General features: G+C 36.5%; 1 protein-coding gene across 1 annotated transcript; it reads left to right on the top strand.

Moving 5' to 3' along the window:
- Positions 1–21,570: 21,570 nt before the first annotated feature.
- On the top strand, positions 21,571–60,335 carry CYSLTR1 (cysteinyl leukotriene receptor 1). Its single transcript, XM_047716872.1, has 3 exons — positions 21,571–21,844; positions 54,279–54,359; positions 57,876–60,335. The coding sequence occupies exon 3, from the start codon at positions 57,903–57,905 to the stop codon at positions 58,923–58,925; it is 1,023 nt and encodes a 340-aa protein (XP_047572828.1). The 5' UTR covers positions 21,571–21,844; positions 54,279–54,359; positions 57,876–57,902; the 3' UTR covers positions 58,926–60,335.
- The last annotated feature ends 11,754 nt before the right edge of the window (positions 60,336–72,089 follow it).

The raw sequence follows: 72,089 nt of genomic DNA, 5'->3' as shown, positions 1-72,089 counted from the left end.
TTAATAGCTTTTTTGATTTCAACTTGGTTAGATTTTAGTGCTTTTATTTCTCCAGAGAGGGCTTTTATATCTCCCGAGAGGGTTGCTTTAATATCTTCCATGCCTTTTTCAAGCCCGGCTAGAACCTTGAGAATCATCATTCTGAACTCTATATCTGACATATTACCAATGTCTGTTTTGATTAGGTCCCTAGCCTTTGGTACTGTCTCTTGTTCTTTTTTTTTGTTGTGAATTTTTCCGCCTTGTCATTTGTCCAGATAAGAGTTTATGAAGGAGCAAGTAAAATACTAAAAGGGTGGCAACAACCCCAGGAAAATATGCTTTAGCCAAATCAGAAGAGATCCCGAATTGTGAGGGGGGAGAAAGGGGATAAAAAGGGGTTCAAAAAGAAAAAAACAAAAAAGAAACTATTTAAAAAAAGAAAGCCGATAAAGAAAAAATATAAAAAGAGGGAAAAAATATATATATATATTAGATAAACTATTTAAAAAACGTTATAAAAGAAAACGGTAAAAGTTAAAAAAATTTAGCAGAAGAAGAGAAAAAAGAAAAAAAATTGAAAAAGAAAAAAAAAAATTAAATTAACTGCAAGGCTAAAAAATCATGGGGAGAAAGCCATGAGTTCCGTGCTTTGCTTTCTTCTCCTCTGGAATTCCGCCTCTCTCCTGGGTATTGAAACTGCACTCCTTGGTAGGTGAACTTGGTCCTGGCTGGGTTTCCCGTTGATCTTCTGGGGGAGGGGCCTGTTGTAGTGATTCTCAAGCTTCTTTGCCCCAGGCGGAGTTGCACCGCCCTTACCCGGGGCCGGGCTGCGTAATCCGCTTGGGTTTGCTGGGTTTGCTTTCGGGAGCTTTTGTTCCCTGAGCGCTTTCTGTAGAGTTCCGGAGGACAGGAATGAAGATGGCAGCCTCCCGGTCTCCGGCCCGGAGGAGCCGAGAGCCCGGGGCCCCACTCCTCAGTGCGCCCTCAGAGAACAGCGCCCAATGACTCCCATCACCCTGGCCTCCGGCCGTGCTCTGAGCTAACAGAGCCTGCGACCGGTTCAAGGCAACCCCGAGCTGAGAGTCACTCCTCGGCTCTGTCTCTGTAGCCGGCTTCCCCGTTCTAATACCGGTAAGCTCTGCGACACTCAGACACCCCCGATCCTTCTGCGACCCTGCGGGACCTGAGGCCATGCTGACCCTGCCTGGGCTTCACCCCAGTTAAGCCTCTGGAGCGATGTCCCTCAGCGGAACAGACTTTTAAAAGTCCTGATTTTGCTCCGTTGCTCCGCCGCTCGCCGGGAGCCAGCCCCTCCCCCCGCGGTCTATCTTCCCGTCGCTTTGGATTCACTTCTCCGCCAGTCCTACCTTTCAGATAGTGGTTGATTTTCTGTTTCTAGAATTGCTGTTCTTCTTCTCTTCAATCTCCCGTTGGATTTGTAGGTGTTTGCAATCTTTAGATAAGCTATTTAGCTGATCTCCCGCTACCCGAAGTAGTCTCAGCCTGCTACTTCTCCGCCATCTTGACTCCTAGAATCCTCTCAGGAGAAGACGCAGTGGGTGTTCACTGGATGGCAGAGTCATGTGACCATTTCATGTCAGTGGAACATGGTGGAAACAGACTCCTCATGAGTCTGTGGGTGGGGGGTGCACTGCCAGGGTAAACTGTTGGTTTGAGCACAGCTGCTTGCCACCCAGCAGCAGTAAGGTGCTGGGGAAGCTCCACACGCTGTTTACAAGGCAGAGCTCTCCGACATATTTTAGATATATGGTGTAATACTTTACATTCTTTTATTTTGTGAGTCCCTGGGCTGATTTTTACAGATATACTTACTATTTTTGTGCTTCCTTCTATTCATACTTTTACATTTGGTCTTTCCTTTCCATTCAGAGAGTCTTCTTTAGCATTTCTTTTAGGATTTGGTCATGAATTCCTTTAACCTTTGTTTGTCTAGGAACCTCTATCTTTCCTTCTATTTTGAATCATAGCCTTGATAGGTATTCTTGGTGGCAGATTTCTCCCTTTCATCGCTTTGAGTATATCATGCCACTCCCTTGTGGTCTGAAAGTTTTTTGCTCAAAGAAAAAAAAGTGCTGATAGTCTTATTGTGTTTCCCTTGTATACAAGTGTCTTCTTTTCTCTTGCTGCTTTTAAACTGCTTTTAAAATCCTCCCCAACATAAATTTGGAAGTCTTCATCACTACTTTTTTCCATTTTAATTACTATGTATCTTGGTGTGGACCTACTTTGGTTGATTTTGTGGAAGATCTCTATGCCTCCTGAATTTGGATTTCTTTTTTCTTCCCAGATTTAGGAAGTTTTCAGCTATTATTTCTTCAAATAAACTTCTTCCCCTCGCCCTTTCTTTCTCTTGTCCTTCCGGGATCCCCATAGTGTGAATTATGTCATGTTTAATGGTGTTGCTGAGCTTCCTAAATCTATTCTCATTTTGCATTATTTTTTTCTTTCATGTGCTCAACTGGCTTACTTACCTTTACTCTGTTTACTCTGCAATTTACTCTGTTTTTAGGTTGCTGTCTCATTTTTCTGTTTTTCAGCTTCCTCTATTCTACTATTTTTTTTGTTTTTCAGCTTCCTCTATTCTACTATTTATTCCATAGTATATTTTTTAACTTCATTTATTGTGTTTTTCATTTCTGATTGGTTCTTTTTGGCTCTTTGTTAAGGGTCTCACTGCTGTCCTGCACATTTTTTTTCAAGTCCAGTGAGTATCCTTTATGATCATTACCTTAAATTCTCTATCAGACATATTACTTTCCTCCATCCTGCTTAGATAATTTGCTGTGATTTTTGTCCTGGTCTTTCATTTGAGAAATATTCCTCTGGCTACCTATTTTGCCTAACTCTCTGTGTCTCTTTCTTGTGTTAGGAAAGTCAGCTACATGTCCTTCTCTTGAAAGTAGTGGCCTTATGAAGAGGTCCTATACTGCCTTGCAGTACAGTCTCCCCTGTTTACAAGAACGTGGTGCTTCAGGGGTATCTACTATGTGTTTTGCATGTGCCCTGCTATTGTGGCTGAGCCACTTTTCCCTTCAGTACAGGTGTTTGTAATAACTCTCTTTGCCTGTTCTGAGCTGTGTTTGGTCCCTGTGTTGTTAGTGGACCAGTCTGAGGCTGCCTCAGGCTTGATTTGAGTTTGACCAGGCATTTTTCAGAGATGCAGTAGCAACAAACTGCAGGACCCTTTCCCTGTATTGCTCCCTAAGAAGCTCTTTATTGGTGTGCAGGTCCTAAAGTCAGACCCTCTGCCTACCCCCAGCCCACTGCTGGAGCCACAGTATTCCTGGTGTGTGTGGTTGTCTTTCCCTCTGCCTGGGGCAAGAGTGACTTTGGAGTGGTATTGGCTTCTGTCAGGGCTGCTTGCATAATGCCAGGTTTGTGGCATCACTTTGGATATGCCCTGGCCACAAGTTTATTGGAGGGGACAGAACTTTAATGTCTGCAGGGTTGGAAGTTGCAGCATTAGCAAGGATTGAGTGTCAGTCCTCTGCAAGAGGGTACTTGCCACCACTGCAACCAAGGCTGATTGGGTTAGAGGGGGTGGATCCACAAAGATCATGGAGGCAGGAGGTGTGGTGTTAACAAGGTTTGCCCCATTCTTCTTTGGGGGGAAAGACCTGCAGTGCCAGTACTAAGTCAGGTCTGCCTGGAGGGGATGGATTCACTGAAAGGGGGGCAGAATGTGTGGTGTTAGCAAGTTAGACAGTGAGTGTAAGCACCATGCTGGTTCCTGTAGGTGGCCATGTGTTTTGTTGGAGGTTGGGTGAGGGAAATAGCACCTACCAACTTCTTTGTTCCTGGAAGTCTCTCGAAGATCTCTGTCCCTCCAGGACATGATCTGAGATTAATAAACAACTATCCCTTCTATATGACCTAGATGTTTTTCAAATTTCTGCTTCTGTACTATATTTCTGGGGTCTCTTTGCTGTGCTATCTTATTAAGTGTGGGGACTCAGTTTCCTCTTGCAGTCCTAGCTCTTCCAGAACCAAGCTGGCTGATTTTTAAAATTCCAGGTTTAAGACCTGCTGGTTGTAGGAACTCATGAAATTCAGCTCCTCTGGTTTTCTAAGCCAAATGTTATGGGAATTCTTTTTCCCCATGTGAGATCTCCAGTGTGACAGTCTATTTCTCTTCTATCTCTGCTCTTGTAGGTCTCTCCCTTTCACAGACAATCCAGCAAATCTGTTTAGCTCCACATCTTGTGTGCCCCCTTCTAACCTTCTTCAATGTGACCTCTTTACCACATTAAGTTGTGGAGTTTGTTCTGCCAATCTTCGGGTCATTTTCTGGGTTATTTATACTTAGTGAGTGGTTTTATGATTGTGCCTAAGGGAAGAGGTGAGGTTAGGGTCCTCCTATTCCATCTTTTTCTCAGAAATCCTCCCCAACATATAATTTGAATTTTAAAAAAATTTTGGCACATTTTTCTAGCAACATATCCTGTGTGACTGGTGAGGGGGTGACCCCACCTCCCAAGCTACATTCATTCAGGGGAGAGGAGATTTCTGTGCCAGATCCTGTCCTGCTGCACAGTGGGGTACACTAAGCAACATTGGAGGTGGAGGGTCCAGCTATCTGAGGCCAATCACAGCTGTATATCACTGCCATATAATGCCTCCTGGGTGGGATTCTAACTTAGAAGCATTTGGTCATAATCCCACAAATGGTAGCTTTGCCCCACTGGCTCCTCAATCAAGCACATACAACATGAATTTTTTTTAAATTTTTTGTTTTTAAGTTTTCATTTTTAAAGAAACATCTGTATGGAGAGGGGTGACTTTCAATAGATCAAAGCAAGAAAAATGCTCTGTAGGTTACCTAGAAAACACCAAAAAAAGTTAATGAAAAGAAATCCAAACAGAGAAAAAAGAGAGATTGCATTTGGTAGAAAAATTAATAACTGTTAAATAAAAATAACAGGTTGAAGGTGTCCATTGATAGACAAATAGATAAGGAAGATATGGTGTACATACACAATGGAATGTTAAGTAGACATAAAAAAAGATGAGATCATGCCATTTGCAACAACATGGATAGACCTAAAGGGTATTACATTAAGTGAAATAAGTCAGACAGAGAAAGACAAAGAGCTTATGATTTCACTCATATGTGGAACCTAAAAAGCAAAACAAACAAAAGGCAAAATCATACATTTAAATACAGAGAACAAAACTGACATTTGCCAGAGAAGAGGGGTTTAGGGCAAAATGCGTGAAAGAGAGTGGAAGATACAGTTCCCAGTTATGGAATGAGTAAGACATGAGAATAAAAGGCATACCATAGGGAATATAGTCAGTTATACTGTAATAGCATTATATGGTGACCCATGGTAGGTAAACCCAGGGAGCATAGCATAATGTATAGAGAAGATGAATTACTATGCTTTACACCTGAAACTAATGCAGCATTGTGTGTGAAATATACTCAAGTAAAAAAAATTAAAGAAACCAATAACCAAAACAGGTTGGTAAATAATATGTATAATGTTATCCTATTTTATTGAATATATGTGTATACATTAAAAAAAGCATAAAAGACTATAACACATAAATATTAGGACTGGGTTAATTTGGAAAGGTGAGATCATGGATGATTTCCTGAATTGTTTTTTTTTTTATTTTTGTTTAGTGATATTTGTAACTTCATATAACTAAAATAAAATAGTCACTTCAGGGAAAAAAAGAACAATTTAAATTTCTTTACACTGAAATGTTAACAATTTCTCAGATCCACTTTCCTTCAAAATTTTGCAACTCAGCATAAGAAGAGAAGCTGTGGATGACTGGAAAGCAAAAGAGATAAAAAAAGGGAAAAGAAGAAGAAGATTAAAATGTACAAACTTCCAGTTATAAAAATCAATAATTCACAGAGAGGAAAAATACAGCATATGGAATATAGTTATTCATATTGTAATGACCTTGCAGGATGACAGTAACTATAATTGTGATGAACATTTAAGAATGTATAAGATTGTTAAATCACAATGTTGTACACCTGAAACTGACAGAATATTGTCTGTCCACTATACTTCAATAAAAAATTAAAATTTAAAAAAGAAAAGAGGTCTTTAAATTTTTTTTAAAAAAGAAGTCAAGAAGTGCTCACTTCATTTACTTCCTAATTTTCCTCAGGGCTGATCCTTTTGGACTGAAAACTTCTGAGTTAATATCACATGTGTGATAGACAAACCATTCCCCCAAGAAAGTTGCAGCATGTACAAATATTTAGGTTTCTAACCCCTTTCTTCTTTGTTTAAAATGTTCTTCTGACTTGCTGTTCTAAGTACCCAACAAGTACAACAAAACTATCTGATACACTCTTAAAAGTCTGAAAGGAGGCAACAGTTATGTAACATGGAGTGCTTATTTATATATAATGTTATCAGCACTTCCTGCTTAAAACAGGAAGGAAGAGAAGGACTGACAGTTATGAAACCAAAATGAGTAAAATGATGAGTCCTCTTTATCTTAGAAACAAAAAGACAGACTCTTACAGGTGCCATTGTTACTACTCCTGGTGACTGCTTGTTTGTTTGTTTGTTTGTTTGTTTAAAATGGTATTGTATTCAAGAAAGCCTGGAGACTGAACAATCATCAGATAACAAAAACAAAAAGCAGAATCAGACATGTAAATACAGAGAACCAAATGATAGTTACCAGAGGGAAGGGTTACAAGGGGGGATGGGCAAAATGAGTGAAGGAGAGTAGGAGATACAGGTTTTCAGTTATGGAATGAATAAGTCATAAGAATAAAAGGCACATCGTAGGGAATATGGTCAGTGATAGTGTAATAGTATTATATGGTAACAGGTGATAGCTACACTTGTGGTGAGTATAACATATCATAGAAAATGCAAATCACTACATTGTACACCTAAAACTATTGCAAAATTGTATGTCAACTATACTTAAATAAAAAAAAATTAAAGGTTTTATGTATTTGACAGAGAGCACAAGCAGGGGGAACAGAAGGCAGAGGGAGAAGCAGACTCCATGCTGAGCAGGGAGCCCGACAAAGAGCTCAACCTCAGGACCCTAGGCCCTGGGATCATGACCTGAGCTGAAGGCAGATGCTTAAATAAATGAGCTACCCAAGCAACCCAAATAATTTTTTTTAATTTTAAAAAGAAGTCAATAATTCTTTAATCTATTTACAAATTGAATTTGACCTCAATATAGTTACCATCTGATTGTGTTGTGCATGTAGAAATTTTTACAATAAACAAATTACAATAATACAAAATACAAATTTTTACAATAAACAAATAAGAACCATTTCATAGGCGAGAAGACACAAATAATATCTTTACACAAATGAGAAAGTTCAACATTCTCTAACAAGAGTATTTCTCCACCAATACTAGGCTAATAACAAAAAACCATCTCAGACTTTGACAATGAATTCCTGTTTTTAAAGTGCTTTCACAAACTTCATTTGACAGTAAAAAACTGAAAAACAACAGTTCAAACTCTGTTAAGGGATGTAACAAAAGTGACCAGTTTACATGACTGAACACCAGATAAACCTTTACTCCTCATCCTATTAAGTGTATTTTCCTTCTGTACGAAAAATTTTCAACCAACCAGAAACCACACACTTGTCCCCTTTCCTTTCCCACAATTTTTCTCTATGGGTGAGAAATTAATTGTTATGTACAATTTCATGCAACCAAAGGCAATTTGTAAACTGATAATGTGAATTTGAGGTTGATCCATAAAAGTATGTTCCAAAGCAAAAATGAAATTAAATAAACTAACCCTTTTGTTCCATAACCATATCTATTATAGTTCCAGGGATTCAGCTTAGCCCCATGAGATAAATACTATCTTTTGTGTTCTTTTAAGAACAGGAAAAAAATCTTCATTTTTGTTAGTTTGTTTTAGTCAAGCCAATCTAGTACCAACTATTCAGTAGTGACGAGCCTTCTGGACTAAATTGGAATGATCATATTTATTAGGATATAATCAATATGAAGTAAAACAGTTTTGATCACCTGAAAGCAACAGTAAAAAAAAAAAATTACAGGGGCGCTTGGGTAGCTCAGTTGGTTGAACATCTGCCTTCAGGTCAGGTCATGATCCTGAGGTCCTGGAATCGAGCTCCACATTGGGCTCCCTGCTCAGTGGGGAGCCCACTTCTCCCTCTCCCTCTGCCCCTCCCCCCTGCTCATGCTCTCTTTCTCCCTTGCTCACTTTCTCTCTCTCAAATGAATAAATAAAACCTAAAAAAATTACCAAAAAATGTAAATTGGAAAGGCTGTGGAAATATCACTGAAAAAAAACAAAATTTTATTTTGTTATCAAATTTGTGCCTAATATTTCCTGAGTGTTGGCTTACTTGTACAAACCACCAAACCAACAAGGCTAAGAGGCAGGAAAGATCTTAACACTCCAAACTAGAAGTCATTCTTTAGGACAGTGTCTATTTCCTGGTTGGTAACTTTAAAATATAACTCTGAGTGAGCAAAATCATAGTTTAAATAAAAATAAGGCTATATTTATTGGAAACATTATTTGTGCCAGGCACTATTGCATTGAATTCTTGTAACAACCCCATGAGGTAGTGTAATTATTGCACACATTTTACAGACCAGGAATGTAAGGAGCTTACAGGTTGGATAATTTATCCAAAATCACAAATAACAAATGATGGAAATAACATTCAGCCCAGATCTGTCTGTCTCCAAAGTTCAGAATGCTAATTACTAGTGCATACAACCTCTCAGAATATAGTTACTTTTGCTACCCAGTACATTCTCTTAAAGAAGGGGTTCTGAAAGGGATAAGGGGAATCATTGAAAATGTGATTTGCTTGTTCCAAAATTTTCCCCAGTCTAGTTCTGCTTGCAGTTTTTGAAAGTGAGTGTGTCCCAGTAACAGAGGTGAAGCTAGGTTAAGGGCTAGACCCCCAAGTCAAATGTTTAAGTCGCTTTCCCTTCTTGGCTAGAGAACTGATTGGTCCCTAATGAAATAAAGGAAATATGCAAAAGGTAACTTTTAAACATGTCCCTGGAGGATTTCCCCTGATACTTGGAAATAACAATGAGGTTGTTTGTATACCTATTTACAGTTCACAAGTGCTTTCACATGCATTAGCACACTCTGATTCCCAGTGAAAGACATAGTGGCAATTATTAATCCTTATTGTTATTAATTATGAACAGAAAAACCAAGGCTCAGAAAATTCAAATGGCTTGCTCTCTTGCAGGTCACAGCAAAAGATGTACCCACAATAAACCCAGGTCTTGGGATTACATTTTCAAGTTAAATGAATGTTTTCACCTTACCTTCAGAGATCTCTGATAACTTAATTTTACAAATAACACTTCATTGGCCCATACACACAGCAAACACACACAAATATGCCTAGCAAATAGTGTCATTGTGGCAAACTTACCCCCAGATATAAAAGTGGGCTTTTGCAACTAGATCCTCAATGGCATTAATTCCCTGCCCTTGAATTATAACACCCTACAGTGTCCAAAAGTGTGCCAAAGTTACCCAAATTGCTCTCAAAAAATTTTTATTTATGAGAACTCATGCAATATTTTTTTAAAGATTTTTATTCATCTATTTGACACAGAGAAATCACAAGTAGGCAGAGAGGCAGGCAGAGAGAGAGGAGGAAGCAGGCTCCCCGCTGAGCAGAAAGCCCGACGTGGGGCTCAAACCCAGGACCTGGGATCATGACCTGAGCCGAAGGCAGCGGCTTAACCCACTGAGCCACCCAGGCGCCCCAAGAACTCATGCAATATTTTAGGTGAGAAATAGCACTGTGCAGAAGATGAAGGAGAAATAATGGATTAATTTTATCTAAATAATACCTTATAGTCCATAAAGTCTTTTTATGGTCCTCATTTTAATATTTTTCTTCCAAATTATTTAAATTCTTATAAGTTAACATATAGTATAATATTGGTTTCAGGAATAGAATTAAGTGATTCATCACTTACATGTAATACCCACTGGTCATCATAACAAGTGCCCTCTTTAATACTTATCACCCACGTAGCCCAACCTCCATCCACCTCCCATCCATCAACCTTCAGTTTGTTCTCTATCATTGAGTCTCTTATGGTTTGCTTCCCTCCCTCTCACTTTTGTTTTTCCCCTTCCCATATGTTCATCTGTTTTGTTTCCTAAATTCCACATATGAGTGGAATTGTATGGTATTTGTTTTTCTCTGAATGATTAATTTTGCTTAGCATAATACACTCTAGCTCCATCTGTGTCTTGAAAATGCCAAGATTTCACTATTTTGATGGCAGTGTAATACTACATTGTGTGTGTGTGTTTGTGTACACATATATACCACCTCTCCTTTATCTGTTCATCAGTCAATGGGCACAGGCTCCTTCCATAGTTTGGCTATTGTTGATAATGCTGCTATAAACATCAGGGTGCATGTACCCCTTTGACTCTGTATTTTTGTACTGTTTGGCTAAATACCTAGTAGTGCAATTGCTGGAATATAAGGTACTTCTATCATTAACTTTTTGAGGAACATCCATACACTTTTCAAGAGTGGTTGCACAGGGGCGTCTGGGTGGCTCAGTCAGTTAAGCATCTGCCCTCAGCTCAGGTCATGATCCAGGGATCCTGGGACTGAGACCTGTGTCAGGCTCCCTGTTCAGCAATGAGCCTGCTTCTCCTTCTCCCTCTGCCTGCTGCTCCCTCTGCTTGTGCTCTCTCTCTATCAAATAAAAAAATAAAATCTTTTAAAAATAGAGTGGCTGCACCAGTTTGCATTCCCACCAAGAGTGTAAGAGAGTTCCTCTGTGTTGCTCCAACATCTGTTGTTTCCTTGTTATTAATTTTAGCCATTTCGACAGGTGTGAGGTTGTATCTCTTCATGGCTTCAATTTGTATTTCCCTGATGATGAGTGATGCTGGGTATCTTTTCATATGTCTGTTGCCATCTGTATGTCTTCTTTGGAAAAATGTGTGTTCATGTCTTCTGCTCATTTTTAACTGGATTATATCATTTGGGGGTGTTGAGTTTGATAAGTTCTTTATAGATTTTGGGTATTAACCCATTATTACCAGATATGTCATTTGCATATATTTTCTTCTATTCTACTGGCTGCCTATTAGTTTTGTTGATGGTTTCCATCATTGTGCAGAAGCCTTTTATTTTGATGAAGTTCCAATAGTCTGTTTTTGCTTTTGTTTCCCTTGCTTCAAAAGACCTACCTACTAAGATGTTCCTACAGCCAATATCAAAGAGGTTGCTGCCTTTGTTCTCTATGATTTTAATCGTTTCCTGTCTCAAAATTGGTCTCTCCTCCATTCTGAATTTATTTTTGTGCATAGTGTAAGAAAGTGGTCCAGTTTCATTCTTCTGCATGTTGCTGTCCAGTTTTTCCAACACCATTTGTTGAAGAGACTGTCTTTTTTCCATTGGATATTCTTTGCTGCTTTGTCAAATATTAGTTGACCATATAGCTGTTGGTCCATTTCTGGGTTTTCTATTATGTTCCATTGATCTATGTGTCTGTTTTTGTGCCAGTACCATACTGTCTTGATCACTACAGTTTTGTAATATAATTTGAAGTCCAGAATTATGATGCCTCTAGCTTTGCTTTTTTTTTTCAGGATTGTTTTGGCTATTTGGGGTCTTTTGTGGTTCTATACAAACTTAAGGATTATTTGTTCAAGCTCTGTGAAAAATGCTGATGGTATTTTAATGGGGATTACATTAAATGTGTAGATTGTTTTGGGTAGTATGGACACTTTAACAATGTTTGTTCTTCCAATCCATGAGCATGGAGTATTTTTCCATTTCTTAGTGTCTTCCTCAACTTGTCTCATAACTGTCCTATAGTTTTCAGAATACAAATCTTTTACCTCTTTGGTTAGGTTTATTCCTAGGTATCTCATTGGTTTTGGTGCAATTGCAAATGGGGTTGATTCTTTGATTTCTTTTTCTGCTACTCCATTAATGGTGTATAGAAATGCAACATGTTTTTGTACATTCATTTTATATCCTCTAACTTTGCTGAATTCATTTATTAGTTTCAGCAATTTTTTAGCGGTCTTTCAGGTTTTCTACATAGAGTATCATGTCATCTGCAATAGTGTAAGTTTGACTTCTTCTTTTCTGATTTCGATAACTTTTATTGCTTTTGTTGTCTGATTGCTGTGGCTAGGGCTTCCAATACATCTTAAATAGTAATGGTGAGAGTGGACATCCCTGTCCTGTTCCTGATCTTAGGGGAAAAGTTCTCAGTTTCTCCCCACTGAGGATAATATTTCCTGTGGATCTTTCATATATGGCTTTTATGATGTTGAGCTGTGTTCCATCTATACTACTTTGTTGAGGATTTTTATCAAGAATGGATGCTATATTTTGCCAAATACTTTTTCTGCATCTATGGAGAGGATCATGATTCTTATCCTTTCTTTTATTAATGTGGTGTATCGTGTTGACTGATTTGTGATATTGAACCATTTTTGCAGCCCAGTAATAAATCCCACTTGATCATAGTGAATGATTTTTTTAAAGTACTGTTGGATTTGATTTGCCAGTATCTTGTCGAGAATGTTTGCATTCACGTTCATCAGGGATGTTGGCCTGTAATTCTCCTTTTCAGTGGAGTCTGTCTGGTTTTGGGATCAAGGTAATGCTGGCCTCATAGAAAGAAATTGGAAGTTTTCCTTCCATTTCTGTTTTTTTGAAACAGCTTGAGAAGTATAGGTATTAACTCTTGTTTAAATGTCTGGTAGAATTTCCCTGGGAAGCCATCCAGTCTTGACTTTTGTTTCTTTGGAGATTCTTGATTACTGATTCAATTTCTTTCCTGGTCATGTGTCTGTTCAAACTTTCTATCTTCCTGTTCCAGTTTTGGTAGTTTGTATGTTTCTGGTAGTAATTTGTATGTTTCTCCTGGATTGTCCAGTTTGTTGGCATTTAATTTTTTATATTCTCTTCTGATTATTTGTATTTTTGTGGTGTTCGTTGTGTTCTCTCTCATTCATGATTTTATTTACTTGGGTTCTTTCTCTTTTCTTCTTGGTAAGTCTGGCTAGAAGTTTATCAAGTTTATTAATTCTTGCAGAGAACCAGCTTTTAGTTTCATTTATCTGTTCTATTTTGTTGTTTCTATATCATTTATTTCTGTCTAATCTTTATTATTTCCATTATGTTCCTGTCTTTAGGCTTCATTTGCTCTTCCCTTTATAACTACCTTAGTGTAAGGTTACGTTGTGTATTTGAAACTTTTCTTGCTTCTTGAGGTAGGGCTCCATCATGATATACTTCCCCTCTTAGGATTGTCTTTGCCACAATACAAGGATTTGGAACTCTCATGTTTTCATTTTCATTTCCTTCTGTGTATTTTTTTAAATTTCTTCTTCAATTTCCTGGTTAACTAATTCATTCTTTAGTAGGATGTTCTTTAACATGCATGTGTTTGTAGTCCTTCCTAATTTTTTCTTGTGGTGGGCTTCAAGGTTCATAGCTTTATTGTCTGAAAATATGCATGGCATGATCTCAATCTTTTTGTACTTGTCGAGGCCTGATTTGTGACCCAGTATGTGATCTATTCTGGAGTACATTCCATGCACTTTCAAAAAGAATGTGTATTTCCCTGCTTTAGGATAAGATGTTCTGAATATATCCATTAAGTCCATCTGGCCCAGTGTGTCATTCAAAGTCATTTTTCCCTTGTTGCTATTCTGTTTAGATGATCTATCCATTGCTGTAAGTTTGGTGTCAAAGTCCCCTACTATTATTGTTTTATTAACAATTACTTTCTATATGTATATTATTAATTTATGTATATATTTGGGTGCTCCCAAGTTGAGGGCAAAAGTATTTACAAATGTTAGATCTTCTTGTTGTATAGACACCTTATTTATGATAAAGCCCTTCTTCATCCCTTGTTACAGTCTTTGGTTTAAAATCTAGATTGTATTTTTTTTTACTTCTAAGGCTTTTATTGGAATGCCTTACAAACTTTACATTTTTACTAACATCACATCAAGTGAAAAAGATAATTTAATTAGTACTGTATCTTTTTATTTTCTAGTATTTGATTATAAGTAACACACAATGTTACATTAGTTTTAGGTGTACAGTATAGTGACTCAACATCTCTATACCTTATGTTATGCTACAATTATTACTTCTTATTATCCAGAATTTAGGGATGCTTCTTCTATGACTTATCCTACCAGAACAGAGATGATAATGTTGGTATTAAAAATAAAACAAGTATAAATAAAAATTCTTAAAAAAAAAGGTAAGTATGCTATTCTACATCTTAATCCTTGTGTAGAATTTTGGTAAACTATTTTTTTCACCACATGTTCTTTTTATAGTGAAAGCCCGTTATTTTTCTTTTTTGTATGTCTAAGCAGAATTTTTAAAAAATATCAAATACAATGCTTATGACAAGAAATATTATTATATATCTCTCATTTTATTTAATTTTTAAATTTTATAAAATAGGGAGAGCTGATAATACTATCATTTTTTTCTAGTAAGAACACCTAGACTCCCCACACATAATGGATGACCTCTCTAATGAGAGTCAGTCCTTGATGATCCTTAGTGGACCTGAATTTAAAGGCATTGAAATAAAAAAGGACTCTCACTGTGAACTACATTTAACAGTATTTCAGGCTTGGGGTGTCTGGGTGGTTCAATCAGTTAAGCATCCAACTCTTGATTTTGGCTCAGGTCATGATCTCAGGGTTGTGAGGTAGATCCACATATCAGGCTGCATTCTCACTGTGTAGTCTGTTCAAAATTCTTTCTCTTTATGTCCCTCTCCCTACTCACAGTCTCTCTCTCTTAAATAAATAAATAAATAAATAAAATCTTTTATAAAAAGGTATTTCAGGTTTATGCTAGCATATTTGGAGAAGTAAGAGTTTTGAATAGCTGTGGATTTCTTAGATACTCATAAAATAACTCAGTAGTAGTTGTAGGTTCCCTGACCACACACTCCCAACATACTCTCTCTCACTTCAGTTGCCAAACTGACCCACCAGTCCAGCCTGTTTCCCCACAAACATCCATCTCCACCCGAACTCAGGGATATTAAATATAATGCAGTAAAGCTGGAGTTGATCAATACTATAACTTCCATTTGTATAACTTTCTTTTCACTCCATATTTTTGTGTACTACCTCGTTTTGTCCTGTCAGGAAAGAATGGTAAGAACTGTACAAAACCATGTAAAGGAGCTCCCTCATCCTTGCTAACTAGATGCTTTCCTCCTAAAACTTCAAGCCCACAAATAATGTCACATACACAGTGTACCTCAGTTATGCCCATAGATAGACAGATAGAAATAACTACATAGGGTGTGGAAATGAATCTGATTACTCTTGACTGGGAATCCAGAAGCCTTATTCTTTTTCCAATTGTGGCATTTAATTATATGATCTTGTACTTATGATACTTCCTAGCCAACCTAGATATTAATTTTAAACTCTATTCTATTTTTTATTTTAATTCCAGTGTAGTTAACAAAGTGTTATGTTATTTTCAAATGTACAATATAGTGATTCAACAATTCTATATATTACTCAGTGCTCATCAGGATAATTGTATTCTAACTCTCCTTCACCTATTTCACCCATCTCCTGACCCACCTCCCCTCTGATTTCTGGTCTGTTTCTTCTCTACAGTTAAGAGTCTGTATTTTGGTTTGTCTCTTTTTTCTTCTTTTTTTCATTTGTTTTGTTTCTTAATTTCCACATATGAGTAAAATCATATGGTATTTGTCTTTCTCTGACTCATTTAACTTAGCACTATACTCTCTAGCTCCATCCATGTTGTTGTTAATAGCAGCATTTCATTCTTCTTTATGGTTAAATAATATTCCATTATATATATAATATACATAGATAGTCTACAAACATGTAAAAGTGCATTAGTTAGGTTTTTCCAGGGAAACAAAGTTTTCTGTGAAGTCACACTAGTATATGTAAGTATTATATTACATCTTCTTTATCCATTCATCTGTCAGATGAATGGGCTGCTTCCATAATTTGGTTACTATAAATAATGCTGCAATAAGTATTAGGGTGCATGTATCCCTTTGAATTTTTTTTTTTGTACTTTGAGATAAATATCCAGAAGTGTGTTTCCTGGATCATGGGGCAGTTCTATTTTTAGCTTTTTTTTTTCAAAGATTTATGTATTTATTTTAGAAAGAGACAGAGCACGAGTCATGGGAGGGGTAGAGGGAGAGAGAGAATCTCAAGGACACTCCCCACTGAGCATGGAGCCTGATGCAGGGCTCATCACAGGAAGCTGAGACCATAATGCCCTAAGCAGAAATCAAGAGTTGGATGCTAAATTGACTGAGCTACCCAGGCACCCTTATTTTTAAGGAACTTCCATAACGTTTTTCACAGTGGCTGCACCAGTTTACATTCCCACCAACAGGGCAAGAGGGTTCCCATTTCTCCACATCCTTGCCAAAACTTGTTATTTCTTGTGTTGTTGATTTTAGCCATTCTGATAAGTGTGAGGTGATCGCTCATTGTAGTTTTGATTTGCATTTCTATGATGATGAGTGATGCTGAGCATCTTTTCATGTGTCTGTTGGCCATCTGGATATCTTCTTTGAAAAAATGTTCATGTCTTCTGCCCATTTTTTAATTGGATTATTCATTTAAGGGTATTGAATTTTGTAAGTTCTTTATATATTTTGGATACTAACCCTTCATCAGATATGTCATTTGCAAATATCTTCTCCATTTTGTAGGTTGTCTTTTAGTTTTGTTGGTTGTTTCCTTTGCTGTGCAGAAGCTTTATTTTGATGTAGTCTCAATAGTTTATTTTTTGTTTTGTTTCCTTTGTCTGAAGAGACATATCTAGAAAAATGTTGCTAAAGCAGATATCAGAGAAATTACTACTTATGTTCTTGTCTGGGATTTTTATGGTTTCAGGTGTCACATTTATATCTTTAATTGATTTTGAGTTTGTTTTTGTGTATGGTGAAAGAAAGTGGTCCAGTTTCATTCTGTTGCATATAGCTGTCCAGTTTTCCTAACACCATTGGTTGAAAAGATTATCTTTTTCACATTGCTTATTCTTGCCTCCTTTGTCAGAGATTATTTGACCATATAATTGTGAATTTATTTCTGGGCTCTCCATTCTATGCCATTAATCTATTAATCTATCTATATGCCAGTACCATACTGTTTTGACTACTACAGCTTTCTAGTATAATCTGAAATCTGGAATTGTGACACCTCCAACTTTGTTTTCCTTTCTTAAGATTGCTTTGGTATTGGGGTCTTTTGTGGCTCCATTAATATTTTTGGATTTTTTTTTGTAGTTTTGTGAAAAATGCTGTTGGTATTTTGATAGAGATTGTATTAAATCCATAGAGCGCCTTTAGTAGTATGGGCATTTTAACAATGTTTCTTTTTCCAATCCAAGAGTATGGAGTATCTTTTCATTTGTTTATGTCATTTTCAATTTCTTTAGTCAGTGTTTTTGAGTTTTCAGAGTACAGGTCTTTCTTCCTAGGTATTTTATTATTTGGGGTGCAATTATAAATGTGATTATTTTCTTAATTTTTTTCTGCTCCTTTATTATTAGTGTGTAGAAATGCAACAGATTTCTGTACATTGATCTTGTATCCTGCAACATTAGTGAATTTATCAGTTCTAGTAATTTCTTGGTGGAGTCTTTAGGGTTTTCTACATACAGTATCGTGTCATCTGCAAATAGTGAAAATTTTGCTTCTTCCTTACTAATTTGGAGGCCTTTCATTTCTTTTTCTTCTTTGACTACTGTGACTAGGACTTCCCGTACTATGCTGAATAAAAGTGGTGAAAGTGGACATCCTTATCTTGTTCCTCACTTTATGGGAGAAGCTCCTAGTTTTTCACCATTGACTATGCTTTGAATCTATTTTAAAACCATGTTATTCAATGCAGTATCCACTAACCATATGTAGCTATGAGTATCTGGAAGGTGGCTAGTGTGATTGAAAGACCAAATTTATTTTATTTTATTTTATTAATTTACATTTAGTTTATTGTTTTATTTTTTTATTTTTTTTATTTTTTCAGTGTTCCAAGATTCATTTTTTTATGCACCACACCCAGTGCTCCATGCAATATGTCCGCTCCTTAATACCCACCACCAGGCTCACCCATCCCCCTAACCCCCTCCCCTCCAAAACCCTCAGTTTGTTTCTCAGAGTCCACAGTCTCTCATACTTTGTCTCCCCTTCCAATTTACTCCAATTCACTTTTCCTTTCCTTCTTTTAATGTCTTCCATGTCATTCCTTATGAATCACAAGTGAAACCATATGGTAATTGACTTTCTCTGCTGGACTTATTTCACTCAGCATAATCTCCTCCAGTCCCATCCATGTTGATACAAAAGTTGGGTATTCATCCTTTCTGATGGAGGCATAATATTCCATTGTATATATGGACCATCTTCTTTATCCATTCATCTGTTGAAAGGTATCTTGGTTCTTTCCACAGTTTGGCTGTTGTGACCATTGCTGCCATGAACATTGGAGTACATATGGCCCTTTTTTTCACTACACCTGTATCTTTGGGGTAAATACCCAGTAGTGGAATTGCAGGGTCATAGGGTAGCTCTATGTAACAGTTTAGTTTAAATAACCACATGTAGCTAATGGCTACCATATTGGACAGCACAGAATAACATAAGGATGTTGACTTCAATGATCTGTACAATCTGTCCTAGGATTTAATTTTCAACAGATTTTAGCAGATTTCTTTTCAACAGATTGCATTCAAACTCATCTGAAAATCTGTTAGTGCACCCTGAACTCTCAAGAAATGATAATCCAGGATTGCTTTATACTCATGGGGTGGGCCCTGAGGCAGGAAGAGGAAAAGTGTTCAAAGCCTTATTTTCACAGATAGACTGATATTTTTTTCTTTTTATTTAAATTCAATTTAGTTAACATATAGTGTATTATTAATTTCAGAGGTAGAACTTAGTGGTTCATCAGTTGCATATAACACCCAGTGCTTATTACATCAAGTGCCCTCATTAATGCACATCACCCAATTACTCCAACTCCCCACCTATGTCCCCATCCGTGACCGTGTAGTTAAGATTCTCTTATGTTTTAATTCTTATTTTGTTTTTCCTTCCCTCACCCTATGTTCATCAGTTTTGTTTCTTAAATTCCACATATGAGTAAAATTATGTTATTTAGACTGATATTTTTTTATTGTCTCTGGGTTTCCATAAGCTGAAATGAAAGGATGAATCAAGTCTATTCCAGTTTCTGTGAATGAATGTACATGTGTGTATATCACTGTACTATGATTATAGTAACACTCTTTATCTTCCTTTCAAAAGTGTCATTAATTTTGATTGTGAATTTATAATTAAATAAGAATTTCAGTTCTGGAAGAAAAAAATGACTCCTCTTGATTTTGTGGTAAAACGAGTACATCTTGAGAAAGTCTCTCTCTCTCTGGCCTCAGTTTCCTCATCTCTAATATAAGAAAACTGGACTAGATTTACTTATGTGAAAAACTAAACAAGGCAGTAAACTAGTATCTTGGGACAGAATCATCAGTTAGACCTTTGATACCCTCGGGAATTCAACTGAATAAAAAAATCTAAATAAAATCAGTTTAAGATCACTTTTCAGCTCTGTGAACCCACGTAAGCTATGAATCTTGTGGCTCATAGTTAATGTGTGAATGTTGTATGCAAATCCTTCCTTCTACCCAGGTCTACTTCATTAAGACAGAGTTCCCATCCAATTACATGCTATTCCCCCTCTTCCTCACCATTCCCTACTTGATCCTCTCCAACTCAGTAATAAAGTAAGAACTGTTAGAGTCTGGGGAAATGAGAAAGAGTAGAGAGAAAACAGCAGAGGCATCAACTTGAGCATTTCACCATTTCCTGGAATGATAGAAAATGTTAGAATAAGTATATAATGAAGATAAATAGAAAGGAGAATATAAGATGGAAATGTGAAGGAAGGAGATGAGTAGTCTGACGTTAATTATATCAAACATCCTATAAACTGATACAGCTAAACAGGGGAAAGACCCAATTGGGTATGGGTGGAGCACTACCCTTCCCATTGCTCAGGAAGCAGAGAAACAGCTAAGGGAGGAAGTAAGTAGGGGAACACACAGGAGCAGCACAAGAAGGCATCCCCTCTCTGTTACAGCTATTGTGATCCTATCTTGAAGATCAAATATATAACCCCTTTCTCTTTACTTCCTGACTTGAGTATAAACTACTTTTCACCATAGCTCAAGATGACTGTAACAGTCCAGACTAGAGGGGAAGTGATAAGTCATCCTTTGCCTCCCTTATTAACTTTCCCCTGGGTCTCTGAGGATCCAAACCCAGCTGAAGAAATTGTAGTTATAACGTCACTTAGTTATAACGTCACTTTAGTTAGTAAAACTTCCCAGGGGAGGATTAAAGAGTCTGGTCTTGGATGCAAATGTTATCTTCCCTTTTAACTTGCTTGGATGGCCTTGTCCTCCACCCACTACCACAGCTAAGAATTCTATGAAAGAAAAAGGCTTCAGAACTCTTAGTGTCCTGGCTCCAGGTTTCCTGTGATATAATTCAGGTACCTACAGATGTAAAGTTTGAGTAAATGGCTTTGTTTCTGCAGCCAGTAGCAAGCCAGAGGGCTCTTGTTTTACTGAGTACCAAATTAATTATAATTATTAGTTGTAGGACCATGTTTAAAAGGTATTAAAATGAACATATTTATACCCATCCCCTTATAGTCCACCTTAATCTAACTCAATATAATTGATGTAACCAACTTACACCAAGGTCTCATCCATTTTGTTCATAATATCAAGGTGCCACCCCAAGCTCCAATCAAGACACAGCAGACTGCTATGTCCTTATTCTCCAGAAGACAGATAGAACATCCCATTATTTCAACACTCCAGAGGCTAGCCAAAATCTAAGAGTATTTACTTGACTTCCAAATTCCTAAGAGAGAATTCATTCCAGGTCATTCATTCCAGGTCATTCTCAACGTGACAGAAACAAAATTACCTTTAATCCAGTGGAGGCAATGTCTGTTGTGGGGATTTCATGAAATGAAACTCAAACTAGACAATTATTTGCCAGAACATAAGGCACCAAAAAGAAAAAGACTCTTTAGAGCGTGGTTAGAGCCACCAATATAATAAAAGAAAGAGCAACAGAAAGAGAAAGAGAGAATGGGGGAGAGGGAGGCTTGGGGGATGAAATTTATCTTGTCTAAAATCAAGTTTCACATAATGGCAGTTAGATTAGCATATACTGGTAAGATTATCTTTCTCAGCCTAAAAATATTCTAACCACCCCCACCCCACCAAGTCATAAAAATTAGAGACAACTAAGTTGGACAGAGTATACTCCTTCCTGTTTCCCATCTCAGAGCAGCTACAGGATTTCCTGAGAATTCTGTTGCTGGAGCTAGATGTAAAAGCTTATTTATGTACACAACAACTTGCAAGTATCCAGTTTCTACTCTTCTTCCCTCCCCCTGCTTTCCCCTCCCCCACTTTGCAGAGAAGCCAAATTTAGGCGTGCTTTACAGTTTGAGGACTAATCTGAAAGAGGAAGAAGAATCTGTATACATTGGCTAGCATATATGCCCTGCCCTCTTTCTTCTTGAAAATCGTAGCAACCCATCTTTTCAAAGAAGCTTGCGTAAAGAACAGGCACCCTGTAAACGGAGTGTGCTTTCAAGACCCTTCAGGGTATTCAGATTCACTATGCAGCTCACCAAGACTGTTAGCTTTCCAAGGGACGAATAGATTGGATTTAATGAAGACTTGGAGTGTGCTTCTGAGAATAAATGCAAAAGGACCCCGAACTGTCAATCTTGAAGACAAAAGGTAACATTTGATATTTCAGTGCTATGACTAAAACAGTATGTAGTAAAATTGTGCTGTTAAGAGATTTTAGCAAATTCCCAGAAGTTTGGGATTATTCATCTGCTTTGCCTGCTTTAAAATTAAGCTACTACTATGAATTCTTTCTGATTTATTTATTGGCTAAATATTTGATAACTAGTCAGTCTGTCAACAAGTATTGCTAAGTGCTTCTGCTAGGAGCTCAATGTGGCAAAATACAGAGGAGACACTACCCAAGCCTCCAGCGACTTTGCAATTAAGTTAGAAATAGAAGACATAGTTTAAAATCTTCTTTTAAGGACTCAATGAGGTTTCTCTAATCTGTAGTGGCAGTTTCTTTCATCTATGGAAAGAAAATAGTGACTGATAAAAGTAAAACAAATACTGAAGAATGACCTGGTATATTTACAAAGTAGTTTCACATTCATTATCCCATTTGAACTTCTCAACATCTGGCATTTTAGACAGGGTGAGTGTTAATATCCCTATTTTGCAAATAAAGAAATAGATGCAGAGGCATTAACAAATTTGCTAACAAACAGCATACAACTAGAAATTGACAAGTTCCAACTAGCCACTGCAAGTAGGAAGTTCTCACAACTATAAATGACCATCACGAAATTGCATGATCTGTTTAGTAACATAGACATATCTGACATAGACAAGGTTTACACGGAGCCAACACTTCATCCATTTAAATCAAAATCTTTGGTCAGGAGCATAATTCTATTTAGCAACAAATAACCTGTTTTCAAGGGTAAACAAATAAAATGAAAAAAAACCTTAAATCTGGTGGCTCTGCCTTCAGTGCTCTGATTCTTTTGAAGGTTACAAAGAGGCCATGACATCATATATTTATCAACTGATTATTGTAAAACAAAATGTAAGTAAACTGGGACTTGGGACTGCAGCATGTTTCAGATATATTAGTGAAATTTGCTTCTAGATAATTTTAAGCTTATAGTATCTATTGCAATCATTAAAAAATATTTTCTATTTTTGTTTCACTATTAATTGCCCAATTAGAACTAAAAGTGGTCTCTGTTTACATAGCAAATAAATGACCTCACATACCACATTTATATTTTTAATACACCCTTAATAAAAACTGCTCCCTAGGCTGTCATAATATTTAAATGACTGCACTAGCTGATTAGTTTCTGCAAATGTAATAAATCACCCTGGGAGTCAGTGAACCCAAACAGAATAGGTTAAAGAAAGTTTTCAGATTGAGTCCATTCCAAATTCAGCATTTTGGTGTCTTCCTTGCCCAGAATCATCAATTTCATTTTTTACTACTTTTCTCTCTTACCCTTAATCAAAGTTTTGATATATTTAGGAAGTACTAATCTGGGATAAAAGCAAGATTCTTCCATGATGCAGAAAATTATAAATTTGCCTTTGTAGGATCACTGGCTGATAATAAGGGATTAAAGGGAGGACACAGATCCTTAAGAAATATATCTAATCTTATTTGATACTATGAAAGCTATCATTATCTCTTAAATACCATAGCTCTGCATGGACCTCTACCTTGATCCATTTTTTTATTTCTTATGTTCTCATTAAAATATCTCAAATCTGCTATAATCTGTTAAACAAGTGTCAGTTAAGTTCAACACATTATGTGACACAAAGGTAAGATGTAGTTCCTGCTCTTAAGGAATTTACAATATTGGAGGACATACAAGACCTACAGAACATAAAAATATGAGACAGTAAACCAACGTTATGTGGTTTTTGGGGAGTTTTTTGGTTTTATTTTAAAGATTATATTTATTTATTTGTCAGAGAGAGAGAGAGAGAGCGTGACCTGAGCAGAAGGCAGATGCTTAACTGACTGAGCCACACAGGTGTTCCACAATGTCATGTTTTTAATGGTAAAGGAGTTTATGGAAGAAAGAGAGCAATGAGCAGGCTGAATGAAGAAGGCTTCATAGAGAAGGTAAAATGCGATAGGCCTAAAAGAATATCTAGGATATGGGACCATGCTAAGCAAACTTTCTGTGCACATAGTAAGTGATGAATATATGTTGTTTGAATTCAATTCTAGTCACAGAAATTATGTCAGAAATATATAGTTTCAAGAATGAATTTGACACCTGCAGTGATTTTGACACCTACAGGGTACACACCAAAGAGCCTAGTCAGATTAGGGATTGAGTTGAAGAGTCAGAAAATCAATTTGGATAGAAATTTAAGACCAAACTATTAGACACTGAATTCCAGGCACTTTTAAATAGGGAATCTATCAGCAAATTTTGAATAAATGAGAATATGATAGAAAAATGTTTTTAGTAGATGAATCTGGCAGAGTTTCATAGGCCTGACTACATTTGAAAAAACTGAAACTGGAAAAGCTCATGTAAAGTGTAGAAATTAATGGAGCTATAAGCTAGTTTGGTGGCAGTAGAAATGGAATGGAGAAAAACTCAATGAGACATTTAAGAGGAATAATAGATGGAAGTTGGTGAGTGATTAGATATAGGCAGCATAGGAAAATCAGAGCTATCCCTGAAATTTTGAACCTGTGGGATCTGGGCAGTGGTTTTACTACTATTCATAGAATTAGGTAACTTGGAGATGGAAGTGGGGATTGTATGACATGATGATCTGTTTTTGACCTATTGAGTTTAAGGAGATGGCAAAAATTCCAAGAAATAATGTTTTATGATGGTTGGAAACAATGGCCCTGAATATGAGTGATGAGTAAGTGGTAGAGGCCAAAGTTAATGTGAAGAATGTGACAGCCAAGGCCATAAGACTGTCTCATCTTAGAGAAAGCAAATCTAAGATGACCAAAAACTGTAACTTGTGCAGTTCATACAGTTTTGGTCAAGAGAAGGAAGAGATTCCTGAGAAATAAGTGCCACGGAAATATATTTCTTCTCATCAAAATATACCAAGAGTCTTGAGAGAAGGTATCAGGTTATATGTTCTTTTAAACTTCCTCTTCCCAACAATAACTAGCATAGTGCTACATACATACCATGAGCACCCAATAAATATTAAATTATTCTAATATAAATAAGCATAGAGATCTTTTGTTTCAAGTTATCTTTCAAATTGGACTCTGTCATAAACTCAGCAACAAAACAGTGGCATCTTTAAACTACCTTGCCACATGGGTTTCAGTGGGAAGGAAACTGGGCCTGGATAACTGGGAGTTCATCCTAGATTTGCCTTTTAATCAGCTGTGTGTTCTCCAGCAAGTTATTGAACATCTGTATTTCTTGGTTTCCTCATGTATCCAATGTAATAATGAGCTTAAAGAGATATTTTTCAGAACTACTAAAATGATAAATATGAAATTAACTTGAAAATACAAACTACCATCCAAAAAGATTTTGTTTAAATTCCATTCTAGGAGAGTAAGACACATAACAAAGTTGATTGCATGTGGAGGGAGTGTGGCCAGTTACTTTCTGCTCCAAGTACTTCACCTCTAAACAGGGACCTTATTCTAAGTAAGCATCAGCAATCTCATCCTACTTTTAGGATGTCAGTAGGAGCCAACTCTCTGGTTATTACAGAGAATTACAGAGAATTCTCTGTAAGAATTCTACTATACCTGTGCAAGCCTTAGTGTGAATGCTAATTTGCTGATTTTCACTGAGGAAATGCAACTGCTAAGAAGACTAATGTACTCATAGGAGGTGGTAGTATAACCTCATCTTTACAGAAAAAGCAACAAAGTAGGTCATTTAACCTGATTTGATTTTTGGTCCATTTGGTCCATTAATTCATGTTACAATACTGATGCCAATTATAATTACTTTTGCTTTCAGCTGATAACTCTTTGTAGGTTGGTAGAAAAGACCACAGTTTAAAGAAGTTGTGCACTACAAAACTTATCTATCGTGCTTCCTCATTCCATCCCATGCCACTCCCTCCCATCATAATTTCTCTTTTCTTTATGCCCCACCAGTTTTTCTTCAGTATTTAGGGGAGAATTAGAAAGAAAAAACTTTAAATGTTTGGGAGAAGTTAGAGAGTTGCCCTGGCAGAAATAGGGGGAAAGAGACAAAACAGAAAAGTAAACATAGACCCTTGGGCACTTAAACAGAGTTGATTTTCTTTTTAGTGAATAAAATGTCATTACCATACTTACAGGATTTGTAGAATCAATACATCCCGGACATTTGAACATCTACTTAAATGTAGCTAATGGAAAAGGAAAAGGAGCTGAGATCTAGATTTAGAATCCCCTGGAACATTCAGGTTTTCTTCTATTTTCTATCAATCCCTCTTTAAAAAAAAAAAAAGGAAAGAAAAATCCAGTTTGGAATCACATTTTGAGATATCTAACATGTAAGACTTACTGATATTTCTCATCTATTTCAGATTAACAGTCTTTGTTTTTATATAGAGTTGTCCTTGTGTTGTCATGGATTTTAACATAAGTGGAATTAAGCTAACAATAACAACACTCAGACATCTCTGACACATCTTATGTATTTATTGCAAAGTTCCTAGGAAGTTCAGGCCTCAGAAAATGTAAAAAGTTTCTTTTCATTCCAAATTGGTTACCTATTTTGTTTAATCTGAATTTGAATTCTGATTTAAGACAAAGGCCTTCAGTAAAAAACAGTCTCCTACAGAACAATTAACCTGCTTCTAAAGAGCAGGCATCTAAATTCCAAGAAGTTAAAGGCAGGCCTCAGAGTCAGCTGTGAGCAATGACTTCAGAATTTAGGGGGTTTCCAAGTTGTTGGTAATTAGGTAGAGACTTAACAGGTATCCCTGTAAGAAAGTAGGTCCTCCAGTTAGTACTTTACAATAAGTTCAAAAGTATGTAAGCTGTCTGTAACATATTTCTATCACCCAGACTAAGGGTAGAACTATCTTCCCACTGTGCATCCCCACCAACACCCAGGATAAAACATTTGAGTTCCAGTATTATGTAAAGGGACATACTGTGTCATTAGCTCTGAATGCCACAGTCCAGGTTCTTTTGGGGCTGAACACTTTCCTTGGTTTGGAATCCAGCTGTCTGGCAAGAGCGGCCCAATTTGATTGGTGCAATGTTCTCCCTTTAATGATAAATAAGCTATCCAAGAAAAAACATTTTAGAGTTGTCAACAATGCAGTATTGACTCTCCTGTAGTTTCTAATACCAGTGAAAATGCTGCTAAGCATTTTCATGGAAATGTCAAGTTAAAAAGCTACTTATTGTGACAGTAAGGTTATTGTGATAACAGGCAGGTCTTTCTACTCCCCTCCCCCCAATTTTTTTTTTTGACATGGGGGAAAGTCTCTGCAATCATTAGTACAAGCCTGATTGTTTATAGATTAAAATCCCAGAGTGGATATGTAGCTTTGCTCCAATTAATGACAAATCACTCGATAAACATTTATTGCACATTTTCTATGGCACAAAACATTGTGATAGGCTAGGTTTGGGGTTCGCAGAGCTTAAGGGAAAAAAAGGCTGGACTTTTTTTCTCCTACCCTAGAGAAGCTCACAATCTACCTAGGGAGACAAGATTCCTACACATTATAAGCTAGAGGATAGTAGAATACTGATTGCGATATTATTGGTATAGGCAGTAATCATAATACAAGTTGAAAGAAGAGACATATGAGTATAGAATAGGGTGGTCAGGGGCGCCTGGGTGGCTCAGTGGGTTAAGCCTCTGCCTTCGGCTCGGGTCATGATCTCAGGGTCCTGGGATCGAGCCCCGCATCGGGCTCTCTGCTCAGCAGTGAGCCTGCTTCCTCCTCTCTCTGCCTGCCTCTCTGCCTACTTGTGATCTCTCTCTCTCTGTCAAATAAATAAATAAATAAATAATCTTTAAAAAAAAAAGAATAGGGTGGTCAAAGTAGGTGTCAAGAAGTAGAGTATGAGTAGAAAAAGAGTCATAAAAATTTACATTTTATAATGCTTTACAGTTTACAAAGCACTTATATTTGCTGATTCTATTTATTATGTATCCATTCAATAAACACTTGTTGTAACAGAAGATTAACAGAACACTGTCCAGTTTATTAACTTGAAGGGAGAATTCCCTTCACAGTGTGTATGTGTGTGTATAAATATCAATATCACATTGTACACTTTAAATATCTTCTGATTTTATTTGTCAATTATACCTCAGTAAAGCTGAGAGGAAATTGTCTCTCACTTCCTTGAGCTTACCTTTATAGGATAAACAGCACAACACACTTTTTCCATTTGACAGTAATAGGATACATGGAGAATAGCAAAAATGGCACTGGGGAGTTGGCCAAATAAAAGTAAGGCCCCACTGAACTGTATTTTCATGAAAATTAAGCTTTCTGGATCTTGCTGCTGCTCAGCAGAAGTATCTGTCTCAGAAGAGTGAGCCCCAAGTCCCAACCTCCCCCACTTCCTCTTCTGCTTTGGCCCTGCCCTCATCACCCTGTCCTTGTTGGCAGTGTTCCAACACATGCAGACCATCCGGTGCATGCTAGCATTTACTAGAAAGGCAAAGGGAGTCTTGGAGGAGGTTTCAAACTTAATTCAATCATAATACTACATCCAAATGCTGATTTGATCTTTCTGTCTCTCCTATTGTCTGAATTAAAAAACATTCATTATCAGTTTCACCCAAACCTTATAGTCAGACACATCCTTGGGCCTCTGGATTCTCATCAGTCTCTGACCTAGACCACTTTTGAACTCTCCTTCAGCCCCAACAAGCTACATTTTTTTTAATTTAAATTCAATTATCCAATGTAAAGTACATCATTATTTTTTAATAAAATATTTTGCTTTTTTTGTTTTAAGGCCTTTGCCTTCTGTCTCTTTCTAAATGTGTGGATTTGCCCCAAATCCTTTACTTTCTTCTCCAGTGATTTGTGGTGTTTATCCATAGGTCCCCTATACTATTTTTGAGTTTTTCAGGTTTCTTTTTAATAGACTTTACCTGCTAGTGGAGTCCATATTTCATTTCTATTTTATGCCATTATCTAGATTCCTGCACAATAAAGCCTGTACTTCCACACCAAAAACTTGCTTCTTCTTCCACCTCCTCAGGCACACAACTTGGGGAAGTAAGGCAATGTCTTGTCAAAAGCACCCAATACCACACAATTATTCTTCCAAAGTTTCTCAGTTACAAGGGGACGAGAGCAAAACTGTATGACATAGACTCACTGTCATTAATAGGGTCACTGTCTAAATGGATATGAGAGACATGTATTCAAAAAGACTGATTACAGTGATTATATACAGTAATAAATAAGGCAATAGAACCACAAGCAAGGGAACATTTGTAAAAAATAGCATCTTCAAATTGAAATGTGAAGTATAAGTAGAAATTTACCAAGCTCACCTCTTTGACTATGTAAGGGTGAAAAAGGATACATAGTTTGAGTATCTTCAGATAGACAAGGCATGATGAGACAGAGACCGTGATATAAATTGGTAGGAGAATGCCAGGAGACACTGCAAAATAAGAATCAACAGAACTTTGGGTTCACACATGAGGAATGAGGTCAGGGAAGATCAAATATGACTACCTTCATCATAGTTGCCAAATAACTGCAAGACGTTTAATGTCAATTAAAAAAAAAAAAAACAGAAAAGTCAGTTGGAACAGTTGATTTGGGAGAGAAGATAGTATATGTGTCTTTAAGCATGTTGAAACTGAGGAAAAAGCATTAAGATCCAAGAAAAAAAATCTTATAGGCAGTTGAAAATGAGACTAAAGTTCAGGTGAGTGGTTTGTGGCTGAGACAGAGATTTGAGTCATCCACATGAAAGTGATATTTTTAAATCATGGGAGTTGGTAGTTTTTCAAGGGAAAGAGAGAAGCAAAGAGCTAAACACCAAAACACCAAACATTTGCATTTCACAGATCTTAGATACACTTAACAACCTCCATTGGCTGTCTGAAAAACCTGTCATTGATGAAGGGAGACCAAAAAGAAGAGTAGCAGTGTAGTAACAGAACTGGACTGAAAGTTGTAATGCCTGGGTTCTAGTTCCAGCCCTGTCATTAGCAATATGATCTTGAGCAAGTCATCACTATTCCTCTCCCATTCACAGGTTTCATTTTTTCACATGTAAAAATCCTTTGGAACAGGATTTCTAGGATCACTTCTGGCTCAAACTGGCACTTCTTGTTACATTCTACTAACATGACTCAATAATATAATTTACTTTTATTTATTTTTTTATAATTTTCTTTTAAAAGAATGGCAACATGCTCTGGCCTTTTTCAAAGGTCTATTTGTAGATATAAAACAAACTCTTTTTAAGTAAAACCTTTGCTTATAGACACATTTCCTGAGTAAGTAAAGCCTAACAAATCCAATATGAGTGAAACACTGTACCCTGGAAACAGAAAGAAGCCCTGGGTGGTTGACAATAGTTGTGTCATATAACCTTTTGTCACTCCCACCACAACAGCAAACATGCAACCTTAAATTAAGCAAAAGCTTTCTAAATTTAGATACTTCCAAACAGGGCATCTTAAGTTAATTGTAAAGGTTTAGTAAATTATTTATTATGCCTCTTATCTTTAATAATGGAATATCATATTTAACTTATAATCAAAATGGAAAGAAAGCTATTATACCATGTATTACTATACCAGGACTCAGAGTCTGCAGTCTACATTTAGTTCACATTAAAATGGAAGCAAAGAGGCAAACCAAGCTAAAAATAAAATGTTCTACAGAGATGAAAAAAAAGAATGGCATAGAAACTCACTAGACATTCATTATGTTCCTGCTGTGTATGCAAAGTACCATGCTAACGACTCTAGAAGAAAATTGGGGAGATATAAAAGGAAGTAAAATGGGAAAAAGGAAACAAAGACTTAATCCCTGTTTTCAAGCTGATCCACGGTAAATCATAATTCTGTTGCCAGACTTGTGTATCACTTTAGTTGGATGAGTCACTTTAGTTGGATGAGTCACTTTAGTTGGATGAGGAAACAAACTATTTAAATTTAGTTCTCATACAAAGTTGTACTTAGTAACTTTTTTGCTTTGGTAAAATGTTCTGAAAAAAATCCCTGTTCCTGTTTCAAAAGTTATACCAAAGGGAAAATAAGAAGAAATATAATAAAACAAATATACATCTAAGGTGACTCAATAAAATAATTTTGAAATGTGTTAGTCTGAGTCAACACATTTATTGAGGAATGAGTGTAATGTTCCTTGCTAAGCTCTAGAGAAATTATTCATATTAATTAGATCTGGTCTTTGTCCTCAAAAAAGTCCATAATTTGGTAGTAGAGATTATGTAAATACACAAATTACTATAAGAAAAAGTTAGAAAGGTAGATATTAAAAATTAAATTCTGGGGCACCTGGGTGGCTCAGTGGGTTAGGCCTCTGCCTTCAGCTCGGGTCGTGATCTCGGAGTCCTGGAATCGAGCCCCACGTTGGGCTCTCTGCTCAGCACGGAGCCTGCTTCTCCCTCTCTCTCTGCCTGCCTCTCTGCCTACTTGTGATCTCTCTCTCTGTCCAATAAATATATAAAATTTAAAAAAAATTTAAATTCTGCAGTTGAACCATTGGCCACTGTGGTCAAATGTTCTCCAAGGTTCTAACATCCTGAGAATATCCTATACTTCCTCCCTTCTAATTTTTCCTTCCACATCTAACCTTTCTACTAACCCTTTCCTCACTGTGCCCTCTAGAACCTCCTTTTTCATTATAAGTTCCCCTATATCCTAAATCTCTTCAAATAATTCTCCCACCACATCATTGCTTTATGTGAAACCTGATCCTCCCCCATCAAAAGTAAGCTGCTTATTTTTCTACATCCTATCTACTTTGAGACCTAGAGAGTCTGTTGAATGTCTCCTGGCTTCCTGGTGCCACATTAAACCATTACTCTTCTACCATAATACAAAAGCCACTCACCTATGCCACCCTTTAATCTTCCATGTAAACAACCAACCTAGTAAACTGACTTCAAATTACTTGACTTCCTTATCTAAAGCAAACATTTACATTCCACCTTGCCTACTCATTTCATGGCCACACTTGGAACCTCATTTATTATCACACAACTGAGATCTTAAACTCCAGTGTACCACACTCTGACCACAGACTCCTAGACTTTCAGTTCTATCACACCCTTATTGTCACTACACCACTTCTTTTTTTTTTTAGGATTTTATTTATTTATTTGACAGAGAGAGAGACACAGCAAAAGAGGGAACACAACCAAGGGGAGTGGGAGAGGGAGACGCAGGTTTCCTGCTGAGTAGGGAGCCCACCAAATGTGGAGCCCAAACCCAGGAGCCTGGAATCATGACCTGGCCAAAGGCAGATGCTTAATGACTGAGCCACCCAGATGCCCCGCCAGTACACCACTTCTTAAATTTCAGTAAATCTTCTAGTCCCTTGGTCACTCCCTTTTCTCCCAATCTGTTAAAACTTCTTCACAGTTTCACTGTTAACCACTCTTTTAGTAGCATCATCTTTCAACTTCCTTACCTTACTGTCCTTCCATAAATTTGCCCTATTACTCCCAATCTTATATCAATGTAAGCATCTATAATCTTTTTCTCTCCTAAATCCAGGCTGTTGATAAATCCCAGGCTGGAATAAATCACACAGTTGTGCAGACTGGGTCCATTAAAAACTCACACTCTCCAATTTCTCTTGGGCCTTCAGTCTCTTCTTGGTCATATATCTGTCCCATTTCCAGAACTACCATTCAAACCTTCACTAACTTTCAGAGGACCTGACCCTGAGTGAAGCCCTCTATTTCTCACCAGACAACATTATTATTTTTTTTATTTTACCAAGAAAATTAAACCTCTTGGGATGATCAACCTCTATCTTTTCTGCTCCACTTCCTCTTTCATTTACATGTCAATATTGTCAGTATTTTTTCTCACTCTGCACCTTCTAATAGCTACCTACTCCCTAGAGGATAAACTTGAATTCTCCAGAATAGTATACAAGGTTTTTAATGACCTAGTTCCTGTATTTCTCTCCAACTTGTTTTGTTACTTTTAAACCCCATAGTCCAATAACATACAGATACGTACACCCAAACATGCACACCTGTACACACTTTTATCTTACATTTCATCCCTATCACATGTTTACTTTTCCTTACACATGTCAGTCTATTTCTCATCTCCAACCATTTGCTTATTCTACTTTCTTCCCCTGCTGAAAAAGGTTTTTCCTACCTGCCATACTCTTCTATATTTTATGAAACCTTTACTAACATGCATGCACCATTTATATTCCCATTCTATGTCCCTTATAAATTTCTATTAGTGCAGCTGTAATGGTGCAGTGAATTAAATTGTTAACACATCTGTGTCTCCCTCTAGTGGAGTGTAAACTTTTAATGGACAGGGTTTGAATCTTATTTTCCAAAGGTCTAGCACAGAACTGACATATAGTAAGTGGCTTATATATCCCTTTTAATATGACCAACATATCGCAGTAGTACAGAGGATCAGGAAATTTTAAGGGAGAGATGATGTAAGAGATGGTCTTAAAGATGGCTAAAATTACATCCGATAGCAATGAGGAAAAAGAGCATATCAGATGACAAAATGGCCTGAGCAAAGGAAAGGAGTGTGAGGAAGTAACTCTCACTAACACCATCTTAATCATATATTCTGTCAAGCAGAATACAAGGAAGATAGTTTCCCAGACAAAAAAAAAAAAAAAAAAAAAAAAGGAAACAACAACAACAAAAAAAACTAACCCAGCCCTACAAGAAACACTAAAGGGGAGTCTTTGAATGGGAAAGAAAGACCAAAAGCAAAAAAGACTCTAAGGAAAAGAGAAAATCTCCAGAAACAACAACAAAACAAGTAATAAAATGGCACTAAATTCATATCTATCAGTAATCACTCTGAATGAAAATGGACTATATGCTCCAATCAAAAGAAAAAAGGCATAGAGTGTTAAGATGGAATAAAAAAAAATCAAGACCCATCTATATGCTGCCTACAAGAGACTCATTTTAGACCTAGAGACACTTGCAGTTTGAAAGAAAGAGGATGGAGAAACATTTATCTTGCAAATGGACATCAAAAGAAAACCAGTGTAGCAATACTTATCTGACAAAATACATTTTAGCCAAAGACTGTAAGAAGAGATGTAAAAGGCACTGTAATAAAATAAAGGGGTCTATCCAACAAGATCTTATAATTGTAAATATCTATGCCCTGAAGTTGGGAGAACTCAAATATGTAAAACAATTAATAATAAACATAAAGGAACTCATTGATAATAATACAGTTATAGTACAGGACTTGAACACTCCACTTACAGCAATACAGAATATCGAGCAGAAAATCAGCAAGGAAACAATGGCTTTGAGTGACACACTGGACCAGATGGACTTAACAGATACACTCAGAACATTTCATCCTAAAGTAGCAGAACACATTCTTTTTAAGTGCACATGGGACATTCTTCAGAAGAGACCACATACTGGGTCACAAATCAGGCTTCAACAAATAAAAAAGATGGAGATTTATACAATGCATATTTTCCAACCACAATGCTATGAAACTTGAAGTCAACCACAAGAAAAAATTGGAAAGACCACAGATACATGGAGACTAAGGAACATCCTACTAAAGAATGAATGGGTCAACTAGTAAGTAACAAATGAAAAATATGTGGACAAAATGAAAAGGAAAACACGATGGTACAAAACCTTTGAAATGCAGCAAAAGCAGTCAGAGGGAAATATATAGCTATACAGACTTACCTCAAGAAACAAGAAAAATATCAAATACACAACCTAAGCATACACCTAAAGGAGCTGGGAAAAGAATAAAAAAATATAAAAAGAATTTTTATTTTATTTTTTTAATTTTATTTTTTTATAAACATACAATATATTTTTATCCCCAGGGGTACAGGTCTGTGAATCGCCAGGTTTACACACTTCACAGCACTCACCATAGCACATACCCTCCCCAATGTCCATAATCCCACCCCTCCTCCCAACCCCCCTCCCAACCCCCCTCCCCCCAACAACCCTCAGTTTGTTTTGTGAGATTAAGAGTCACTTATGGTTTGTCTCCCTCCCAATTCCATCTTGTTTCATTTACTCTTCTCCTACCCCCTCACACCAGTCAGAATGGCTAAAATTAACAAGTCAGGAATTGACAGATGCTGGCGAAGATGCGGAGAAAGGGGAACCCTCCTACACTGTTGGTGGGAATGCAAGCTGGTGCAACCATTCTGGAAAACAGCATGGAGGTTCCTCAAAATGTTGAAAATAGAACTACCCTATGACCCAGCAATTGCACTGCTGGGTATTTACCCTAAAGATACAAACGTAGTGATCCGAAGGGGCACGTGCACCCGAATGTTTATAGCAGCAATGTCTACAATAGCCAAACTATGGAAAGAACCTAGATGTCCATCAACAGACGAATGGATAAAGAAGATGTGGTATACATACACAATGGAATACTATGCAGCCATCAAAAGAAATGAAATCTTGCCATTTGCAACGACGTGGATGGAACTAGAGGGTATCATGCTTAGCGAAATAAGTCAATCGGAGAAAGACAACTATCATAAAAAGAATTTTTGAAGGATCCTAAAACCAGCAGAAGGGAAATAACAAAGATTAGAGCAGAAATAAATTATATAGAAACAACAACAAAAGTAGAACACAACAATGAAACCAGGAGCTGGTGGTCTTCTTAAGGATTAATAAAATTGACAAACCTCTAGCCAGGTTTATCAAAAAGAAAAAAGAGAAAGGACCCAAATAAATAAAATAATGAATAAGAGAAGAGAGACCACAACCAACACCAAGGAAATACAGACAATTATAAGAGAATATTATCAGCATACTGATAATCACCAAAGAAATTGAATCAGTAATTTTAAAATCTCCCAAAAAACAAAAGTGCAGAGCCAGATGGTTTCCCAAGGGAATTCTACCATACATTTAAAGAAGAGTTAATACTTCTTCTTCTCTAATTTTTCCAAAAAATAGAAATGGAAGAAAATTTTCCAATCTCTTTCTATGAGGTCAGCATTACCTTGATTACAAAACCAAAGACCCCACTAAAATGAGAATTACAGGCCAGTATCCCTGGTGAACATGGATGCAAAAATTCTCAACAAAATACTAGCAAATTGAATCCAACAGTACATTAAAAGAATTATTCAAAAAAAAGAATTATTCATCACAATCAAGTGGGATTTATTCCTGGGCTGCAAGCATGGTTCAATATTCACAAATCAATCAAAGAGATACACCACATTAATAAAAGAAAGGATAAGAAACATGTGATCCTCTCAATAGACACAGAAAAAGCATTAGATGAAGTACAGCATTTATTCTTTTTTTAAAAATTTTATTTATTTATTTGACAGAGATCACAAGTAGGCAGAGAGGCAGGTGGAGGGTGTGGGGAAGCAGGCTCCCCGCGGAGAAGGGAGCCTGATGCGGGGCTTGATCCCAGGACCCTGAGATCATGACCTGAGCTGAAGGCAGAGGCTTTAACCCACTGAGCCACCCAGGTGCTCCCAGCATTTATTCTTGATAAACTCCCTCAATAAAGTAGAGATAAAGGGAACATATGTCAACATCATAAAGACCACAGATGAAAGACCCATAGCTAATATCATCCTTAATGGGGAAAAACTGAGAGTTTTTACACTGTGGTGAGAAACAAGACAATGATGTCCACTCTCACCTTTATTAGTTGACATAGCACTGGAAGGCCTAACCTCAGCAATCAGACAACAAAAAGAAAAAAAAAAGGCATCCAAATTGGCAAGGAAGAAGTCAAACATTCACTATTTTCAGACAACATGATTCTCAATGTAGAAAACCTGAAAGACTCCACCAAAAAAATATTAGAACTGATACACAAATTCAGGGAAGTCATAGGATACAAAATCAACATACGGAAAACCATTGCATTTCTACATAGCAATAATGAAGCAGCAGAAAGAGAAATCAAAGAATTGATCCCATTTACAATTGCAACAAAAACCAAGAGATATCTAGGATTAAATCTAACAAAAGAGTTAAAAGACCTGTACTGAAAGCTTTAGAACACTATGAAAGAATTTCCATTTTTTTGGGTGTTTATCTTCAATTTCTTTCATAACAAAGAAATGGAAAAACATTCCATTCTCATGGATTGGAACAACAAATATTGTACAAATGTCTATACGATTCAAAGCAATCTACACATTTAATGCAATCTCTATCACAATACCACCATCACTTTTCTCAGAGCTAGAAAAATCCTAAAATTTGTATGGCACCACAAAAGACTCTGAATAGCCAAAGCAATCTTGAAAAAGAAAAGTAAAGCTGGAGGTATGATAATTCTGGACTTCACATTATATTACAAAGCTGCTGTCATCAAGACAGTATGGTATTGGCACAAAAACAGACAAATAGATCAATGGAACAGAATAAAGAACCCAGAAATGGACCTTCAAGTCTATGGTAAAGTAATCTTTGACAAAGTAGAAAAAAATGTCCAATGGTGGGAAAAAAAAACTGTCTCTTCAACAAATGGTGTTGGGGAAAATGGGCAACAACATGCAAAAGAATGAAACTAGACCACTTTCTTACACCATACACAGAAACACAAAATCAAAACACCATCCAAATCCTAGAGAACACAGGCAGTAACCTCTTTGTCATCAGCTGTAGCAACTTTTTCCTAGATCTGTCTCCTGAAGTAAGGGAAACAGGCAAAAATAAACTATTCAGACTTCATCAAGATAAAATGCTTCTGCATAGTGAAGGAAACCATCAACAAAAAAGGTAACCTTTGGAACAGGAGGAGATATTTGCAAATGACATATCTGATAAAAGGTTAGTGTCCAAAATCTATAAGGTTTTTATCAAACACCCAAAAACAAACAATCCAGTTAAGAAATGGGCAGAAGACATGAATAGACATTTTTCTGAAGAAGACATAATGGCCATCAGACACATGAAAAGATGCTCATCACTCATCATCAGGGAAGTACAAATCAAAACTACAATGAGATATCACCTAACACCTGTCAGAATGGCTAAAATCAAGAACACAAGAAACAACAGATGTTAGCGAGGATGCAGAGGGAGGTGAACCCTCTTACACTCTTTTTGGGAATGCAAAGTGGTTCAGCCAGTGTGAAGAATTGTGTGGAGGTTCTTCATAAAGTTAAAACAAGAATACCCTATGATCCAGCAATTGTACTACTTGGCATGTACCCAAAGGATACAAAATACTTTTTGTACTTTCTCTTTACAAAATTTACAAAATTATAGCAGCATTATCAACAATAGCCAAATTATGGAAAGAGCTCAAGGGTCCAACAACTGGTGAATGGATAAAAAATCTTGGCATAATATATGGAATATATTACTCAGCCATAAAAATAATAAAATTTTTCTATTTGAAACATCATGGATGGAGCTAGAGAGCGTATTATGCTAAGTGAAACATGTAATAAGCTAAATGAAATATGCTAAGCAAAATAAGACAAATGCCATATGATTTCACTCATATGTGGAATTTAAGAAATGAAACAGATGAACATAGAAAAAAATAAGAGAGAGACAAACCATAAAATAGACTCTTAACTATAGAGAACAAATTGAGGGTTGCTGGAGGGGAGGTGGGCACGGTGATATGGGTTAAATGGGTGGTGGGTATTAAGGAGGATACTTGTGATGAGAACGGGATGTTATATATAAGTGATGAATCACTAAATTCTACTTTACTTCTGAAATTAATATTATACTATGTATTAACTAACCTGAATTTTTTTTAAAAAAAAAAACTTGAAGGAAGGAAGCAAAGAAGAGAAAAAAAGAAAGAAAGAAAGAAAGAGATAGAGAGAGAGATAAAGAGAGACAGAGAGAGAGGGAGGGAAGGAAGGAAAGAAGAAGGAAGGAAGGAAGTAAAAAGAAAGAAAGAAAGAAAGAAAGAAAGAAAGAAAGAAAGAAAGAAAGAAAGAAAGAAAGAAAGAAGAAAGGAAAAGAAAAGGAAAGAAAAGAAAAGAAAAGAAAAGAAAGATGGATGAAGGAAGGAAGGAAGGAAAGAAGGAAGGAACTACACAGGCTTATTAGGCATGCATCTTATTACATCTTCTAACACATTTAATTTTTCAAAGTAATTTAGAATTCTAACCCCTACCTGTACATTGGTAACATCTGCATAAAATAATAATTCTGTTTCCTTGCCTATTATTGAGGATATCAGTAACAGTGGTAGGCCAAGGCCAAACCTGTAAAATATGACTTCTATTAGTCTCAGACCAACACAGATCAATTATCATTCTCAAACATATTCCTGCCAATTCAATACTAATCATTAACACCTCTGAGGGCTTACCATGTCCAAACTCTGAACTAAGCTTGTTGAGAAAACAAAGATGAGAAATCATGGTACCTGCCCTAAAACCTTTGGGTGAGAAGAGCTGAGCCAAGTACATAAACAGAAATAATAGAGGTTTAGAATATATTCTTAACAAATTGAATATAATATTAGGCATAAAGTAGTAAGTTGTAGAGTTATACCACATTTCTTTGCTTTATTATTGAGTGTTACGAAGGATATAATTTAAGTTTTAAATCAGCCTTTCTCTTTACAAAATCAGCTTAATTTCCTCTTAGTACTTCTAGTACTTAATATTTTTCTTATTTAATTTTTTAAGTTTTTATTTAAATTCCAGTCAGTTAACATACACTGTAACATTAGTTTCAAATGTACACTACAGTGATTCAACACCTCCAGACGTCTCCTGGTGACATCACAAGTGCATTCTTTAATCTCCCCCACATATTTAACCCATTCCCCCCACACAACTCCCCTCTGGTAACCATTAGTTTGTTCTCTATAGTTAAGAGTCTGTTTCTTGGTTTGACTCTCACTTTTTTCCCTTTGTTCATTTGTTTTGTTTCTTAAATTCCGCATATGAGGGAAATAATATGGTATTTGTTTTTCTCTGACTGGCTTATTTCACGTGGCATTATACTCTCTAACTCCATCATGTACTTGCAAATGGCAAGATTTCATTTTTTTTATGACTGAATAATATTTCATTGACTATATATCCATTCATTGATCATGAATTTTGGGGCTGTTCCCATAAATTTTTTTGTTTACATAATTTGGCTATTGTAGATAATGCTGCTATAAACATCAAGCTGCATGTTTCCCTTTGAATTAGTGTTTTGCATCCTTTGGGCAAATACCTTTTAGTGAGATTACAGGATCATAGAGTATTTCCATTTTTTACTTTTTGAGGGGCCTCCTCACTGTTTTCCACAGTGACTGAAACAGTTTGCATTCCCAATGACAGGGCAAAAGGGCTCCCCATTCTCTACATCTTCACCAACATCTGTTGTTTCTTGAGTTCTTAATTTTAGCCGTTCTGATAGGTGTGAAGTGGTATCTCATTGTAATGTAATTTTGATTTGCATTTCCTTGTTGATAAGTGATGCTGAGCATCTTTTCATCTACCTGTTCACCATGTGTATGACTTCTTTGGAAAAATGTCTATTCATATCTTCTGCCCACTTGTTCATTGGATTATTCATTTTGGAGGTATTGAGTTTTATTATCAGATATGTCATTTGCAAATATTTTCTCCCACACACTGCCTTTTAATTTTGTTGATTATTTCCTTTGCTATATAGAAGATTTTTATTTTGATGTAGTCCCAATAATTTACTTGTGACTTTGTTTTCCTTATCTGAGAAGACATATCTAGAAAGAAGGTACTATGGCAAATGTGAAAGAAGTTACTGCTCTGCTATCTTCTAAGATTTTTCTGGTTTGAGATCTCACAGGTCTTTCATCCATTTTGAACTTATTTGTGTGTATGGTGTAATAAAGAGGTTCAGTTGCATTCTTTTGCATGTTCCTGTCCATTTTTCTCAACACCATTTGTTGAAGAGACTGTCTTTTCTCCATTGGAAATTCTTTGCTGCTTTAATTGACCATATAATTGTGGGTTTACTTTTGGGTTTTCCATTCTATTCTATTGACCTATTTGTTTATTTTGTGTCAGTACCATATTGATCACTATAGCTTTGTAATACAACTTTAAGTCTGGAATTGTCATGCCTCTGGCTTTGCTTTTCTTTTCCAAGGTTGCTCTAGCTATTTGGGGTTTCCACACAAATTGTGGGTTTGTTCTAGTTTTGTAAAAAATGTTACTGGTATTTTTTAAAATTTATTTATTTATTTTAGAAGGAGAGAGCATGAGCAGTGGTGGGGGGTAGGTAGAAGGAGAGAGAGCGAATCTCAAGCAGACTCTCCACTGAGTGTGGAGCCTAATGCCAGGCTCGATCCCACAACCCTGAAATCATGACCAGAACCTAAATCAAGAGTCAGACACTGAACCAACTGAGCCTCCCAAGCACCCTAGAAATGCTGTTGGTATTTTGATAGGGATTACATTAAATGTGTAGATTGCTTTGAGTAATATGGGCATTTTAACAGTATTTTTTTTCCAATCCATGAGCATGAAATGTCTTCCATTTCTTTGTGTCATCTTTAATTTCTTCCATCAGTGTTTTGCAGTTTTCAGAGTACAGATTTTTTACTCCTTTGGTTAGGCTTATTCTTAGGTGTCTTATAGTTTTGCTGCAATTGTAAATGAAATTGGTTCCTTAATTTCTCTTTTAGCTGCTTCATTATTGCTGTATAGAAATGAAACAGACTTCTGTATGTTGATTTTGTATCCTGTGACTTTACTGAATTCATTTATGAGATCTAGCAGTTATTTGTTGAGTCAAGTTTTCCACATGGAATATCATGTCTTCTGCAAATAGTGAAAGTTTTACTTCTTCCTTGCCAATTACAGTATCTTTTATTTCTTTTTGTTTTCTTATTGTTATAGCTAGGACTTCCATTACTATGTTAAATTAAAATAGTAAGAAGGGACATATCTTTCTTGTTCCTGACCTTAGCAGAAAAACTCTCAGTTGTTCCCCCATTGAGGATGATATTAGGTGAAGAGTTTTCATACATGACCTATATTATACTGAGATATGTTCTTAATGTGATGTATCATGTTGATAGATACACAAATATTAAACCATCCTTACAACATAGGAATAAATCCCACTTGATCATGGTGAATGATTAATACATTATTGGATTTAGTTTGCTAGTATTTTATTGAGGATTTTTGTGTCTGTGTTCATTTTAGTTTTCTTCATTTAGTTCATTTAGTTCTCATCACTTAGTTCTCTTTTTAGTGGTGTCTTTATCTGGTTTTGTTATCAGGGTAATGTTGGCCTCATAGAGTGAATTTGGAAGATTTCCTTTATTCCCCATTTTTTGAGAATAGTTTGAGAAGAATAGATATTCACTCTTCTTTATATATTTGGTAGAATTCACCTGTGAAGCCATCTGCTCCTGGAGTTTTGTTTCTTGGGAGTTCAATTTCTATGCTGATTTTCTGTATCTAAGTTTTTCCACTTTTCCTTTTTCAGTTTTGGTGGTTTTTATGTTTCTAGGAATTTATTCACTTCTTCCAGATTATGCCATTTGTTGGCATATAGTTTTCATAATGTTCTGATTGTATTTCTTTGGTGTTGGTTGTTACTTATCCTCCCATTCTGATTTTATTTGAGTCCTTTCTCTTTTTTTCTTGATAAGTCTGGGTAAAATTTTATCAATTTTATAAATTGTTTCAAAGAACAAGCTTCTAGTTTCATTGATCTGTTCTATTGTTCCTTTAATTTCCATATCATGTATTTCTGCTCTAGTCTTAATATTTCCTTCCTTCTTCTGGTTTTAGGCTTTGTGTGTTTTTCTTTTTTTTTTTAAGATTTTTTTTATTTATTTGACAGAGAGAGAGAGAGAGATCACAAGTAGGCAGAGAGAATGGAAGGGAAGCAGGCTCCCCGCCTAGCAGAGAGCCCGATGTGGGGCTCGATCCCAGGACCCTGGGATCATGACCTGAGCCGAAGGCAGAGGCTTTAACCCACTGAGCCACCCAGGTGCCCCGTGTTTTTCTTTTTCTACCTGCTTTAGGTGTAAGGTTAGGTTATTTATGTGAGATTTTTCTTGTTTCTAGGTAGGTCTGTATTGCTACAAACTTCCTGCTTAGAACTGCTTTTGCTGCATCCAAAAAGTTGTGGATCATTGTGCTTTCATTTACATTTGTTTCTGTGTACTTTTAATTTCTTCTTTGATTTCCTGGTTGATCCATTCTTTGTAGCATGTTGTTCAACCTACATGTATTTGTGGTCTTTCCAAACTTTTCCTTGTGGTTGACTTCTAGTTTCATAGCATTCTTGTCAGAAGAAATGTATGGTATACCCTTGATATTTTTGAATTTGTTGAGACTTGTGTTTTGGGCTAATACATGATGTATTATGGGAAATGTTCTGTGTGTACTTGAGCAGAATGTGTATTCTGCACTTTTAGGATGGAATGTTCTGAATATAGTTATTAAGTCCATCAGGTCCAATGTGTCATTTAAAACCATTGTTTTCTTGTTGATTTTATGCTTAGATGACCTGCCCATTGATGTAAGTAAGATGTTAGAGTCCATACTATTATTATGTTATTAACAATGAGTTCCTTTATGTTTGTTATTAATTATTTTATATGTTCCAGTGTACCCATACTGGGTGTATAATTATTTACAAATGTTTTATCTTCTGTTTGGATTGTCCCCTTGATTATTACATAGTGCCTGTCATTTTTTGTCTTGTTAAAGTCTTTGTTTTGAAGTCTATTTTGTTCAATATAAGTATTGCTATTCCTGCTTTCTTTCCACATCCATTTCTCCATTCCCTCACTTTTAATCTGAAAGTGTCTTTAGGTCTAAAATGAGTCTTTTGTAAGACACATCTCTAAAGGCAAGGGAAACAAAAGCAAAAATGAACTTTTGGGACTTCATCAAGATAAAAAACTTCTGCACAGCAAAAGAAACAGTCAACAAAACAAAAAGGCAACCTACAGAATGGGATAAGATATTTGCAAATGACACTATAGACAAAGGGTTGATGTCCAAGATCTACAAAGAACTTCTCAAACTCAACACCCAAAAACCAAATAATCAAGTCAAAAAAATGGGCAGAAGACATGAATAGACACTTCTCCAAAGAAGACATACAAAAGGCTAACAGTCACATGAAAGAAATGTTCATTATTAGTCATCAAGGAAATTCAAATCGAAACTGCATTGAGATTACAACCTTACACCAGTTAGAATGGCAAAAATCGACAAGGCAAGAAACAACGTTGGAGAGATTGTGGAGAAAGGGGAACCCTCTTACACTGTTGGTGGAAATGCAAATTGGTATAGCCACTTTGGAAAATAGTGCGGAGTTTCCTCAGAAAATTAAAAATAGAGCTACGCTGTATCCCAACAATTGCACGACTGTGTATTTACCTCCAAAGATACAGATGTAGTGGAAAGAAGGGCCATATGCACCCCAATGTTTATAGCAGCAATGTCCACAATAGCCAAACTGTGGAAAGAGTCAAGATGCCCTTCAACAGACGAATGGATATCTTCTCTAGATGTGGTCCATATACACAATGGAATATTACTCAGCCATCAGAAAGGATGAATACCCAACTTTTGCAGCAACATGGATGGGACTGGAGGAGATTATGCTGAGTGAAATAAGTCAAACTGAGAAAGTCAATTATCATATGGTTTCACTTATTTGTGGAACATAAGGAATAGCACATAGGACATTAGGAGAAGGAAGGGGGAAATGAAAGGGGGGAAATCGGAGGGGGAGACAAACCATGAGAGACTATGGACTCCGAGAAACAACTGAGGGTTTTAGAGGGGAGGAGGGTGGGAGAATGGGTGAGCCTCGTGATGGGTATTAAGGAGGGCACATATTGCATGGAGCACTGGGTGTTTCATGCAAACAATGAATCATGGAACACTACATCAAAACCTAATGATGTACTGTATGGTGACTAACATAACATATTTAATTAATTAACTAATTAATTAATTAAAATGAGTCTTTTGTTGGCAGCATATCCTTAGGTCTTGTTTTTTTGTCCATTCTGACACCCTATGTCTTTTGACTGGTGCGTTAATCCATTTACATCAAAGTAATTGTTGATAGATAGGTATTTGTTGCCATTTTATTACTTTTTGTGTTTTTTTTTCTAGAGATTTTCTCTGTTCATTCCTTGTCTTTCTTTCATATTTCCTGGTTTTATTTAGTGATATATTTGGATTTCTTTCTCTTTATCCTTTGCATATTTATTAGTGGTTTTTTATATATGGTTACCATTATACATGTATACAACCTCTTCTGTACATAGCAGTCCATATTAAGTTGATGATCATTCACATTTGAACCCATTCCTTTTTCCTTTACTCGTCACATTTTTGGTGTATGTTATTATATTCTATATCATTTTTGTGTGTGAGTCCCATGACTGATTTTTACAGAAACACTTATTTTTACTGCTCTTGTGTTTCCTGCCTTTATGTTGTCACTTTTGGTCTCTCCCTTCCACTAAAGAGCCCCCTTTAATATTTCTTGCTGAGCTGGTTTAGTGGTCACAAACTTCTTTAGGTTTTGTTTGTCTGGGAAACTCTATCTCTCCTTCGATTCTGAATGACAGGCTTACTGGGTAGAAGATGGCTGGCTTCAGATTTTTCCCATTCAGCACTTTGAATATATCATGCCACTGCCTTCTGGCTTGCCAAGTTTCTGTTAATAGATCTCCAGCTACCTTTATGGGTCTTTCCTTATAAGTTAAGGAATACTTCTGTGCTGCTACTTTTAAGATTTTTTTCTTTATCACTTTTCAAATTAATTTCAATATGCCTTGGTGTTACCTTTGTTGATTCTGATGGGAGTTCTCTGTGTCTCTTGATCTGGATGTCTCTTTCCTTCCCCAGATTAGAAAAGTTTTTCAGTTGTTATTTCTTCAAATAAATGTTCTGCCCCCTTTTCTCTTACTTCTTATGGGACTCCTCTAATACAAATGTTATTACATTTGATGGAGTAATTGAGTCCCCTAAGCTTATTTTTATTTTGCATAATTCTTCTTTCTCATTTTTGTTCAGTTCCATTGCTTTCCATTACTTTGTCTGGGTCATTAATTTGTTTCTCTGCCTATTCTAGCCTGCTGTTCATTCCATGAAACTTGTTTTTAATTTCATTTGTTACATTCTTCATCTCTTTGATTCTTTTTGGACTCTTTTATCTCTATGGTAAAGGTATCCCTTATGTCTTCTTTTCTCAAGCCCAGTGAGTAACCTTATGATCATTGTTTAAGTTCTCCATCAGACATTTTACTTATATTTGTTTCACTTAGGTCTCTGGCAGTGGCCTTATCTTGTTCTGTCTTTTGGGATAAATTCCTCTGTCTGCACATTTTGTCTCAGTCTCTGCTTTCTTCTTTATGTTAGAAAAAACGGTTTTATCTCCTGCTCCTGAAAGTAATGGCCTTATGAAGAAAAGATCATATAGTGCCCAGGGCCTGGTGCTTCAGGAAGTACCTCCAGTGTGTGTTGTGTGTTCTCTGCTGTTCTGTTCTGGCTTCTCTAAATTCCAAGCCTGTCATCTGCAGAGGTTTTCCTTGACTGCTGTGGGCAGTGTTTGGTCCCTGGCCTTTGTGGAAAATTTTAGCTAAATGTGCTCTTGTCTGCTTATGCAATGAGACTTGTCACCACCTCTATTGGAACTGAAGCCTTGCAAAATTCCCTGGTCTGTAAAATGGTGTGAGGAGGGATTTGTGCTAGTCTTCCGGTGGAGGTACCTGCCACACTGGGACTGGGGAAAGAGTGACCAAGAAGGGCAGTTCCACAAGAGCACAGGGGAGTGGGGCTTAGTGTAAGCAATTTAGGCAGCCAGTGTCAGTGCTGTGCTATTTGCTGTAGGTGGCTCTGTGTTTATGCTGAGGGGTGAGGGAGGGAAATGTTGCCAGCCAGCAACTTTTTCCCTGAGAGGTGTCTCCATGAATGCTGCATCTCAATGAGGTGCTCTGAAAAGAAAAAATAATCTCTCCACTGCATGCCCCAAGTGCTCTTTGCGCTCTTTAGATTGCTGTTTCCACCCTGTCTGCCAGTTGTTTGCCTGTCTTCTCTGCAGGAGCAGTGCAGTGCTTTCAGGGCTCTATCCCAGCCAAGCATGCTGACCATTTAAATTCTAGGCTTTAAGCCCTACTGGTTGTAAGAACTCATGAAATTCAGCCCCTCTCGTTTTCCACACCAATGGCTTTGGGGGAAATTTTTCCTTGCACATTTCCTTGTGTGTTCATCTCTTTCTTGCCCTTCTCCAAGGACCATGGCCCGTCTCCTCCACAACACCCACAGTCTATTTCGTCCTTAAACCACCTCTCAGCACTTCCTACCTTCTTCAATATGATGTTTCCTCTCCCCCTTTCTGGCTTTTTTCTGTCTATCTTCAAGTCAATTTCTGGAGTATTTAAGATGATTTGAGAACTATCTAGTTGTGTTTGTGGGACGAGGCAAACCTAGGGCCCTCCTACTCAGCTGCTACCTTTCTGCTCCTCATTTAGTATTTACTACAAATTGATCTTGTATTTTTACCAATCTTTATAGATATAGAAATACAGAAGTTAGAGATTCAGTTTCCAACCTTATCCTTAAAAAATTTTTGTTCAACCTCAGTAAGTTTAGCTGAATATTTAATAGTTTGAGGTAATTTAGACAAGACTCAATAGACATTTCATTTTATTCTATTCATGACAAACAATAAGCCATTAATCAAATAATTAAAACAGAAGAGTTTTGCTCAATTAAATTAAATTTATTTAAGTTTTCATCTGCCATTGCATAGTCATAGACCATTTCCATTTCACTCTATTAACTAAGAGTAGATACCTAGGGATGTACTAGCCAGAGTCTCAAAAATGTATACATTCCTGAGAAAAATGTAACTGCATTACTGTTCTGTAACATTTATGGAAGTAAGGCATAGTCTGTTCCTCCACACTAAAGGCTACCCAATATTGAACAACTGGATGATTTATTTCCCCATTGAGTTTCTTTAATGGCATTTTGTGCCTTTTTAAAAGAGCTTCTTTCCATATTGAAAAATCTTGCCTTTATCTGGAAGCTTTCAGTTTCATTCCTAGCTTTTCCTCTAAGTTAACCAGGAGACTTCACCTGGACTCTAGGCAAAGATTTCTGATCATCTTTTTCTGTTAGAGCATTTATATGCCGACTACAACTGTTTCACTCCCACCTTAGCAGGAAAAAAGGTGTCTGAGAAGAAATGAACACCCACTTGAAGAACTTTAACCAATTATCCTTGCATTTCTATGTATAAACCCACATTTCTATTGCTGCTACTCTTTGTAGATTTTTCTAGCTTGCCTTTGGACAACACTTTCCTCCCTAGAAAATCCCTCCTAGACATTTCTTCTTTGGAAGGTGGAATTTAAAGATGGCTCCAGGATTCTTTCTCCCTCGTGAACAACTCTATAAAATCAACTCCCCTTGAGTATGGATGGGACTACAAATATGAGGGTATTTCATTCATGTGTTAGAGTACCAATCAGTTGGCTTTCAGTTAACCAAACAAGAAGTTGTCCTGGGTGGCACTATTTAATCAGGTGAGCACTTCAAAAGAAGACCAGCCCCCAGCTCCCACAAAAGACCTTAAGTTAATAGAATGAATTCAGAAAGAATTGAACAGAGAGATCACTCTCCTGATATCCTGGAAGAAAGCAAATCAAATAACCATGTTGTGAGAGAAGGGGGTTATGTGTCATGGGCCTGAGGGTGACCTCTAGGAGCTGAGAGTGGTTCCGGGTCAATAGTCAGCAAGAAAACAGGGCTTAATCATACAAAAACAAGGAATGAATTCTGCCAACAACCAGTGATCTTGGAAAAGGATCCTTAGCCTCCAGTGAGGTCAGAGTTCTGGCTGACAACTTGATTGCTGTTGTGTAAGACCCTAAGCAGAAGACCCAGATAACTCATACCTGAACTCCTAAACCATGGTAACTAAGAGAAAATAAGTTGGTGTTGTTTTAAGTTTATGATAATTTGTTATACATCAATAGAAAACTAATATATCTTCGTTCATACTTTTTCTCTTTTTATTGATAATGGTTATCTAAATGGAGACCAAAAAGTCCGATTAAAAGTTTTAACCCTCGTATATTTTTTCCAAACTCAGTATTCTATTGTAAATCTATTCTCTGAGGTCACCACTGGCCTCCTAATTACCAAATCCAATCACCATTTTATGAATTTCATTCTCTTTCATCTTTTGGAAACATTTAAAATCAATGACCACATTCTTCCTAAGATTGTTTTTAATTTTTAAAATTAAAAATATTTTCTAATTGGACATTTCTTCAAATTCCAAACTTTATTTTTTTTTAGATTTTATTTATTTATTTGACAGAGACAGAAGGTGCACGAGCAGGGGGAGTGGCAGGCAGGGGGATAGAAAAGCAGGCTCTCCACTGAGCAAGGAGCCCAATGTGGGGCTCAATTCCAGGACCCTGGGATCATGACTTGAGCTGAAGCTAGATGTTTAACCAACTAAGCCACCAGGCACCCCTCAAATTCTAAACTTTAAAATAAAGTGAGTTTATAACCTCCTTGTGGAGTTTGGGGTATTTTAAACAACTGTAGTCCTCTTGCTTATCCATGATATAAACTGAAGAAATTTTCTGCTACCCCTCAACACCATAACCTACATCTACCTTTCTCAAAAACATACATTTTTTAAAACCAACTTATCTTAAAATCAATCATGTTCCTTTCCCTCTAATTTTGAATTATTTCACTTTCTTCCTATATTTTGGAAAACATAGTAGACTCGGTGTAAATTTCCACATTATATTCCTGTTCCTTATAGAATGTATATCTCTCTCCTTATGCAGATTATTTTGGTCTTTTGGGCACTTAATAACCCCAGTAAGAGAGTCCTTTTCCCAAGTAAGATGATTTGTAATTTGCTTTAGTCCAACAAAATACAGTCATAGTGTAAAGTCCCCAAATTTAGATTAATATAACTATTAAAAATTTTCTCACAGTCTTTTGGGAGCCAAATTTCAGAAGTAAGATCATCTCATAAGACCATTTTAGAGTCCAAAGGCCAGAACACAAACTCCTACCTGTCATTCTGTTGATCAAAGTTGGCCCTGGCATCTCCCCTGATTAGGATTATTAGAGATATCAAGTATACTTGATTATCTCCAAAGATATTACTTAAAAGTAAAAAAAAAGGTTTATTATTTGTTTAGATTGGATCAATAACAAGGTCAAAATAGATGTTTCATTGCTCAAAATATGGTTCAAGTAGTGCAGGGCTGGAGGTGGGCCTGGGGGGAAGGAGTTGGGTAAAAACCATGGATACGTGGAAATGATGACAGGATAACATTAAAAACAACTTAAACCTTGGTACTATAAGCATAATTTCCAGGAGAAAAAAATCACTGATCTGAAGAGCAGGGATATTGGCTTAATTTGGTGGCTCCCTATACTACACTCAAGGAACATGCCTGTCAAAACAATCAGAATTTTAAACTTGCATGTCAGGATAACCTTGTCCCTGATCCAAGTCTGGCCAAGAGTCACTATTTCAATAATTAGGCTGTCACTTTCATTCTGCATCACATCTTAGTTTGAAAAAACTATACATCCAAAAAGACCCCACAGTTTATTTCAGGGCTCTCCTTCTGACAGCCCTAGGCTCTCCTTAGTACTTAATAGTGGATTTTTTTTCTTTTACCAACTACTAATACTTCTTTGGCTTCTGTCATTGTTATCTTTCTCTGTAAAACGGAAGGTTGGATAGGAGACTAAGGTTAGATTGTGGAAGAGGTTGCCTGAAATATAAGGCTGGGATTTTATTATAGTCATTGTAGGCTCTTGAGCAGCCAAAAGACAAGTGCAACCAAAGGTTAAAGAATGACTGGTGTGAAGAATAATTTTAATTTTTTTTTAAAGAATGACCAGTGTGGCAGTAATGTGTAAGATGATTTTGAGGCAAAAAGGCCTGAAATTAATAGGGTATGAGAAACCTCTCCAGGAATTACAAACAGTTCAGGATGGCTAAAATACAAGGTACATGTAGAAAGTAGGTAATTATGTCATCTATGTATGAGGTAAGGAGAGCCAGAAGTGAAGAAATAGTACCAGTAATGAAAGAGAATGAAGAAAACAAAGAGTAAAATGTAGTATCAGATAGTCATTTAAAAGAAATTAAGGCTTGTTAGATGCTTTGCAGGATAGATGTCATGTATTAGCCGAGATATGGATGGATGTATTGTTGGTCCTGCAACCCTAACACCATATGATCAAGCACGAGGGGCATCTCATAGAAAAGATGACAAAAAGGAAACAACAAAGATGACTTTAGAAGTTTCTCTGTTAGAAGATCTAAAGAATGGTGATAATACTGCCAGAAAAAGAGATGTTGTAACTTGTTATTATATACCAAAAGGGGTAAGGCCAGTGAGAAAAATGTCCTAGAAAGTGGGACGACTTTACATCATAAGATTAGCACTTAGTTTAGAAACCACTGTCAAAGCTAGAACTTCTGTGTTGCCTTTAGAGGCCTGGCCAAATTTGTATCCTGAGAACAGCTAATATAATCAAAGAGGGATGGGGTATATCTCTCAGATGTTCACCTAAAACTCAGGGAACACCTACTAGTCTTAAATTAAGCTTGTAAACATTATTTGCATTATTGAAAATATTATTTAAAAACCAGGCTTTTGTCCATGTTCTTCTTCACTAAAGCCATAGATCTCCCATCTTACTTGCTCCTTTTGTTCCTAAGATTAAACAAGGAAAAAAATTCCTTTAAACCAAGGAAAATGATACCAAAATTTAAACCAAGGAAAATGATAGATTTCTAGAATGGCAAACTGAAAGGAAATTCAGAGATATATAATATAAACCTATTGGAATGCAGATAAGTGAAGAGATCGTAGGGAGGAAGTAATTTAGTCAAGATTGCACAATTAATCATCCACGATAGCCTGAGGTATGATCCAGGTCTTGGGCCTATCAATCCTACAAACTTTCCACCATGTTCATTGTCTTTCTTCATGCAAGGATTCCCTCTGATTTTGGTAAAACATCACTAAAAGTTTATAGAAAATTGATTAATTCAAACCAACTGATATTTAAAACACACTGAACTGTGCACAGCATGAAATACAGAAAGAATAAGACTTGGTTATTGCTCTTTAAAGTCTAGTGGAATTGGGGTGGGAATTATGACTATGACACAAAACAATAAATGAAAATTAGCAAGAATAGTACAAACAAAACACTGCAGGACATCAATGGAGAAACGTACTAAATTGGATTGAGAGGAAGAGGAATGGCTTTTTGCTTGAGCAGAAATAAAAGAAGAAATACTATTACTACCTTCACTTAATAGAAGACACCAGCCTAGGTAGGTAGATCCCCAGCTCTACCCAGACCACACTTAGTACAAAATGTATAAGTCATTCTTGTTTATAGGTAGTTCCAGTGCAGCAACAATAAAGAGTATCGTATGTGAATTGGGACCTTGTATTGTCAGATTATTTCTGAATCTCTTACTTCCCTCATTCACTGGAGCTTGCTTGACCAGGTTATAGGTTCATTGGAGGCTAAAGCCTGAAGAAAGAATACACACACACACACACACACACACACACACACACACTCATGGATTTAAGGTGACCCCCAAAAAATATCTAAATAAAACCTAAACTAAATAATTAAAATCAAAAATTGTATATCCATACTTTCACTTATTGGCCTGATGTCTACCCACCCAATCACCCAGATAAGAATGGTAGAATCCAATTTTAGCAGAAGCTACTGCCAGAGACAAGAGTCCTTGAGGAAACTAGGAAAAAAAAAGGCAAAGAGTGAAAGTATTGAGTGCCTGCTATATTCAAAGCTCAGAATTTCTAAAAAAAAAAATAATAATAATAATAATAATAATAATAGAAGATATGTCAGAATCCCAAATTTGAGGAAACACTGTTGCCCAGACAATGTGGCATGTAATCTCTTGTGCATGTACCGTGAACTAAACTATAATTGTACAACTACCATGAATATAGATAACTAGTACATTAGTCTGGTAAAACTACACTTCTCGTAGATGGGTCTTAGAAGCTCACAAACTTTCTTTCTCTTTCCACACTAGGAAAAAATATAAGCTTTGACTAAACACAAAATTGTGACAGAGTAAAGTTAATTTTCTCCATAAATGAGTGAAATCATATAATTTTAGGCTCAGAATTTTTTCATTCAATATTCAGTCAGTATACCTTTATTGATTACAGATATCTAGGACAAGCTAAATAAAAAAGAAAATTTATTGACTAAGTAAAAAAATAAAAAGCCAACTCAGTTTGACTAGTTCCTCACCTGCAGCCCATACTTCACCCAGACTGCTAGTAGTAAGTTACCTATAACAATTCCTTATTGGGAGAAGAAGGGAAATTCAGAAAAGGAAAATAAATTGGAGAGGATCTAAAAAATTGAATATTTGAATACAGAGTGGATTCAAACAGCAATATTAGAGCTGTAGGTTTGTATTCCTACTTTTAAAACTTGTCTCCGTTTTATATTTTTAATTTCCTTTATTTTCCATTTGATTTCTTTTTTTTTTTTTTCAGCAGAGTTCCTTTAGAAAAGTCTGGTGTGTTGATACTCGCTAAGGATAAACTGAAAGATATTTCTTTTTTGGTACTTAGGCCACAGATAAATGAAAAGTGGCCAGCCTATGTGGTGCCCGCATTCAGGGATGAAAATTGCCATAGGGAAATATAAATGGGGGGGGAGGGTTGTTCAGGTTGCTACCATTTCACAAAAGCCCTTATTTGTTTATTTCTTGGAGATTTGTTACACTTCGTTAGATTTTCTGATATAGTTTAATTGAAGAGAAGCATATACTCATGAAAATTTAACAATACAAACTGTAAAACAGTTGATTTCTGAAGGCATATAAATATGCCAAATTAATGATATAAACAATAACTGATACTGTGAGATTTTAGGGAGAAGGGCCCAAGGTCTTCTAATCTATAATTCCTTCAAGAAAAACTGTCCATAAGCCATTCCAGATAGATATATTTGATATTTTTAATGTTCTAATGCTTTTTCCTAAAAAACCAGATCCTTGTATATGAACTTCCAAATTATTTCCCCTTTGAACTTAATAACAAACATTTTAGAAGAGAAAATAGGGGAAATATCATGGTTTCATAGAGAGGAGAGTATTTTTATAATCCTGGGTTCATCTTTAGATAAAGAAGCTTCCTGCACACAGCAACAAAAATTTGTGATCAGCCCTGGTCCATACTCAAAGTTCCACCCCCATCCCCTGGGGATGTAAAAATGATAGTAGAAGAAAGAAAGAGGCATGGAAGGAATCAAATAACTAGACCTAAATCTGTCAGTAAACCTGTGATGTCCCATGACACACCCTGGATCTGTACTTAAGGCCACTAAGTTCCCATAACCCTTCTGGACTCCTAAGGTCACTGACTTTCTTTTCAATCATGTGATTTCATTTTAGGCTTCATCTGAAATTACATCATAAGAAGCACTGACCACTAACTAGGAAAATTCGTGAAAGGCACTGCAGTGTCAGAAAGAGGTATGGTTCCACTTTCTAAATCAATCTTGTTTCTTCAACTTGCAAATTATCTTAACAAAGTAAATTCCTTTGTCATCTGCACAAAAAAATTAATTTTGTGTTTATTGTTTGTTTATATTGACCAATTAATAGCCCATTTTCTTTGTTATAAGATAGTTCTTACCATACTGTATTTTAAGTTTTCCATACTTCTGAGTTATCACCCCCCACCCAGACTTTGAGCTGCTTGAAGGCAGGGATAGGAATTAGGTATCTCTGAATTCATATAGTGTGGGTCTCATTATTTGGGGATCACAGTAAATTCTATAAAAATAAATTAAATGCTGTTTAAGATAAGCAAAGCCATAATTTGTGAAATGAGTGGCTAAGACTACATGATCTCTATCCTTCTATGAGTCATTACTTGTTTGAAAGTTCTACAATTTTCTTTTTATGACCTGATACTAGTCATTGATTTGACTTAGTTATAAATAAACAATTAAACCTAAGATACCAACATTACTAGGAAAGTTTATTTTGGTCTGTAAGGACTGGAAAATGTATTAATGGGACTAATGACCATCTGCTGTCCATTAATTTATCAGTTTTATTTGGCATCTTTCATTCAAAGATCTGGAATGTCAAATTTATAATATTTAACACAAAAACAAATAAATGATTATTCTGTGTCAAGATATGAGTGTTTTTCAATCTTACAGTTAGCATTACGATTTAGTTCCTTCCTTAATACCTTAAGAAGCAACTTTAGGCTCTGAGGTTGGAAAGATTTTAAATGATACTGGAATGCAAAGATAACTCTAAGTGGTTTTGAATTATAAATAATAATTTAAAATGACAAACTTGTTCATCATTCATTTATTCATTCACTCATTCAGTCAATTAGCATTTGTTGAACACTTATGATCAAAGTACGTATGTCTTAGCCTTGTGTGACATGCCTTCTTATATATCAACCAGATAGTCTATAAGGGAAGATAACATATACATACAAATCATTGATCTGAAAGAGAAATTTAGAGTTCTCTAGAAGGGAAAATGATAGAAATTACTTTGGAAGGAGAATGAGGAAAGTCTTAAAGTCTTTTCACCCAAAAAGGGTGTGATTCGAGTTTGTGCATATACCTAGATGGTGGAAAGAGTATTTTAGGCAAAAGAAATGGCATGAAAAAAAGACAGGTGAGAAAACATGTAGCACATGTCCCTAGCATAGTAAAATAGTTGTTTCATTGAATTATAGGGTGTGCAAAGAAGAAAAGTGAGAGAGAAGCTAGGAAAATTTAGTTGAAACTAGACTATAGAGAGCATAGAAGTTTGGGTTTTATTTGGATTTTATTTTATTTGGATTTTATCCTGAAAGCCCTCAGGGACCACTGAAGTTTTTAGAACAGAATATGATATAGTTGGAAGAAGCCCCAGTATATGGACAATTTATCTAGAGCTTTTAGAAAGATGTTGTAGGGATTGATTGTGATAGGAAAGACAGATGGTAATTAATCTAACACCTTTCAAGTGTAGTTCTCGAAAGGTATAGCAAAAAAAATCTCAACCGCGCCATCTAGGGCCTCATCATAACTGCACAATTTGTGGAAAACCTAGCAATAAGGCTAACCGGGAAAGACTTAAGTTTAGGCAGTTTCCCTCTTTTCCACAATTGCACCTGAGTTCAGGGAACCAATGGTGACAGAGGCAGGTAACTGGAAAGCAAACTGAGAAATAATGCATAATTTGGGAATAGTCAACTCATTTATCTCTTGGACCTTAGATATCCACCCTCAGAATGATTCATCCTCAATTTTTTGTCATATACCAATAGTTCTTGGTGAAAAATTATGACATTTTTCAATTAAAGGAAAAAATGAAACAATTAGCTAAGTTGTTAGCAGTAGTAAACCTGGAAGTTATATCCCACCCACAACCATTCCTATAGCTGTTCGTTTCATTACTTCTAATTCAGAGACAAGATCAATCCCCTCCATTGTTGGGAGTTCTTGCATGTTCAAGCAGTCTTGCCACCTTACAAACCCCAACTTTCTTTTACTAGGGAGAAAGAACTGTGTAAAAGGCCAAGAAATCAGACTTTAATCAAAGATTATCCCCAAAAAGAAAAGGTTATCCACCATATTCTATATTGATGAGTTGCTCCCACTTTCTTAAAGAATTAAAGAATCTGGAGGAACACTAGAAGTTATTTTCACATTGTCTCATCCCTAGGCCTAGAGCTATCTGATCAGAGCTTGTTTAATGCCTTAATTGACTGTCTTGATATAGCTTAACTAACCTATACCAAGTAACAAACTCTTGGTATGAAAGAAATGACCATGCATCATTGAATAGTATGGCTTTGAGAGTGAGTCTAGGAAGAGAGCAAGAATAAACAGCTGCAACAATATCCATACCCAGAAAGTATATTTTAACTAGTTATGTTACATCTTTGCTCAGGGCCTTAACTTATGGTGCAGATTTTTTTTAAATGTTTTTTTTACCTCTTTGGAGTTTTCCCTCATTAAAACAATTAAATGAGCATCAACCAGCAGATGTTACCTAGGAAGCCCTTTTCTTGAAGAAACCAAGTATTTTCTTTTTTTTTTCTTTAAGATTTTATTTATTTATTTGACAGACAGAGATCACAAGTAGGCAGACAGGCAGGCAGAGAGAGAGGAGGAAGCAGGCTTCCTGCTGAGCAGAAAGCACAATGTGGGGCTCAATCCCAGGACCCTGGGATCATGACCTGAGCTGAAGGCAGAGGCTTTAACCCACTGAGCCACCCAAGTTCCTCTGGGAACTGAGTATTTTCACCTAGATTTTATTCTCCAAGAAAATTCAATGCTCTTCCAATAGATAGATGATGATAGATAGATAGCTGTAGATAGATAAAGGATGGATATATGGATATTTATATTTATGAAAAATGACTATCATTAAAGATTTTATCTAATAGAAAAACTCAATTAAAAAGGAAGATTTACAGAATAGCACAAGAGTAATATGAATTAAAAGAAAAGCAGAGTTATCCTGGCTAGGTTTTGAAGATTAGAAGGAAGTCCATTAAACAAACTTGGGTGGGAAAGGAGGGAAAAAGAGTTTTCTTGATGCCTATAGGACCCAAAACCTTCTCCTGGAAGCAAGGTGCTGCTGAATCCCTCTTTATTGCCCCACCATCTCTGCTTCCTGCCATGGTCAAAAAGTATATATAATGACAATATAAAATGAAATCTTTTTTTTTTAAGATTTTATTTTTTTGACAGACAGAGATCACAAGTAGGCAGAGTGGCAGGCAGAGAGAGAGGAGGAAGCAGGCTCCCTGCTGAGCAGAGAGCCCGATATGGGGCTCGATCCCAGGACCCTGGGACCCTGGGACCATGACCTGAGCCGAAGGCAGAGGCTTTAACCCACTGAGCCACCCAGGCGCCCCTATAAAATGAAATCTTAATAAGCCCTGTAATTTATTGTCTAATAAAAATTGACAAGGATATATATATATCCTATATATACATATAGTATATATATATTTTTTAGGTACCAAGGAGACAGTCCTAGAGAAACATGGATGGAGTCGGGAATCTGACATTATCTTCTGCCAATAACAACACGTGCAATGACACTATTGATGACTTCCGCAATCAAGTGTATTCCACCTTGTACTCTATGATCTCTGTTGTGGGTTTCTTTGGAAATAGCTTTGTGCTCTATGTCCTCATAAAAACATATCACAAGAAGTCAGCTTTCCAAGTATACATGATTAATTTAGCAGTAGCAGATCTACTGTGTGTGTGTACACTGCCTCTCCGTGTAGTCTATTATGTTCACAAAGGCATTTGGCTTTTTGGTGACTTTTTGTGCCGTCTCAGCACCTATGCCTTGTATGTCAACCTCTATTGTAGTATCTTCTTTATGACAGCCATGAGCTTTTTCCGGTGTATTGCAATTGTTTTTCCAGTCCAGAACATTAATTTGATTACACAGAAGAAAGCCAGGTTTGTATGTGTTGGCATTTGGATTTTTGTGATTTTGACCAGTTCTCCATTTCTTATGTCCAAAACTTACAAAGATGACAAAAACAATACCAAGTGCTTTGAGCCTCCACAGGACAATCAAGCTAAAAATTATGTTTTGGTCTTGCATTATGTGTCATTGTTTGTTGGATTTATCATTCCTTTTGTTATTATAATTGTCTGTTACACAATGATCATTTTAACCTTACTTAAAAATTCACTGAAGAAAAATCTATCAAGCCGCAAAAAAGCTGTAGGAATGATCATAGTTGTGACAGCTGCCTTTTTGATTAGCTTCATGCCATATCATATTCAACGCACCATCCACCTTCATTTTTTACACAATGAAACTAAACCTTGTGATTCTGTTCTTAGAATGCAAAAGTCAGTGGTCATAACCTTGTCTCTGGCTGCATCAAATTGTTGCTTTGACCCTCTCTTATATTTCTTTTCAGGGGGGAGTTTTAGGAGAAGACTTTCTACATTTAGAAAGCATTCCTTGTCCAGTGTGACTTATGTAACCAAGAAAAAGGGCTCTTTGCCAGAAAAAGGAGAAGAAACATGTAGAGAATAATTTAAACCCATTTCCAATGAAAATCATTGAAAAAAGTTTCCCAAACAAATATTACCTCAAATTATCTACAAAATATGAGTATTTCCATTAATAATTTATAAGTACTTAACTGCATGTATGCCTATAAATATATCTCATTTATGAATCCACATTGTTAGAGGTCCTAAGGATATTTTAAGTTTTAAAAATTCAGTCCACAACTATTAACTAAATTATAAGTAGTTTTTTGATCATTCACTGAAAGGTGAAGAACATTTTTGTCTTGGCATTGTAAAAAATGGTACTGAGACCTAAGTTTTCTTCCTCAAATAAAAGCTTCACAAAGGATAAGAACTAGTCCTTTAAGAACTAGTCCTTTAAGAACTAGTCCTTTAAGATACAAAATTAGCAATTAGTCCCCAATCACTCTAACATATTCCTTTGCATGCGTGCCGTTAGATGAGAACTGGAATGATCCAGGAGTTACATAAAATGTCCTGTCACCCTCTTTCTTTGTAGTATTGAATGACTAGGCAAAGTAGGGCCATTTCTTCCAAAACAGAATATGCAAGTGCTAGAACACCCTAATATGCAGCCAAATGGCCCTAAAGACTCCATGCAATGTGCAACCTGGAAACTGAGGAATATAAATTTGGTCAAAAGCTAGTTTGTGTCCAGTTTCCTTCTGTTCCTGACCCAGGCCCTCAAAAGAGAATGATGGAGTTTTTGTTGCTTATGAAGTTCTTACAGGGAATTTTCTCCCTACAATTCTTCCTTAAGAACCAAACAACTGACAGTCCCATATAGGAACAGAAGCAATTTAAAATTTATCTAAAGAAGACGGAAAGGGTTTTATTTTTCTACAGGCTTATTGGGATCAAAACTACCTACAGTGGGTTTTTTAATAAAATTTGAGTGTTGATACTATACGTTGTTTAGGAAGTACTTATATTTATGTAACTATATCAGAGATTTTGCTCTATGACATGCACTTATGCATGGAAGTTAATTACAAGTTTTATTATTATTTTGTACTTTTTCTTCTCTATTGGCAAGTAGATAGAAATATCAAGGAGATGTTTACATCGGGTTTTATATTACAGTGGAAGCTTTGTTCTTTAAACATACCAACTTGATTAAGGCTGAAATATAATATTCATGGGCAAGCTTTTGCTGAAATGTGGTCTGTTCCTTCATTCTGTGTTTCAAAAGGCACATTACCTCAGAGAAAATAAATGATAATGGTGAAGAAAGCTATGAAAGGATTCTATCTGAATCTTCCATGTGTATGTTATTTCTATTTCACTTCTAATGTCACAACCCCTTAGGAAAACATTCAAAACAAAAAGAAAGAGGAACTCTAAGGCATAGTATATCTAACTGGTATCCATTTATTTTTAAAATACCTGAGATTTGGCATTATCTACACTTTTTTTTAAAGATTTTATTTATTTATTTATTTGAGAGAGAGAGAGCATGAGCGAGGAGAAGGTCAGAGAGAGAAGCGGACTCCCCGCGGAGCCGGGAGCCCGATGCGGGACTCGATCCCGGGACTCCAGGATCATGACCTGAGCCGAAGGCAGTCGTCCAACCAACTGAGCCACCCAGGCGTCCCAGTATCTACACTTTTATCCTATACCATTTTTTCCCTGTTTGAGGTGAAGATCAAACATAATATCTACCAAAACATTCAGTCTTCATTTCTCGTGTTCTTAGCTTTCTGCTATTCAGTAAGTATAGTGTGATGGAAGAGCACTAAATTGGAAGCAGAAGACCTGATTGCTAATCTGGTCTCTAGTACTTACTAGTGGTGTAACTTTAAGCAAGTGACATGAATTCTGATTTTCAACTTCCTCATTTGTAAAATGGTAATAAAAACACTTGTCTTGCCTTTTTTTTACAGGGCATTTTTGAAACTCAAATGTGATCATAACATACATATGTATATTAACATTCATATGTTAAAGTTTTACCTTTAATTCTAAAGTACTTATAAATGGTTTTGTTACTTAAATATACTGATTCATATTTACAACATCGATTCTAAATTTTGAAAGATTTAGAATGAAATATGGGCATAATTAAATTCTAATGCAAATTAAAAAACCTTGTGTCTTACTTATTCCCACTTCTCGGTGTTTTCTTATGTTCTCACTTTTGCTAGCAGTCCCACTTTCTCCCACAGAGAAGCATACCTACAAGCTAACCACAAATTTGTTTTTGTTCTTTACATCATTTATGTTTATATCTTGTATGAAACTGTTTAATAATTATTTTCTAGTTTTTTCTTATGTATAAGTATTTTCTCCCAAAGTGGACTTATCACTTTATGGAATTATCAATTCCTTGAGGTTGAAAACTATGCCTTTAAATCATGGTACTTAATTAATGACCTTTTATTCTGTTTTAAGTGTTTTATCTATATTACCTCATTTAATGTTTATAATTGCCCTGTAATATATATACTATTCTTACTCCTATTTTTCTGATTTAAAAACTGAAACACAAAGAAATTAAGTAACTTGCCCTTTGTCAGAAAGCTAGTAAGGATCAGAACTAGGGTTCAAATCTAGGCAGTCTGACTCCAGAACTCAGTTTCTTAATTTGCTATGATATCCTGCTGAACCATTTTCTACCTTCAAAATAAGGAGTAAAAGTGAAGGTTTTTTTCAATGATTTATTTGTTTATTTTACAAAACAGGTTTAAATAACTATATGCTTAATTTTTTAAATACATGAACACAAGTACCATGAACTAAAGCCTATGATTTTATTTGGAAAAACATCTTAAGAATATTGTATACTATCCTAGAATATTAAATTTGAAGGACTTTAGTGTTTATAATTTCTAATATCTATATAATACTCTGTGGCATTACCATGCCACAGTCTTTACATACATTCCTTTGGTTTCTAATAGTCCTTTGAAAATACACCAGCTATTCAAGCTCATCTTCATTATACATTTGGTGTTTTTATTTTGTTCAGCCAATAGAGTTTCAGCATTCAAAAAATAATGTCAAATATTAAGGCAATGCTTTGTATTTTATTCTCCAGAATAAACATAAATGGTTTTGTATACTCATATCAGACCATAAACTTGTAAAGTTTATGGTCTGATAAATCTCCTGGCTTTCACTTTAATAATATGATTTTTCATTTTTAATTGACTTTTAAATGGCCTTTTGAGATAATTAAATATATACCTCAACATCTAACTTTACTATTCCTTTAGTAACTACAACAGCAAAAAATTTAGAAGCTTTGAAGGTGATATTGGACTTCAGAGCAATGTAAATTTGTGGGCCTTTTTCAGTAAGCACCACTGCACCAGAGGTAGGAAAAGAAGCACACTTATTTTATTCTTCATGTGCACAACCTGGGTTAGAATGCCTTTGTCTGATACTTAAGGAGCAAAATTGGGGAGAGCTTGGGAAGATAGCAGAGTAAGAGGATCCTAAGTTCACATGCTCCCATGAATACAAGTAAATAACAGCCATATCATTGCAATTAACCCAGAAAGCAATCCCAAACTGGCAGAACAGATTCTCCACACCTAACTGTAGAGAGAAGGTCACATCAAAAATGGTAATAGAGGCAAAGACCCATTTGGTAACCAAACATCTGGTGAGACTAACTACAAATGGGAGGTGTACCATAATTTCAAAGAAGGGAGAGGAACATCCCCCAAGCCAGGGACCCCAGACATGAGGAACCTGTAATGGGAAGACAAGTCCACGTAACATTTGGCTTTGTAAACAAGTGGGACTTAACTTCATGAGTTGTTACAATCAGTGGGGCTTGACTTCAGGTACTTTAAAAATCACCAGGCTCAGCTCTGGGAAAGCTGGAAGGAAGAAAATGAATCTCTACCCTTAAAGAAACAACATAATAAACAACTCTGGCAAGATAGAACATAGAAGCAGCTGGTTGCTGGTTGAAAACACCTGGGTATATGAAAAAGTGATTTATTTACTAAACTGAGAACGTTCACTGGGGGTGGGGGCAAGGATCTTTAAGAGATTTATCCAAGAACAAAAAAGCTGGCGGGCACCATTTCTGTAACCCACCCTCCAACCATGATACCCAGATACCTGCAGGAACCAGCATAAACAGTTCCCACATAGCTTACTAACACCAAGATCATCCCACCTATGGTCTCCTACAGACTTGCCCCATCCAACCCAGCCCATTTGGCAGGAGTTCCTCCAAAGTAGCTGTGGCCAGTTCTCATCCAATAAGCCCCAGAGGTAACTAGCACTACTCCAAAGTGATACTTGCCTGTCCTGGAAAAAGAGGAAGATAACATCCCACACCAGTTCAACTACACCCCCAGTAGTGGTCTGAGCAGACATCTGAACTGACTGTTGGCCCTGCCACAAAAAAAAAAAAAAAAAAAAACCTCACAGAAGGAAGCATAAGGAGAGAACACTGTAGTTCAAAGTCACTGAAAACTCAGCAAATCTACTGAGGCAAACATGTGGTCTGACAGCAGGACCTGCCCACCAAGAAAATCCTCTCAGGAGACAACACAGCAATAGCACCCTACAGTTCAATGCAACCTAAGCCTCAGCAAATGGCTGAGGGAAGACTTCTGGTCTGATGCAAATATAAGACCAAGGTGCCCCAGACTGGCCCCTTAAAAGCACAGGGGACAAACCATGCTTGCAACAGCACAAAGAGCCATTGCAGTTGAGTGGACTGAAGGCAAACACAACTTAAACAAAGAGTAGTACACATGCAACACACATAGAAGACAACACTGAAGCACCTGGTTCTGGTGAACAGGGAAACTACAGGGCACTACAGGACCTCTTCTTCCCAAGGCCAATAGTTTCAAGATCTGAAGACATAGCTGATTTTCCAACCATAGAAACAAACAGAAAGTAGATAAAATGAGGAAATAGAAGAATATGTCCCAAATGAGAGAAAAGGAAAAAAAACACAGCCAAAAAGTTAAATGAAACAGAGATAAGCAATATACCTGATAAAGAATTCAAAATAATGGTCATAAAGATACTAACTGGACTTGAGAAAAGAGTAGAGGATCTCAGCAAGACATTCAACAGAGATAGAAAATATAAAAAAAAATCAGAGATGAAGAATAACAGAAATTAACAATATATTAGAGAGAATATAAAATAGACTAGAAAATGCACAAGAATGGATCAGTGAGAAGGAAGACAGAATAATGGAAAGCAATAAAACTGGACAGCAAAAAACAAAATAATAAATTAAAATAGGTTAAGGTAAGTCAGCGAAATCAATCATAATAACATTTACATTATAGACATACCAGAAAAGGAAGAGAGAGAAAAGGGGGCAGAAAATTTATTTGAAGAAATGATAGCCAAAAAGTTCCTTAATCTGAGAAGGAAAACAGACATCCAGATGCAGGAGGCTCAGAGAGCCCCCAACAAAATCAATCTAAGGAGGACCACACAAAGATACATAGTAATTAAAATGACAAAAGTAAACATTGGGGTACAGATGGCCCTTCTTTTCACTACATCTGTATCTTTGGGGTAAATACCCAGTAGTGCAATTGCAGGGTCATAGGGAAGTTCTATTTTTAATTTTTTGAGGAATCTCCACACTGTTCTCCAAAGAGACTGCACCAACTTGCATTCCCATCAACAGTGTAAGAGGGTTCCCCTTTTTCCACATCCCCTCCAACACATGTTGTTTCCTGTCTTGCTAATTTTGGCCATTCTAACTGGTGTAAGGTGATATCTCAATGTGGTTTTAATTTGAATCTCCCTGAGGGCTAGTGATGACGAACATTTTTTCATGTGTCTGATAGCCATTTGTATGTCTTCATTGGAGAAGTGTCTCCAGAAGTTCATATCTTCTGCCCATTTTTTGATATGATTATCTGTTTTGTGTGTGTTGAGTTTGAGGAGTTCTTTATAGATCCTGGATATCAATCTTTTGTCTGTACTGTCATTTGCAAATATCTTCTCCCATTCTGTGGGTTGCCTCTTTGTTTTGTTGACTGCTTCCTTTGCTGTGCAGAAGCTTTTGATTTTGATGAAGTCCCAAAAGTTTATTTTGGCTTTTGTTTCCTTTGCCTTTGGAGATGTATCGTGAAAGAAGTTGCTGTGGCTGATATCGAAGAGATTACTGCCTATGTTCTCCTCTAGGATTCTGATGGATTCCTGTCAATGGCCACGGTTGCCAAACTGTGGAAAGCACCAAGATGCCCTTCAAAGGACGAATGGATAAGGAAGATGTGGTCCATATACACTATGGAGTATTATGCCTCCATCAGAAAGGGTGAACACCCAACTTTTGTAGCAACATGGACGGGACTGGAAGAGATTATGCTGAGTGAAATAAGTCAAGCAGAGAGAGTCAATTATCATATGGTTTCACTTATTTGTGGAACATAACAAATAGCATGGAGGACATGGGGAGTTAGGAGAAGGGAGTTGGGGGAAATTGGGAGGGGAGGTGATCAATGAGAGACTATGGACTCTGAAAAACAATCTGAAGGGTTTGAAGAGGTGGGGGGGTGGGAGGTTGGGGGAACCAGGTGGTGAGTATTAGAGAGGGCACGGATTGCATGGAGCACTGGGTGTGGTACAAAAACAATGAATACTGTTATGTTGAAAATAAATTTTAAAAAATGATTTTAAAAAATGGCAAAAGTAGCGATAAAGAGAGAATTTTAAAAGCAGCAAGAGTGGGGCGCCTGGGTGGCTCAGTGGGTTAAGCCGTTGCCTTCAGCTCAGGTCATGATCCCAGGTCCTGGGTTCAAGCCCCACATCGGGTTTTCTGCTCAGCAGGGAGCCTGCTTCCTCCTCTCTCTCTGCCTGCCTCTCTGCCTACTTGTGATTTCTCTCTGTCAAATAAATAAATAAAATCTTTTTTAAAAAATTAAAAAAAAAAAAGAAGCAAGAGAAAACAGTTACATACAAAGGAAATCCCATAAGGCTATTAGCTAATTTTTTTAGCAGAAAATTTGCAGGCCAGAAAGGAGTGTCATGATATATTCAAAGCACTGAAAGGAAAAAACCTGCAACCAAGAATATGCTATCCAACAAAGCTATCATTCCGAATAGAAGGAGAGATAGTTTCCCAGATGAACAAAAATTAAAGGAGTTTATCACCACTAAACTAGTCTTACAAAAAAATTTAAAGATAATTCTTTAAGTGGAAAATAAAGACCATAATCAAGAGGAAGAAAATTGGGAAAGTAAAATATTTCACAGTACATACCAGTATAATAAAAATAGTAGATTAATCAATTATAAAACCAGAATAGACATCAAAGCACAAAAACAGCAAAATAAATCATATCTATAAAAATAACTCAAGGGCTTTACAATATAAAAGGATGTAAAGTATATTTCTGGAGGGCAGTAAAAAAATTTAATGCTTTTAGAATGGGTTGAAACTTAATTGACCATCAAAATAAAATAGACTGTTATGCATAAGATGTTACATATCAACCTAATGGTAACCACAAATCAAAACTTGTAATAGAAATACAAAAAAAGAAAAGAAAAGAAATGTGAAAGAAATCATATCACTAAAGAAAGCCATTAAACCACAAAGTAAGAGAACAAGACATGAGTGGAACAGAGCACTACAAACCAATCATAAAACAAGTAACAAAATGGCAATAACTACATACCTCTCAATAATTACTTTGAATGTAAATGCCTTAAATGTTCCAATCAAAAGTCATAGGGTGACTGAATGGGTAAAAGAAAGCATAGGCATTAATCACATTGACATCAGCCATAGAAACATTTTTTTTCTAGATATGTCTCCTCTGTCAGGGGAATCAAATTCAAGATTAAACTACTGGAACTATACCAAAATAAAAAGCTTTTCAACAACAAAGAAAACCATTAACAAAGCAAAAACACAATCTGCTGAATAGAAGATGACACATATAAATGATGGATCCAATAACAGGTTACTATCCAAAATATAAAAAGAACTTATAGAACTCAACACCAAAAAAAAAAAAAAATCCAATTTAAAAATGGGCAGAAGAGGGGCGCCTGGGTGGCTCAGTGGGTTCAGCCTCTGCCTTCAGCTCAGGTCATGATCTCAGGGTCCTGGGATCAAGCCCCGCGTCGGGCTCTCTGCTCGGCAGGGAGCCTGCTTCCTCCTCTCTCTCTCTCTCTCTCTGCTTGCCTCTCTGCCTACTTGTGATTTCTCTCTGTCAAAAAAATAAATAAATAAAATCTTTGAAAAAATAAAAAATAAAATAAAAATAAAAATGGGCAGAAGAATTTGCAATGTCATGGATGGAGCTAGAGTGTATTATGCTAAGTGAAACAAGCAAGTCAGAAAAAAGACAAATAACATGATTTCATTCCTACATGGAACTTAAGAAATAAAACTGAGGAACCTAGGGGAAGGGAGGAAAAAAGAGAGGAGGCAAACCATAAGAGACTTCTAACTCTAGAGAACAAACTGAGGGTTGATGGAGAGAAGGTGGGTGGGGGATGAGCTGAGTAGGTGATGGGTATTAAGAAAGGAACTTTTGATGAACACCAGATGTTATATACACTAAACACTACTTCCAAAACCAATATTATACTACATGTTAACTAACTAGAATTTAAATTAAAACTTTAAACAAACAAACAAACAAAAATAGAAGGTCCTTCCACTACTTGTCTGAATTATACTTATGAAGAATCTTGGAGAATAAAGAGAATATTTATAAATCAATATAAATAAATAATAAATAAATTTAAATAAATTAATGTTATTTTTTTAATAGGGAAAACTTAAAAAGAATTTTTCTTTGTTAAGGATTTATTTATTCATTTCAGAGAGAGAGTGTGTGCACATGAATTGGGGGAAGGCAGAGGGAAAGAATTTCAAGCAGACTCTCACTGAGCATGGCGCCCATGCAGTACTCAATACCACAACCCCAAGATCATGAACTGAACTGAAATCAAGCTCAACCAACTGAGCCACCCACATGCCCCTAAAAAGACATTTTTCTCAAGAGGACTTAAAGGTGGCCAACACACATGAAAAGATGCTCAGCATCACTAACCATCAGAGAAATGCAAATCAAAAACACAATGGGATATCACCTCACACCTTTCAGAGTGGATAAAATCAAAACCACAAGAAATAACAAATGTTGGTGAGGATGTGGAGAAAAGGGAACCCTCATAAACTATTGGTGGCAATGTAAACTGGTGTAGCTCCTATGGAAAATAGTATGGAGGTTCCTCAAAAAATTAAAAATAGAGGGGGCACCTGGGTGGCTTAAGCCTCTGCCTTCAGCTCAGGTCATGATCTCAGGGTCCTGGGATCGAGTCCCACATGGGGCTCTCTGCTCTGCAGGGAGCCTGCTTCCTCCTCTCTCTCTCTCTCTGCCTGCCTCTCTGCCCACTTGTGATCTCTCTCTGTCAAATAAATAAAAAAAAAATCTTTAAAAAAAATTAAAAATAGAATAACTGTATGATCTAGTAATTCCACTACTGGGAATTTACCCAAAGTAGAAAAAAACACTCAAAAAGATGAATGCACACCTAATGTTTATTGCAAAAATATTTATAATAGCCACGATACAGAAGAAATCCAAGTGTCCATCCATAAATGAATGAAGAATATTGTACAGTATAATGATTCAACAATTATATGCATTACACAGTGCTCATCAAGAAAAGTGTCCTCTTTTTTTTTTAATTTTTTTTTATTTTTTCAGCATAACAGTATTCATTATTTTTGCACCACACCCAGTGCTCCATGCAATCTGTGCCCTCTACAATACCCACCACCTGGTGCCCCCAACCTCCCACCCCCCACCCCTTCAAAATTCTCAGATCGTTTTTCAGAGTCCATAGTCTCTCATGGTTCACCTCCCCTTCCAATTTCCCTCAACTCCCTTCTCCTCTCCATCTCCCCTTGTCCTCCATGCTATTTGTTATGCTCCACAAATAAGTGAAACCATATGATAATTGACTCTCTCTGCTTGACTTATTTCACTCAGCATAATCTCTTCCAGTCCCGTCCATGTTGCTACAAAACTTGGGTATTCATCCTTTCTTTCTTTCTTTTTTTTTTTTTTTTTACAGCTTTATAAACATATATTTTTATCCCCAGGGGTACAGGTCTGCGAATCGCCAGGTTTACACACTTCACAACACTCACCATAGCACATACCCTCCCCAATATCCATAACCCCACCCCCTCTCCCAACCCCCTCCCCCCATCAACCCTCAGTTTGTTTTGTGAGATTAAGAGTCACTTATGGTTTGTCTCCCTCCCAATCCCATCTTGTTTCATTTACTCTTCTCCTACACCCTCAACCCCCCATGTTGCATCTCCTCTCCCTCATATCAGGGAGATCATATGATAGTTGTCTTTCTCCGATTGACTTATTTCGTTAAGCATGATACCCTCTAGTTCCATCCACGTCATCGGTAAGATTTCATTTCTTTTGATGGCTGCATAGTATTCCATTGTGTATATATACCACATCTTCTTTATCCCTTCGTGTGTAGATGGACATCTAGGTTCTTTCCATAGTTTGGCTATTGTAGACATTGCTGCTATAAACATTCGGGTGCATGTGCCCCTTCGGATCACTATGTTTGTATCTTTACGGTAAATACCCAGCAGTGCAATTGCAGGGTCATAGGGTAGTTCTATTTTCAACATTTTGAGGAACCTCCATGCTGTTTTCCAGAGTGGTTGCACCAGCTTGCATTCCCACCAACAGTGTAGGAGGGTTCCCCTTTCTCCGCATCCTCGCCAGCATCTGTCATTTCCTGACGTGTTAATTTTAGTCATTCTGACTGGTGTGAGGTGATATCTCATGGTGGTTTTGATTTGTATTTCCCTGATGCCAAGTGATATGGAGCACTTTTTCATGTGTCTGTTGGCCATCTGGATGTCTTCTTTGCAGAAATGTCTGTTCATGTCCTCTGCCCATTTCTTGATTGGATTATTTGTTCTTTGGGTGTTGAGTTTGCTAAGTTCTTTATAGATTTTGGACACTAGCCCTTTATCTGATATGTCCTTTGCAAATATCTTCTCCCATTCTGTCAGTTGTCTTTTGGTTTTGTTAACTGTTTCCTTTGCTGTGCAAAAGCTTTTGATCTTGATAAAATCCCAAAAGTTCATTTTTGCCCTTGCTTCCCTTGCCTTTGGTGATGTTCCTAGCAAGATGTTGCTGCGGCTGACGTCGAAGAGGTTGCTGCCTGTGTTCTCCTCGAGGATTTTGATGGATTCCTTTCTCACATTGAGATCCTTCATCCATTTTGAGTCTATTTTCGTGTGTGGTGTAAGGAAATGATCCAATTTCATTTTTCTGCATGTGGCTGTCCAATTTTCCCAACACCATTTATTGAAGAGGCTGTCTTTGTTCCATTGGACATTCTTTCCTGCTTTGTCGAAGATGAGTTGACCATAGAGTTGAGGGTCCATTTCTGGGCTCTCTATTCTGTTCCATTGATCTATGTGTCTGTTTTTGTGCCAGTACCATGCTGTCTTGATGATGACAGCTTTGTAATAGAGCTTGAAGTCCGGAATTGTGATGCCACCAACTTTGGCTTTCTTTTTCAATATTCCTTTGGCTATTCGAGGTCTTTTCTGGTTCCATATAAATTTTAGGATGATTTGTTCCATTTCTTTGAAAAAAATGGATGGTACTTTGATAGGAATTGCATTAAATGTGTAGATTGCTTTAGGTAGCATAGACATTTTCACAATATTTATTCTTCCAATCCAGGAGCATGGAACATTTTTCCATTTCTTTGTGTCTTCCTCAATTTCTTTCATGAGTACTTTATAGTTTTCTAAGTATAGATTCTTAGTCTCTTTGGTTAGGTTTATTCCTAGGTATCTTATAGTTTTGGGTGCTAGAACTTGTACAGGAATTCAGTAAAGTGTCAGGATATAAAATCAATGCACAGAAATCAGTTGCATTTCTCTACACCAACAACAAGACAGAAGAAAGAGAAATTAAGGAGTCCATCCCATTTACAATTGCACCGAAAAGTGTCCTCTTAAGACCCATCACTTACTTCATTCATCGCCCCACACAACTCCCCTCTGGTAACCACCTGTTTGTTCTCTACAGTAAAGGGTCTGTTTCTTGACTTTACTCTTTTTTTTTTCCTTTGTTCATTTTGCTTTCATTCTTTATTGTAGATGACTGGTATTCCATTGAAAATACACAAGATATCTTCCTTATCCATTCATCTATTGATAGATATGGGCTGCTTCCACAATTTTGCTATTGTAAAAAATGCTGCAATAAATATAGGGGAGCATGTATACTTTCAAATTCATGTTTTGTATTCTTTGGATAAATACCCAGTAGTGCAATTACTGGATCATACTGTAATTCTATTTTTAAATTTTTGAGGTGCCTTCATACCATTTTGCATAGTAGCTATACCAGTTTGCATTCCCGCCAATAGTACACAAGTGTTCCTTTTTCTCTACATCCTCACCAACAGTTGTTGTTTCTTGTGTTGTTGATTTTAACAATTTTGATATGTGTGAGACGATATCTCATTGTAGTTTTTATTTAAATTTCCCTGATGATAAGTGATGTTGAGCATGTTTTCATGTGTCTATTCACCATCTACATGCCTCTTTGGAGAAATGTCTGTTCATATCTTCTGTCCATTTTTTAATTTGGTTATGTATGTTGAGTTGTATACATTCTTTATGTACTTTGGATATTAACTCCTTATTAAATATGTCATTCAAAAATAATTTCTCCAATTCAGTAGATTGTTTTTTAGTTTTATTGTTTATTTTGCTCTCTCAAAACTTTATTTTGATGTATCCCAGATAGCTTATTTTTGCTTTTGTTTCCCTTGCCTCCAGGAAACATATCTAAAAAATTATTGCTACAACCGATGTCACAGAAATTACTTCCTGTGCTCTCTACTAGAATTCTTATGGTTTCAGTTCTTATATTTTATACAATGAAATATTAATCAACCATAACAAAGAATGAAATCTTGTCATTTGCAACAACTTGGGTGGATTTAGATGGTATAATGCTAAGTGAAATTAGTCAGTCAAAGAAAGACAAATACCATATGATGTCACTCATTTGTGGAATTTAAGAAACAAAGCAAACAGAAGAGACAAAAAAGACTTAAATATAGAAAACTCTTCGTGGTTGGCAGAAAGGAGTTGGGTGGAAAGAGGAGTGAAATAGGGGGATGAGACTAAGAGTTC

This window comes from Lutra lutra, chromosome X (assembly GCF_902655055.1).
Source record: "Lutra lutra chromosome X, mLutLut1.2, whole genome shotgun sequence".
Classification (NCBI taxonomy): domain Eukaryota; kingdom Metazoa; phylum Chordata; class Mammalia; order Carnivora; family Mustelidae; genus Lutra; species Lutra lutra.
This window is presented reverse-complemented; position numbering and strand designations above follow the sequence as displayed.

What these genes read in the sequence shown, in the direction of transcription:
- CYSLTR1 (XM_047716872.1), top strand. Translation starts at nt 57,903, where the DNA reads ATGGATGGAGTCGGGAATCTGACATTATCTTCTGCCAATAACAACACG.